This window comes from Glycine soja, chromosome 2 (genome assembly GCF_004193775.1).
Source record: "Glycine soja cultivar W05 chromosome 2, ASM419377v2, whole genome shotgun sequence".
NCBI classification, from domain to species: domain Eukaryota; kingdom Viridiplantae; phylum Streptophyta; class Magnoliopsida; order Fabales; family Fabaceae; genus Glycine; species Glycine soja.
In genome coordinates this window covers 20,252,719-20,324,807 of record NC_041003.1, presented here as the reverse complement: position 1 = coordinate 20,324,807, position 72,089 = coordinate 20,252,719, and positions in this window count along the sequence as shown.

Genomic DNA, 72,089 nt, shown 5'->3' with positions numbered 1-72,089 from the left:
CACTCAGTCCCGTGATATTTGTTACTTTAGCTGACAGCGAGCTGACGTCAGTGGCTTCTTCTTCCTTCTCCCTCGGAGGTGTATATCGCCACGGGACCGCGTGGCTATTTTGGTACGGGAAAGGAACAGGTTTGGCTACTAAGGGGTGTCCAGGCTTTTGTGAAGCCGCGCTTTTAGTGAAGTATATCACCAAGGGTTTGGGCTTCGCAATACCGCTCCCCTCCGTAGATTGCATGCATATATGCTGCTCTTCTTTTCCTTCAATGCCGACTTCCAGTCGACCTTGATCTATCATCCGCTGTAACAATTCCTCTACTCCAAAACACGTCTCCATGTCATGCAGCTCGCCGGAGTGTAGCAGACAGGAATCCTCCTTACACCCACTATGGGGAATCACACCTCCTTTTTGTAGGGCCTCAAAGATAAACCTCCTAGGGGTTGCCACATCCCTTAAAGGTTTAGACCTGTGCGGCCTATCGGACTCAACTGCATTAACCGCTCCCCCTCCATGATTGGCGAGCGGGTTGGTTCTCACATTGGGCCGATCCTCTTGGAAAGTCAGCCATCCAGCATCCATTAAATGTTGGACCTTGTATTTAAGGGCCAAGCATTTTTCAACGGAATGCCCTGGGACACCCCCATGGTACTTGCAGGTCGCGTTAGGGTCATACCACTTCGGGAAAGGGGGTTCGAGAACCCTTCCGGGAGTTACCACAACCAAATGATTGGCGATGAGGGATGGCAAAAGATCTTCGTACGTCATTGGGAGTGGGGTGAATTCCGGAAATGGCCTCGGAGGGAAGTTCCTTGTCGTGTTGGAATTACTAGCCGGTCGAGTCGTGTTCGGAGTTGGGACTTGGGGAGCTTCCCTCTGGGTGGGTGCCTTAGGCTGCACTGGTGTTGAACTAGAGGCGTTCCCAGTATGAGCCGAGAAGCTTGGGTGATGTTGCGCGTACTGATGGGTACCATGAGGTGTTAGCTGGGGTTTGACCCACGCGGGTGTTGAAGAGACGGCATGGGCTTCTCCTTCCTTCCTTTTTGCCCCTGTTGCCCCGATTCTTTTGGCATTCGCATTTGCGGAGGAAACGTAATCAAACTTTCCTCTTTTCAATCCTACCTCGATTCTTTCCCCGGCAAACACTAGATCCGCAAAGCTGGACGACATGTAACCTACTAGCTTCTCATAGTAGAACACTGGCAGAGTGTCTACCATCATGGTGATCATCTCTCTCTCAACCATGGGAGGAGCTACTTGTGCCGCCAAATCCCTCCATCGCTGCGCATATTCTTTAAAGGTTTCACCCTCTTTCTTGAACATATTTGTCGCAACCTACCCTTCGGCGGGAGGGCGACGCGTGACTCGCGGGATGCGTGTTCCACGAAAGGAATACGCGCGGAGTCGCCACCAACGTTTATTTGAGGAAAACGTCGGAAAAACCGGAAAAGATGCGAGCTACGAACTTTTAAGTGAAAGGTTCGGGAGTTGTATTTACGCACGGGGAAGGTGTTAGCACCCCATACGTCCGTCCCAAGGGACGGCAGCCTTTAATCGAATGTGCAAACATGACTTTTGATTTTTAGTTCCCTTTTATGTCCTTATATCCTTTATACCCTTTTTATATTTTTCTCTTTTTGTGGTCGACAAGGGTGTTTCCCTTTGCTCCTACGTATTCCTCAATTTGCGATGAGGAAATCAGACCTACGTAGTTCTTTCGGAACAAAGTGTTTGGTTAAGTTATTTTTGTCTTTTTTGTAAAATATGTTTTTATTGAACAAAAGGTCATTTAAGGTGTTGGACCATTAAACGGTCTTTTGATTTTGAAAGGAGAGAAACGTTAAGGCGTTGGACCATTAACGACCTCTTGTTTTTGAAAGGAGAGAAACGTTAAGGCATTGGACCATTAACGATCTCTTGGGGTGGTCGACAAAAGCGGGGCTTTTGCTCCTACGTATCCTCAATGAGGAACTCAGACCTACGTAGTTCTTGCTTTTTGTCAAGTGATTCTTTTTTACTTAAGTGGTGATCATTTTAAGGCGTTGGACCTTAAAAATAATCCATTTTACTTAGTGAGAAATTGAAATGACAAACTTCAAAAGCCTATTTTTATGGACGAGCTTGACTAGGCGAATTGATTTTAGCCTTTAGTTTCACTTTAATTATTAATCAATTCGATTAAGAATGAGAAATCCCAAAGAGAAAACGTCCGATTGATTTTCCGCTTTATTTTACTAAAAGATGTCTTTTTGATTATTATATTATTTTTTACCTCTTTTTTGATTTCCAACGTGGTTACGGCACGACCGAACGGTCGGAATTTATTTTAACCGAAGTTAACGGATAATACAATTCAAACGTTCGGTGGAAATTTATTTTATTTTTAAGTTAAGCGAGAAATGACTTAAGTAAAATGGCTTAAGCACGTCAACAGGGGGTATAAAAAGTAAACAAAACGAGAATAAAAATGCACGAAACACAATGTGGACCACTACGGGTACATAGAATGAATCGAAAAGCTTGGTTCGAGGTACTTACCCGTAGAAGATCGAAGAACGATGAAGAACGAATGAAGAACGTCGAAGAACGGTTGAAACCTTTGCGAAATTCCTCACGGAAAACGTTACGGAAACGTTTCGGAAGCGCCTCGGCTTAGATTTTCTTCACGGAAACAATTTTTCCAAGAAAATTCGAAAGAGAGAGAAGTGCCAAAGGGGCTGAACCCTTTTCTTCTTCACTTCCTCCCCTATTTATAGCAAAATAGGGGAGGTGGTTGCCGCCCAGCTCGCCCAGGCGAGCTCAGCTCGCCCAGGCGAGCCAGGTTGCTTCCTCCAGAAGCAACAGCCTTCTGGAGGAATATTTTGGAGGGCCCAAGTGGGCCTGGGTGCTATTTGCACCCCAATTTTTACTAAGTACACCCCCTCTGCTTTTTTTTGTGATTCTTTTTTCGTAAAGGTGCGGAAACTTACGAATTTCTTAACGATACTTGTTTTCTTTCCGTAATGTTACGGAACCTTGCGGATTACATAATCATCCCCTTTTTGACTTACGGAATGTTACGGAACCTCACTTAATTATGCAACGATGCTTCCATTTGATTTCTGGTGTGTCACGGAAACTTACGGATTGTGCATCAATATCTTTTTTGGTTTTCCGGCATGTCCTGGAATTTCACAAATTGCCTAATGATGGGTGCCAAGCACCTCACAAGGACCAAAGAAAGGTCGCATGTCACCAAGCAAAGGTCCCCGGACGAAATTAGGGTATGACAGATGCCCCTCTTTACTTGTCTTTTATTGGAGATAAAAGGAAAGTAAAGATAAGACACTAATTTCGTTCCTCTCGATTTGACGAGAGTCGCGGGTGACTATAAAATCTCCACATGCAAATGACTTGTTATTCCCAGAATTTCACAAATTGCCTAATGATGGGTGCCAAGCACCTCACAAGGACCAAAGAAAGGTCGCATGTCATCAAGCAAAGGTCCCCGGACGAAAATTAGTGTATGACACTAATTTCGCTCCTCTCGGTTGACGAGAGTCGTGGGTGACCATGACTTGTCGTTCCCGGAATTTCACAAATTGCCTAATGATGGGTGCCAAGCACCTCACAAGGACCAAAGAAAGGTCGCATGTCATCAAGCAAAGGTCCCCGGACGAAAATTAGGGTATGACACTAATTTCGCTCCTCTCGGTTGACGAGAGTCGCGGGTGACCATGACTTGTCGTTCCCGGAATTTCACAAATTGCCTAATGATGGGTGCGAAGCACCTCACAAGGACCAAAGAAAGGTCACATGTCATCAAGCAAAGGTCCCCGGACGAAAATTAGTGTATGACACTAATTTCGCTCCTCTCGGTTGACGAGAGTCGCGGGTGACCATAAAATTTCCGCATGTAAATGACTTGTTGTTCCCGGAGGAACAAAAGGTGCAGAAGACTATGTCAGTCTCTGCATGCTATCAAGCGTTCTGTCTTACAAATAGCAAAAGAATGTTTATACGGATAACCGCTCGGGTATTTCCGCGTATCATCGGGCCCGCCGCCTCTGGATGACACAAGGGTACGGATAACCGTAAGGTATCTCCGAGTATCATCGGGCCCGCCGCCTCTGGATGACACAAGGGTGCAGAATGACCAAATTGTGTCTCTGCTTGTCATCGGGCCCGCCGCCTCTGGATGACAAAAGGGTGCGGATAACTGTAAGGTATCTCCGCGTATCATCGGGCCCGCCGCCTCTGGATGACACAAGGGTGCGGATAACCGTAACGTATCTCCGCGTATCATCGGGCCCGCCGCCTCTGGATGACACAAGGGTGCAGAATGACCAAATTTTGTCTCTGCTTGTCATCGGGCCCGCCGCCTCTGGATGACAAAAGGGTGCGGATAACCGTAAGGTATCTCCGCGTATCATCGGGCCCGCCGCCTCTGGATGACAAAAGGGTGCGGATAACCGTAAGGTATCTCCGCGTATCATCGGGCCCGCCGCCTCTGGATGACACAAGGGTGTGGATAACCGTAAGGTATCTCCGCGTATCATCGGGCCCGCCGCCTCTGGATGACACAAGGGTGCAGAATGGCCAATTTTTGTCTCTGCTTGTCATCGGGCCCGCCGCCTCTGGATGACAAAAGGGTGCGGATAACCGTAAGGTATCTCCGCGTATCATCGGGCCCGGCGCCTCTGGATGTCACAAGGGTGCAGAATGACCAAATTTTGTCTCTGCGTGCCATCAGACACGACTGTGTCTGAATGGCTAAGGGGTGCGGAATGACCAAATTTTGTCTCCGCGTGTCATATGACCTCAGGGTCAGTATGACAGAGCTTGTGGGGCGGCCGACAAAAGCAAGGCTCTTGCTCCTACGTATCCTCCAATGAGAAACTCAGACCTACGTAGTTCTAAATAACTTGTGAGACTTGAGAAAGTCTCCACTGGAAGATGCTGACATCTCCGGAAAGGGCGCAGATGACCACATTGGCCTCTGCTCATCAATCACACTTGGGGTCACTGAATGACGAGGTGCAGATAACCGTAAGGTATCTCCGCGGGCTACCAGCTCTTGGATCATGGTAACAAAAAGCGGTGCGGTCGACAAAAGCGAGGCTCTTGCTCCTACGTATCCTCCAATGAGGAACTCAGACCTACGTAGTTCTGGATAACTTGTGAGACTTGAAAAAGTCTCGGTGTTTTCTCCACTAAAATGCAAGCATGCTTTAGCAAAGAGACAAATATTCCAACTGATTTAGAGCAGCATATGCTTTTTTGAGTGAAAAAAAATGCGTCTACCGGGGAAGGAGAGTCTGCTGATGAAATCCCCCATAACCATAAATGAGATTTTGGATGTTAGCATTTCGTTTCTAAATGACCATTTAGAGGAAACACTGGGTTCGACAAAAATAGAAGAAAATCACTCAAAGTGTATCAATCTCGCACAGGTATGTGTTTCATCCTAATTCCGAACCATAGATGTGTCATGACTTGACTTTGCAAATTATTTCTTATCAAATAAAAAATTACATGCATGATCATGGATCAATAGGACTTCCCTTGGGAATGGGTTTTCTTGATGGGTTTTTCGGCTTTTGTGTGTTTTTGGCTTTTGATTTTTTTGTTGGCTTTTTCTTTTTCTGTTTTTGTTTAGTGCGGGGCGAAAAAGTCGCTAGCGCACGGGTTTTTGGTTGGTAATCAAAGGGAGAAGACCATTTTAGGTCGTGGTTTCCTTTCCTTCTTTTTGTTCATTTGGTGACAATTCTGTATTGTTCAGATATTGTCCGGTCCAAAGACCTTTCTGCACATTTCTTCTGTTTTCCTTCGATCCCTGATCAGGAGCTTTCTTTCCTTCTTCTTCTTCCTTTTTTACTTTCTCCCATTCTTTGATTGGGAATTTTCTTTCTTTTCTTTTTGCTTTCTCCCACTCTTTGATTGGGGAATTTTCCTTCTTTTCTTTTTTTGCTTTCTCTTTGATTGGAAATCTTCCTTCTTTCCTTTTCTTTGATTGGAAATTTCCCTTCTATTCTTTCCGCTTCCGAGGGTAAGGATTGACATTCTCACCCTGGGTCAAGGTTTATGGTGAGTCAGGATTTTGGCTCAAAGCTTGTAGAATGGCTAGACATGATACATGTCAGGGCTTGGTTTGGTTCAAGGATAAAAGGGATGCCCCACATTATTTCCATGACACAAATGCAAAAATGATGATTTGGAAATTTTATGCAAAACTGGTCATGCATGCGCCTATGTGGACGCTCAAGTGTCAAATTTTTATGGTCATGTGATGCTAGGGCTCAGGATTCATTTCCTCTATTTTAAATCAACCCAATGTTTCCAAAATATGTTCTTTTATCAATTTGTGCATTCATCCGAGTCCATTTTGGGCGTCTGGGAAAATCTTCACAGCATTCACCCTTCAGGTGTATACACATTTTTTTCAAAAACTAGTTATGATCAGTGAATTTTTCCAAAGAAAAGTTGGAAGTCATCTCTTTTCAAAAGCATGTTGGTTTTTCAGCTTGACAACTTATTTTCTTTTTTCTCCTTCTTTTTTTTTCATCATTATCATTTGTTTATTTCTTTTTCTTGTTTGTTTTTTTTTTCTTCTTTTTTTTCATGAGGTATTTTGCTACCTAAACATGTGCATATTTTTGTGAGGTATTTTTGCTATATACATGCATATCCAAGGTATCTTGCCACCTAAACATACATATATATGTTTTGTGAGGTATTTTTTTGCTACATACACGCGCATCTAAGGTATCTCTCTACCTAAACATACAAATATATATTTTGTGAAGTATTTTTTTGTTTACATACACGCACATCTAAGGTATCTCTCTACCTAAACATACATATATATATTTTGTGAAGTATTTTTTTGTTTACATACATGCATATCTAAGGTATCTTTCTACCTAAACATACATATATATATTTTGTGAAGCATTTTTTGTTTACATACATGCATATCTAAGGTATTTTCACTACCTAAACATACATATATATATTTTGTGAGGTATGACTACCTTCCGAGCTTGCGCTTGTTTTATTTAAATCCCCAGGATCATGAGCAACTAGGTGCGTCCTACTATAAAAAGTGATCAAATAACAAGCATAGATTCAAAAGGTACTAGGTTGCCTCCTAGTAGCGCTTCTTTAACGTCTTTAGCTGGACACCTTATGACTTGTCGGTCATTGACCTAGTACTTTGCTTACCTTTGGCTTTGGACTTGGTTGCCTATTGGTCGGCCATGTGTCGTAGGCAACGCTCTAACCTTTTTATGGATGAGCTGAGGTGAACTTTAGAGGTGGTGGCGGTGTGTCTATTGCCTGCTACCGGCCATCCCAATGCTGCTATGGTGCTTCGCCCTGCGCTTGCCTGGGGGCGCAGTACTTCTTGATGAAAGCTCGATTGGTAGGGGGGTCTGATGACTTTGCTGGGGGCGACAGACACTCCCTAGAACTGACAGAGACCCATATTTAGAGCTGGCAACTCCAAGACCCTGTTGGACTTCTTCGGGTCCACTGGGTGTCTTGCAGGCGCGATCCCTGCAAACAATAGATGAAATCAGAAATCAGTTGAGCGATGTGCATACTTACCTATGATGACGTGACCTTGCCGGGGGGGTACGGGCACCCTGTAGGACTGATAGAGGCTCGTAACCAGAGTTGGAAACCCCAGGGCCCTGTTGGACTTCTTCAGGTCCACTGGGTGTCTTTGTGGGTGCGATCCCTGCAAATAGTAGATGGCATCAGAAATCAGTTGAACCATATGCATACTTACCCATGTCGGGATGACACAGACCAACTGATACTTTTGCAGGGGGAGATTGGCATTGCGGTCGTTGGGCAGAATGTTGCTAAGTAGCAATGTCATCTATGTTGGTGCGCATGATCCGCACTCGTCTCTTTGCAGCGGCACGGGTGAAATCTTGCCCCGGTATGCATAATAGCCATCTGACAGCCTCCCTCTCTGGTCGTGCTTGCACAGTTGGCCCTCTTCCAATATCAGGGGGTGGCCTAGGAACCGTTAAAAGGAAACTACTGGCCCCTTAACTGGGAGTGAAAGTCTCGGTTAAGCATTTAAGGGCAGAGGACCTTAAATCCTCTTAAGGTGTGGATGTGGAGCACACTGAAAATGAGGACACGTAGCCCTCTAAAGGTGAGGGCGTGCAGCCCTCTCAAGGCGAGGATGTGTAGTCCTTTGGAGGTGAGGGCGTGCAGCCCTCTGATGGCGAGGACGTATAGTCCTCTCAAGGTGAGGGCGTGCAGCCCTCTGTTGGCGAGGACGTGTAGTCCTTTCAAGGTGAGGGCGTGTAGCCCTACGAAGGTGAGGACATGCAGTCCTCTGATGGCGAGGGCGTATAGTCCTCTCAAGGTGAGGGCGTGCAGCCCTCTGTTGGCGAGGACGTGTAGTCCTTTCAAGGTGAGGGCGTGTAGCCCTACGAAGGTGAGGACATGCAGTCCTCTGATGGCGAGGGCGTGTAGCCCTCTGAAGGTGAGGACGTGTAGTCCTCTGAAGGTGAGGGCGTGTAGCCCTACGAAGGTGAGGACATGCAGTCCTCTGATGGCGAGGGCGTGTAGCTCTCTGAAGGTGAGGACGTGTAGTCCTCTGAAGGTGAGGGTAACTAGTACCCAAGGCGAGGGCGGGTAGCCCTCTCAAGGCTAGGACGTGTAGTCCTCTGGAGGTGAGGGCATGCAGCCCTCTGATGGTGAGGACATGTAGCCCTTTGAAGGTGAGGACGTATAGTCCTCTGGAGACAAGGGTACTAGTACCCAAGGGTTCACCCTTATGAGAAAGCAAGAGATCAACTCATCGAGAGGGTCGGTCATCCCAAATCCACACGACTGGATATTAGATGTAGGAAATCTATGCAGTTAACATGATTTTTAGGGATGCAGATGCATGCAACCTTTGTCTTGAAATGCGGTAAATGCAGACTTCATATGAAACAATGCAATGTAATGGAAAGTTTGTACAACGTTCATGACATTCTTTCCCTATTTTGTGATTTTGATTTTGATTTAATTTTTTTTGGAAAACACAGATTGACTGTCCTTTTGAAAGAGGTGATAATTCATGCAACCTCATCCTATCTTTTTGCAAATCTCTCCGGGAACTCCCTCAGAGTATGTGTTCTGTTTGATTTAGTCATTTGACCATTTTGGAGTGATGGCAATGGAGTCGTTTGATGTTTAATCAATCCATTGAAATCCTAGGGTTTGTCCCCCTTTTTTGTTGAAAACATCGATGGGTGAGAACTTTTGATCGGTCCCTATGTTCACTTGAGGCTCATGCACGGTGCCCCTCATTGCCCCAGTGTAAGGCTTTGAGGTACCAATTGTTGTCTTTCGTCATGACCTTGTAGGAGGGAACCTATTGGGTGAGAACTTCTAATCTGCCCCTAGGTTCACTTGAGGCTCATGCACGATGCCCCTCATTGCCCCAGTGTAAGGCTTTGAGGTACCAATCGTTGTCTTGTTTTCATAGCCTCGTAGTGAGGAAGAATGAAAGAAGCAGTTGATTCTTGCAAAAAGAATTTTCCAAGGACGAGAAATAGTTGAAGGATTTTTTTCAGTTGATGGATTAAGTCAAATGACTCCTATGTAGAAGCAAGATGTTTTGATGTTTTGATGATGCCGAAGGATCAAGTGCTTCTAAGTTTTATTCGAGACAAGAAATCCAAGAATCCAAGAAAATCAAGATATATGATCAAGTTGATCTCTAGAATCTTAGGAAGAAGTTTCCAAATTAAAAAAAACAAAAGGTTTGACCAAAGAATTCTATCATTTCAAATTGAGATTTGCTCTCTGGTAATCTATTACCAGCAGTTGAAAATCTTTTAATTCAAATTTTTAAAACTTGTAATCGTTTACACAAGTCTTGTAACTGATTACCAGAGGAGATTTTCGGAAAATAATTTCCAAGAGTCACATCTATTCAAATGGTTTATGAATGGGCATCAAAGGTGGCTTGGAAGCACGAATTTAAAGAGAGTTTTCATTGCCCACAAAGGTTATCCTCTCAAAAGATTAAGAGTTTTTCTGAACTGAACTGTCTTATCCTCTCAAAAAGATTCCTTGGTCAACCACGTGCATATTCAATAAGGAATTTTGATTGGTCTTCATTGTACAATCTATCCCTTTTAAGAGAGATTTCTTCTTCTCTTCTTCTTACTTCTGAAAAGAGATTAAGAGACTGAGAGTCTCTTATTGTAGAGGATTCTTGAACACAAGGGAAGGGTTGTCCTTGTGTAGTTCAGACTTTGTAAAAGGAGTTTTACAAAGAGAGTGGAAAATCTCAAGTGGGTTGCTTGAGGACTGGACGGGAAGTGGCCGAACCAGTATAAATCAAGTTTGCATTCCTCTCTTCCCTTAAACTTCTTTTATTTATTGCTATTTGTCTTTTGCTTTAAAGAAGTTTATTTTGAATTGTCTTTTGAGTAATTCATGTTAAGGGTGCATTGTTAATCCAAAAAGAAAGAGTGATAGTTCAATTGGGGAATAGTCTTTGCATCTTAATTCAACCCCCCCTTTCTTAAGATAACTGAGGCCATTTGTCCAACATCGTATTCTTGATAACTCACTTCTCTCTAACAAGACAAAATGAGGTCACATGAACGTCTATATTTTTACTTGAAAACACAGTCAATCAAATGCCTTTTTATTTTTTATTTGAAACTTATTTGATTTGAACTTTGCTCGTTGTTTTACGGCAGCCCCACCAACATGCAAGATGAGTAATCTCTGATTGAACGGTCTTGGAAGTCAACACTCAGGAGCGCAGGTTGCTTGAGCAAACAGACCAATGGCTTACACTCACATTCCGGTGGAAGTTGAATAAGCAAAGATGTGTTCGTGAGAGGATGAGAGAGGCAAGGATGTCCATTTTATCCATATCATTTAGCATTGTAACTGTGGTTTATGGCATAAACTTGAAAATCCTGATGAGTCATAATAACAGCTTCCAGAATTGCCCCATGTATGGTGTTGCTTGTCAATGTTATGATTCAACAAGCGATTCTCCTCAAATTTCAGCCAGCCCGTATCAATTAGACTTCACACTTTATGCTTCGGGGTCATACAATGCTCAATGGAATGCCCCGGGGCTCCTTCATGATAAGCACACGTTGCGTTCGAGCATATGACAACGGAATTTGGGGTGAACCCTACAGGCTTTTTGCTGCAAAATTCCTTTTTGTTGGTGTTTTTTTTGGTTTGTGCTAAAGGTGGTCTTCGTCATTTGAAGTGCGGTAGACAGGCTTTGTGGTTGATTTAGGGATGGCCTTTGTGGATAACTGAGCGGTGGGTAAGGAGGAGGTTTGTTATTGGCTGAGTAATGACATTGTTGGGTTGGTGGGAAACTTGGCCGTATAGGAATGGCAGTCACAGCATGGGTTTCTCCCTCTTTCTCACCCTCTTCATTTGCCCCAGTTTTCTCAGCCGTCCTAGTAAGACTTTCTCAGCAATTTCTCATCTTTTGCGTATTCCCCCATCTTCCGACAATACATCTTTAGATGGTTCTTGGGGCAAGTAGTCCCCTTGTACTTGTCAAAGTCCAGCACCTTGAACTTGGGAGGGGTGATGATATTGGGTTCTAGGAACAACTCTTTTAGGTTAGCAAAGGCATAATCTTCACCTCCTTCAATGGCCCTGAGCCTTTCCTCTAAATGATCTAACTTTTCCATTTCTGCCATAGCACGAGGGTTTTTACTTGTTGTGGAATGCAAGAGGTGTAGCTGGGGGTGATACTGAAGGCCTTCCGAAGTGTTTTCAAGGGGTATACCACCAACTGCTTGCCCTTCAGTGGCATATCCGAGCCAAGGCTCGAAGTCGGCTAGATTGTGGTGGGGAATTTCATGTGTCTCTTCCACGGTTTAAGAGACATGTGCATGATCAGTTTGGGGTTGCTGGCTCTCAATGGGTATAGGAGTGGAGTTTTTGACATCCTCATTGGGAATGTACGCCACATTGGGTGGTGTATAGTTTGGGAGGCAAGCCATATGGCGGGAAGGCGTGCTTGTTTTGAATTTGCACATCATGGGGTTATCCGTACTTCCCAAATCTTTGCCTACCATATTTGAGGTTGGACGATTCATTTGCTTGAGGCCAGATGGGAGCATCGGGTTCACCTTAGCGACAGCGCCAGTAGCGGCAACTATAACCGCATTGGCTTCCATTATCTTCTTCATGCTCATCATGGCCTCCATCATTGTGGCCATTTGCTCTTTCATGGCCTCCATGTCGGCCTTCATCTTCTCTTGCACCTCCTCTGCTTCACCCATTACTCTAGCTCTAGCACGAGTTCGGTAAGGGCGCCGTAAAGCGTGTCCTTTTCTTTTTGATAACAATGATTAAGTTCATTTTATTTTATTTTTCAAGGAAAGAATGCAATGAGCAATGCAACCAATGAAAAGCATGGATGTATGCGAATGACGTACAGTTGAAGTATTGCGAATTTTTACGCAGGATATGGGGTTGAATCAATTTAGATTTTCAACATGGTCCATGACATCTTTGTCAAGGTGAAACTGGAAGTAACAAGGACATCAACAATCCTAAATATGTTTGGCAGTAGACGAAGCAGTGATGTGACTCGATTCATCTTTTGCCCCAATTTTGCAAGACGGTTACTTCCATATTTCAACTTGACTTGATGAACCTTTTTATAAAAGCATGAGCTTGGTTCAACCCTATAATCCAAGGAATGGCAATTCTGATCGCCAATACTTCAACAACATCTCATAGGGATGAATGACTCGGGCATACTTTAAGCTATGCATGGAAAATGTAATTATGAAATTGAGATGCCCGAAGAAACACCATTTCCTAGTTAACCATGCATTAGGTACCATGTTCAATTATTTTGTTTTGTTGTTGTGTGTTTTTTTTTTTTTTAGAAATGGGTTTATGATCCCAACATGGTTGGCTCATGGTGCCTAACACATGCAACTAAGAATGTAGTGTGAAGTTTCACGCTTCCCCTTTTTTGTTTTTGTAGAGGAAAACACAAGGATGAGCAAACATGAAAACAAATGGTATGCAATTTTGCAGATAAAAAAGTTTGTTGAACGCATATGCATGATGATGCCATGACTCATGCAAAATGTGAGGCTGGAATATGATAACGGACAAATGCAGGAACGATATGTTCATTATGATGTTATGAAGAGATGCTTATGCGATGCATGATATGAATGCATTTTACGGACACGAGAGCCTGGAAAATTATCTCTTCTTACTTGCGCATTTGGGGGCGCAGTGCCCCATGTGTATAATTAAGAAGGTGATATGGACCTTCCGCCTTCCCGTGACAAAGGACGAGACCAACATACAATGCATGCTAGAGATAAAATGTGGGAGTGACTTGATTCGCACTGATTTTTGGAGTAAAAACGTGGGATAAACTCATTTTTTTCAAAAAGTTATAACTAGTCAAGATCTGAGCGACAATACAAACTTCCTAGCGGTTTCTAATCATATGGTCCATTAAGTCTATCATATGCTGATAATAGCTGAGATGTCCGTGGATCTCCTCGGGGGCGGAGTAGGTGTCCGCCACTGCTTTGGCCTTGGCTAGCAATGGGGGAAGTTCTTGACTCCTGTTCAAAGTAAGAGCAAATCGGTCCATCCACATTGTTGCCTCTTGGTGCAATGAATCAATTACCCTTTCCCTTGCTTCCCTTTCTGCTGATATCTTGGCGTACTCATCCTCTAACCTTTGCTCGTGAGTCGCCGCTAGATTTAGCTTCTCTTTGCACTTATCGATGATGGCCCACATATTCCCTTCAGTCTCGCTTAACTGTTGGGACAAATTTCTTTTCGACCTAAGGCAAACCTTTAGCTCGTCCTTCAAGATCATGCCTTTGACCCGTGATGATTCCTTTCACCTCTTCGGAGCTTGAGCTCACTATTGCTGCCCTATAAAGCCCCTCAAAACTTTGCTTTGGTCGTGTTCTTCCTTTCGGGCCTTCTTGGTTTCTCATTCCAAGGCTTCATCGGTGGCCATATTGACATCCCTTAGTTCATCATACTCTTTTCAGACTTTGATGGCTATGGACTTGAACTTCTCTTCGACTACCCAGGCTCTTTCAAGCTCTGCCTTTAGGGCTTGTACCTCATCACTTTCTTCCGAAGCTTTAACCTCATCGTCTCTCACAGTCTTTAGATTTGGGAGCCAATCCAGTCCTTGTGTTCGGACTCTCAGCCACTTATGATAGCCGCCGATGATCCCATTACTGCTTCCCCTAAGCTCTCTGTCCTTTCTTCACGCCGCATCCCATGCCTTGCGAACTCCTTGGAGTACCCTCGCGGCATTGTGGTCACTGAAACCTCGTGCGATGAAAGGCGTGATGCTTTCGTCTGATGGCACTCCTCTCATGGGACATCCTTCGCATGAAGATAGAATCCTGATTCTTCCTTCCTTCTAACGAGGGAACCATTTAACAGACGCCCCTCCATGCTAGCCAAGAGTTGGTGCACAACAAACAATTCTTGCGCTGCTCTTTTTCACATCCCCGGTCGAACGTGTCATACATGGCCAAAATGGCGACGACCGGGCTTTCCTTGCCATGATGAAAGGCGAGGAAAGCGTCAATCACTGCTAGGTCCACTAACCCTTCCATATTCGGAAAGAGGACAACTCCAAAGATCAAAAGCGCCAAGATGTCAATAAAAGAAAGCCCGTTTGCCTTGATTTTCCAAGGCCTTTGCCCTTTCCTCCAACACTTCCTTGGTACTCCGACTACCCCATTCCTGTTTTGCTTTACCTGGTCCAACTCTTGTGCTGAGATTTTCACTACCTTGGAAACTCTTGTCGTGGAAGGATAGAACCTAGAGAAAAGATATGGCTTCCTTCCTCCCAGTGGGCATCCCAGGATTTCTTCAAACTCTATCACAGTCGGCACTAGCTGGAAGTCCTCGAATGTGAAGCACCTTAGGGGCTGGTCATAATACTGGGAAAGGGATGCAATTGGTTCCATGGAGACTTCTACCCTAGCTAGGTCCCAAATCTTACCGTAGGCTTTGCAGAAGGCTTGCCGTTGAAGTTGACCCATTAATTGCCCCAACTCTCGTAAACTAGTGACCTCTAAGCTCTTGATTTTGACTTGATAGAACCTCTTTTTAAGCGAAGGCTTTTGACTTGATCCCATGTTTTACTAAAGTGAAATAAAATCTAGTGAGAAACAAAACTCCTACATCTATCATGGGTGGAATGGATGAATGCATGAAGAAATGCATATGACACAGATGCAATTTACAAATACGGGAGCCCGAGAAATTGTTTCCTTCTTGGATACAACGTTTGGGAAGCATGGCACCCAGCGTATGTTTTTTAACAAGGCGACACGGACCCTCCGTCGGTTTGCTAAAGTGAGGGGATCAAAGACGAAACCCACGCATGATGCATATGCGAAAGGCACAACACGGGGATGTACATAGTACGACAATATTCACAAACAAATATAAGCAAAAGGGTATATGATACTTATGCATGGCAGTGTGAAAAATGGCACGCAGCGTGTTTGCTCCGTGCCCCTATTTAAGGGACCTATAAGGGAGAGAGCTAACTAGGCTTTTAGTGATAACCCCCAAGGTAGTCATATCTCTCTTGATGGTTTCTAGAGGTATCATCCCCTTCGAAGAACATACTGCAGCAGTAGGGACTACTAGCAACAATATGTTTTCAAAGAGAAAAACTCTAGATGAGGGTTCACTGTAATCAAGCAAGTCGGAGACCTAGCATGATCACGGATTCACCTCCACTCCTTATGTTCCCACGAACCCGGGTATAGGGCCCTTTTTCAACTCACCGTGTGTGCAAATAGTGTTAGTGTTTGTGTGCATCAAATGAATAAATATTTACCTCATGCATACAAAAAAAGTGCACTAAAAGCATCAAAGAGTTATATATACAAGAACATAATAAGGGGAAGCCAACAAAGGAGTAAGTCATGGCAAAATTTGCACAAGATTAAATGGCCTAACTCTCTAAAAATATCCCCAGTGGAGTCGCCAACTGTCGCAACCTACCCTTCGGCGGGAGGGCGACGCGTGACTCGCGGGATGCGTGTTCCACGAAAGGAATACGCGCGGAGTCGCCACCAACGTTTATTTGAGGAAAACGTCAGAAAAACCGGAAAAGACGCGATCTACGAACTTTTAAGTGAAAGGTTCCGGAGTTGTATTTACGCACGGGGAAGGTATTAGCACCCCACACGTCCGTCCCAAGGGACGACAACCTTTAATCGAATGTGCAAACATGACTTTGATTTTTACGTTCCCTTTTATGTCCTTATATCCTTTTTTGTGGTCGACAAGGGTTTTTCCCTTTGCTCCTACGTATTCCTCAATTTGGGATGAGAAAATCAGACCTACGTAGTTCTTTCGGAACAAAGTGTTTGGTTAAGTTGTTTTTGTCTTTTTTGCAAAATATGTATTAATTGAACAAAAGGTCATTTAAGGTGTTGGACCATTAAACGGTCTTTTGATTTTGAAAGGAGAGAAACGTTAAGGCGTTGGACCATTAACGACCTCTTGTTTTTGAATGGAGAGAAACGTTAAGGTATTGGACCATTAACGACCTCTTGTTTTTGAAAGGAGAGAAATGTTAAGGCATTGGACCATTAACGATCTCTTGGGGCGGTCGACAAAAGCGGGGCTTTTGCTCCTACGTATCCTCAATGAGGAACTCAGACCTACGTAGTTCTTGCTTTTTGTCAAGTGATTCTTTTTTACTTAAGTGGTGATCATTTTAAGGCGTTGGACCTTAAAAATGATCCAGTTGACTTAGTGAGAAATTGAAATGACAAACTTCAAAAGCCTATTTTTATGGACGAGCTTGACTAGGCGAATTGATTTTAGCCTTTAGTTTCACTTTAGTTATTAATCAATTCGATTAAGAATGAGAAATCCCAAAGAGAAAATGTCCGATTGATTTTCCGCTTTATTTTACTAAAAGATGTTTTTTTGATTATTATGTTATTTTTTTACCTCTTTTTTTATTTCCAACGTGGTTACGGCACGACCGAACGGTCGGAATTCATTTTAACCGAAGTTAACGGATAATACAATTCAAAAGTTCGGTGGAAATTTATTTTATTTTTAAGTTAAGCAAGAAATGACTTAAGTAAAATGGCTTCAGCACATCAAGAGGGGGTATAAAAAGTAAACAAAACGAGAATAAAAATGCACGAAACACAATGTGGACCACTACGGGTACATAGAATGAATCGAAAAGCTTGGTTCGAGGTACTTACCCGTTGAAGATCGAAGAACGATGAAGAACGAATGAAGAACGTCGAAGAACGGTTGAAACCTTTGCGAAATTCCTCACGGAAAACGTTACGGAAACGTTTCGGAAGCGCCTCGGCTTAGATTTTCTTCACGGAAACAATTTTTCCAAGCAAATTCGAAAGAGAGAGAAGTGCCTAAGGGGCTGAACCCTTTTCTTCTTCACTTCCTCCCCTATTTATAGCAAAATAGGGGAGGTGGTTGCCGCCCAGCTCGCCCAGGCGAGCCAGGTTGCTTCCTCCAGAAGCAACAGCCTTCTGGAGGAATATTCTGGAGGGCCCAAGTGGGCCTGGGTGCTATTTGCACCCCCATTTTTACTAAGTACACCCCCTCTGCTTTTTTTGGTGATTCTTTTTTCATAAAGTTACGGAAACTTACGAATTTCGTAACGATACTTGTTTTCTTTCCATAATGTTACGGAACCTTGCGGATTACATAATCATCCCCTTTTTGACTTACGGAATGTTACAGAACCTCACTTAATTATGCAACGATGCTTCCATTTGATTTCCGGCGTGTCACGGAAACTTACGGATTGTGCATCAACATTTTTTTGGTTTTTCGGCATGTCCTGGAATTTCACAAATTGCCTAATGATGGATGCCAAGCACCTCACAAGGACCAAAGAAAGGTCGCATGTCATCAAGCAAAGGTCCCCGGACGAAATTAGGGTATGACACCATGTTTTACTAAAGTGAAATAAAATCTAGTGCGAATCAAAACTCCGACATCTATCATGGGTGGAATGCATGAAGAAATGCATATGACACAGATGCAATTTACGAATACGGGAGCCCGAGAAATTGTTTCCTTCTTGGATACAACGTTTGGGCAAGCATGGCACCCAACGTATGTTTTTAAGAAGGCAACACGGACCCTCCGTCAGTTTGCTAAAGTGAGGGGGATCAAAGAAGAAACCCACGCATGATGCATATGCGAATGGCACAACACGGGGATGTACATAGTACGACAATATTCACAAACAAATATAAGCAAAAGGGTATATGATACTTATGCATGGCAGTGTGAAAAGTGGGACGCAACGTGTTTGCTCCGTGCCCCTATTTAAGGGACCTATAAGGGAGAGAGCTAACTAGGCTTTTAGTAATAACCCCCAAGGTAGTCATATCTCTCTTGATGGCTTCTAGAGGTATCATCCCCTTCGAAGAACATACTGCAGCAGTAGGGACTACTAGCAACAATATGTTTTCAAAGAGAAAAACTCTAGATGAGGGTTCACTGTAATCAAGAAAGTCGGAGACCTAGCATGATCACGGATTCACCTCCACTCCTTATGTTCCCACGAACCCGGGTATAGGGCCCTTTTTCACTCACAGTGTGTGCAAATAGTGTTGGTGTTTGTGTGCATCAAATGAATAAATATTTACCTCATGCATACATTTTAAAACGCACTAAAAGCAATACAGAGCTTATACACACAAGAACATAATGAAGGGAAACTAACAAAGGGAAACGTCATGGTAAAACATTGCACAAGATTAAATGGCCTAACTCTCTAAAAATAGTCCCCAGTGGAGTCGCCAACTGTCGCAACCTACCCTTCGGCGGGAGGGCGACGCGTGACTCGTGGGATGCGTGTTCCACGAAAGGAATACGCGCGGAGTCGCCACCAACGTTTATTTGAGGAAAACGTCGAAAAAACTGGAAAAGGCGCGATCTACGAACTTTTAAGTGAAAGGTTCGGGAGTTGTATTTACGCACGGGGAAGGTGTTAGCACCCCATACGTCCGTCCCAAGGGACGGCAGCCTTTAATCGAATGTGCAAACATGACTTTTGATTTTTAGTTCCCTTTTATGTCCTTATATCCTTTATACCCTTTTTATATTTTTCTCTTTTTGTGGTCGACAAGGGTGTTTCCCTTTGCCCCTACGTATTCCTCAATTTGCGATGAGGAAATCAGACCTACGTAGTTCTTTCGGAACAAAGTGTTTGGTTAAGTTATTTTTGTCTTTTTTGTAAAATATGTTTTTATTGAACAAAAGGTCATTTAAGGTGTTGAACCATTAAACGGTCTTTTGATTTTGAAAGGAGAGAAACGTTAAGGCGTTGCACCATTAACGACCTCTTGTTTTTGAAAGGAGAGAAACGTTAAGGCATTGGACCATTAACGATCTCTTGGGGTGGTCGACAAAAGCGGGGCTTTTGCTCCTACGTATCCTCAATGAGGAACTCAGACCTACGTAGTTCTTGCTTTTTGTCAAGTGATTCTTTTTTACTTAAGTGGTGATTATTTTAAGGCGTTGGACCTTAAAAATAATCCATTTTACTTAGTGAGAAATTGAAATGACAAACTTCAAAAGCCTATTTTTATGGACGAGCTTGACTAGGCGAATTAATTTTAGCCTTTAGTTTCACTTTAGTTATTAATCAATTCGATTAAGAATGAGAAATCCCAAAGAGAAAACGTCCGATTGATTTTCCGCTTTATTTTACTAAAAGATGTCTTTTTGATTATTATATTATTTTTTACCTCTTTTTTGATTTCCAACGTGGTTACGGCACGATCGAACGGTCGGAATTTATTTTAACCGAAGTTAACGGATAATACAATTCAAACGTTCGGTGGAAATTTATTTTATTTTTAAGTTAAGCGAGAAATGACTTAAGTAAAATGGCTTAAGCACTTCAACAGGGGGTATAAAAAGTAAACAAAACGAGAATAAAAATGCACGAAACACAATGTGGACCACTACGGGTACATAGAATGAATCGAAAAGCTTGGTTCGAGGTACTTATCCGTTGAAGATCGAAGAACGATGAAGAACGAATGAAGAACGTCGAAGAACGGTTGAAACCTTTGCGAAATTCCTCACGGAAAACGTTACGGAAACGTTTCGGAAGCGCCTCGGCTTAGATTTTCTTCACGGAAACAATTTTTCCAAGCAAATTCAAAAGAGAGAGAAGTGCCAAAGGGGCTGAACCCTTTTCTTCTTCACTTCCTCCCCTATTTATAGCAAAATAGGGGAGGTGGTTGCCGCCCAGCTCGCCCAGGCGAGCCAGGTTGCTTCCTCTAGAAGCAACAGCCTTCTGGAGGAATATTCTGGAGGGCCCAAGTGGGCCTGGGTGCTATTTGCACCCCATTTTTACTAAGTACACCCCCCTCTGCTTTTTTTTGTGATTCTTTTTTCGTAAAGTTACGAGAACTTACGAATTTCGTAACGATACTTGTTTTCTTTCCGTAATGTTACGGAACCTTGCAGATTACATAATCATCCCCTTTTTGACTTACGGAATGTTACGGAACCTCACTTAATTATGCAACGATGCTTCCATTTGATTTCCGGTGTGTCACGGAAAGTTACGGATTGTGCATCAATATTTTTTTTGGTTTTCCGGCATGTCCTGGAATTTCACAAATTGCCTAATGATGGGTGCCAAGCACCTCACAAGGACCAAAGAAAGGTCGCATGTCACCAAGCAAAGGTCCCCGGACGAAATTAGGGTATGACAATATTCTGCAGTTGAGTACGGTCGGGAGCCATATCAGAATTGTACTGATACTGCCTTAGGAAGGCAGTAATCAGATCCTTCCAAGTACGGATACGGGAAGCTTCCAAATTAGTGTACCACACTACCGCGGCTCCGGCCAAGCTATCTTGAAAGAAGTGTATTAATAGCTTTTCATCTTTAGAATGGGCGCCCATCTTACGGCAGTACATCTTGAGATGATTTTTGGGACAAGTCGTCCCTTTATACTTGTCGAAGTCCGGCACTTTGAACTTCGGGGGAATAACAACATCGGGTACTAAGCAAAGATCCGTCATGTCTGCGAACGGATAATCCTCAAATCCTTCCACGGCCCTCAATCTTTCCTCAAGGAGATCGAGCTTCCTCCTTTCTTCAGTTGCCGGAGGCGGCCCTTCCGTGAATAAAACTATTGGTGGTGCCGCGATGTTGGGTTGAGGGAACGTGCCTGGTGCCGGCCCTTCGGGGATCGGGGGATAGAACTCGACATCCCTTCGAGCATAGTCTTGAGGGTCTTTGTGGACTTCGTCGGGCTGCTGAGGAGGCTCTCTTTCAAGGACGGGAGAAGCAATGTGGCCTGCATCTTCTTGCAAGACGGGTGGTGAATAGTTGGGCGGCAATCCATAAGGGTAAGTCGCTCGGTTGTATCCCAGGTGAGGGCTACCATCATGCCCCAGTGTGTCCCTTCCCCGTCCTACTATGTTTGAGGGAGGATGGTGCGCAGTTGCCAAGAGAGTCGGGTCTGCTTCGGCAGCCGAACTGGCAGCGGCGGCGGTGGCCGCGTTCTTCTCTATGAGCTGCTTCATACTTAACATGGCCTCCATCATGGAGGCCATTTGTTCTTTCAGAGCCGACATGTCGGCTTTCATCTGTTCCTGCGTCTCCTCTTGATCACCCATCGTTCTAGATTTGGATCTGGTGCGATAGGGATACCTTGCGGCGCGTTTAGTTATGGTGTTTTTTCCCTAAAAAACCAAACGTGAGGAGTGGGTAAAGAAAGAAAATGCATGCTAGAGATGAAATGTAGGAGTGATTTGCACAAGCTTTTTTGGAGTAGAAACATGGGACCAACTCATTTTATTTCAAAAAGGAAGTCGTATCTAGTCAAGGTCTGAGAGACCATACAAGTTTCCTAACGATTTCTAATTATGTGTGCCATTAAGTCTATCATATGCTGACAATAGCCGAGAAGCCCATGAATCTCTTCGGGGGCGGAGTAGGTGTCTGCCATCGCCTTGGCCTTGGCTAACAAGCGGGGAAGTTCTTGACTCCCGTTCAAGGTAAGAGCAAACCGATCCATCCACATGGTTGCCTCTTGGTGTAAAGAGTCGATCACCCTTCCTCTAGCCTCTTTTTCCGCGTATACTTGAGCATACCCGTCCGCGATTCTATGCTCGTGGGTCATGGCTAGACCTAACTCTTCTTGGTACTTGGCGATGATAGCTAGCATGTTGGTCTCCGTCTCGCATAAACGCTGAGACAAGCTTCTTTTGGATTTTGAACAAGCAATTAACTCCTCTTTCAGAACCATGCTATGTGCTCGCGACTGGTCCCTTTCTTCCCTTCGCAACTTGAGTTCACTATTGCTACCCCATAGAGCTCCGCAAAATTTATTCCGGCCATACTCTTCCTTGCGAGCCCTCTTGGTCTCTTGTTCAAGGGCTCTTACGGTAATCGGATTCTCTTCCCGTAACCCGGCACACTCCTTCCGAACGTGTGTAGCGGCCAACTTGAACTTCTCCTTGGCAAGTTTCGCCTTTCCTAACTCGCTTTTGAGAGCTTGGACTTCTTCGTCCTCTTCCGGTGCTTCAAAACTCTCTTCGCTGACGACTTTTAACTTGGGGAGCCAATCTAAACCTCGTATATGAACTTTCAGCCATTCGTGGTACCCACCAATGATGCCATTACGAATGCCTCTAAGTTCTTGATCTTTCCTTAATGGGGTTTCCCATGCCTTATGGATTCTTTGTATAGACTTGGAATTTTGTGCGCCGAAATCCCTCACAAGGAAAGGAGACATGCTTTCTTCCGTCGGTGCTCCCCTCATGGGGTACCCTAGTTGTCTTATAGCGAGCGCGGGATTGTAGTTAATACAACCCCTCGTTCCTACCAGCGGAATGTTTGGGTATCCTCCACATGAGAAAAGGACTCCTTCTTTTCCTTCCTTCCATCGGGGGAACCAACTGATTGTTCTACCTCCTATCCCGGCCAAAAGCTGGTCCCAATCTATTCCCCTCTTTTCAGTACACGAGCGATGGCTCAGGAGCGGACATGGATGTCTTGTGTCTTGTTGGAACAAGTGCGAAACCAACCAAACACAGAGGACGGGCAAGCAACAGATGATCCGTGCGCTACTCTTTTCGCACCTTCGGTCAAATGTGTCAAATAGATCTGCCAAGACAGCTACCACCGGACTTTCCTTGCTATGGTGGTAGGCAAGGAAAGCGTCGATTGCTGCTAGGTCCACCAAACCATCCACGTTTGGAAAGAGGACGACCCCAAAAATTAGCAAAGCTAACACATCCATAAACGGGACCCAATCTCCTTGATTGGCCATACCCCTCGCCTTGTCTTCTAGGTACCTCCGTGGTAGGCCCACTATGCCGTTCCGAGTCTGTTTTATGCTGTCCAAACCTCTTGCTGAATCCTTGACCACAGTTGCAATTCTGCTCAAAGAGGGGAGACACCCGGATGAAAGATATGGTTTTCTTCCCCCGAGAGGACATCCTAGAATTTCCTCAAATTCTTCAATGGTTGGTACTAATTGGAAGTCTCCGAATGTGAAGCATCTCAAAGGCTGGTCGTAGTATTGGGTGAGTGATGCAATGGCTTCTATGGATACCTCTGCTAAGGTCAACTCTAAGATCTTTCCGTAAGTCTTGCGGAAAGCTTGCATTTGGAGAGGTTCCATCAACCGCCCTAATTCCTTGGTTCTGGTGGTATCTAGGCTTTTAACCTTGACTTGGTAAAACCTCTTGCCGGTTTGATTTGTCCCCATGCTTACTAAAGTGAGACAAAAAGCTGGTGCAAATCAAAACTCCGATATCTCATGGGTGGAATGGATGAATGCATGAAGGAATGCATATAACACAGATGCAATCTAGGAATGCGGGGGTCCGGGGAATTTGTCCCCTTCCTAGATACGACGTCTAGGGGTAGCAAAATGCCCCAACGTACGTTTTTAAGAAGGCGACACGGACCCTCCGTTGGTTTGTTTACAGAAGGGATCAAGACAGAACCCATATGCGATGCCTATGCAAAAGACACAATGCGGGAATGTACACAGTATGACAATATTCACTGAACATAAGCAAAAGGGTATATGGTACTTATGCATGGCAGTTGTGAAAAATGGCACGCAGCGTATTCGCTCCGTGCCCCTATTTAAGGGACCTATAAGGGAGAGAACTAACTAGGCATTTTAGTGATAACCCCCCAAGGTAGTCATATCTCTTTTGATAGTTTCTAGAGGTATTATCCTCTTCGAAGAACATATTGTAGCAGTAGGGACTACTAGCAACAATAAGTTTTCAAAGAAAAAAGCTCTAGATGAGGGTTCACTGTAATCAAGCAAGTCGGAGACCTAGCATGATCATAGATTCACCTCCACTCCTTATGTTCCCACGAACCCGGGTATAGGGCCCTTTTTCACTCACAGTGTGTGCAAATAGTGTTGGTGTTTGTGTGCATCAAATGAATAAATATTTACCTCATGCATACATTTTAAAACGCACTAAAAGCAATACAGAGCTTATACACATAAGAACATAATGAAGGAAAACTAACAAAGGGATACGTCATGGTAAAACATTACACAAGATTAAATGGCCTAACTCTCTAAAAACAGTCCCCAGTGGAGTCGCCAACTGTCGCAACCTACCCTTCGGCGGGAGGGCGACGCGTGACTCGCGGGATGCGTGTTCCACGAAAGGAATGCGCGCGGAGTCGCCACCAACGTTTATTTGAGGAAAACATCGGAAAAACCGGAAAAGACGCGATCTACGAACTTTTAAGTGAAAGGTTCGGGAGTTGTATTTACGCACGGGGAAGGTGTTAGCACCCCATACGTCCGTCACAAAGGACGGCAGCCTTTAATCGAATGTGCAAACATGACTTTGATTTTTACGTTCCCTTTTATGTCCTTATATCCTTTATACCCTTTTTATATTTTTTTTCTTTTTTGTGGTCGACAAGGGTGTTTCCCTTTGCTCCTACGTTTTCCTCAATTTGGGATGAGAAAATCAGACCTGCGTAGTTCTTTCTTATCAAGTGATTCTTTTTACTTAAGTGGTGATCATTTTAAGGCGTTGGACCTTAAAAATGATCCATTTTACTTAGTGAGAAATTGAAATGACAAACTTCAAAAGCCTATTTTTTTATGGACGAGCTTGACTAGGCGAGTTGATTTTAGCCTTAGTTTCACTTTAGTTATTAATCAATTCGATTAAGAATGAGAAATCCCAAAGAGAAAACGCCCGATTGATTTTCCGCTTTATTTTGCTAAAAGATGTTTTTTTGAATATTATATTATTTTTTTACCTCTTTTTGATTTCCAACGTGGTTACGGCATGACCAAACGGTCGGAATTCATTTTAACCGAAGTTAACAGATAATACAATTCAAACGTTCGGTGGAAATTTATTTTATTTTTAAGTTAAGCGAGAAATGACTTAAGTAAAATGGCTTAAGCACGTCAACAGGGGGTATGAAAAGTAAACAAAACGAGAATAAAAATGCACGGAACACAATGTGGACCACTACGGGTACATAAACTGAATCGAAAAGCTTGATTCGAGGTACTTACCCGTTGAAGATCGAAGAACGATGAAGAACGAATGAAGAACGTCGAAGAACGGACGAAACCTTCGTGAAATCCTTCACGGAAAACGTTACGGAAACGTTTCGGAAGCGCCTCGGCTTAGATTTCCTTCACGGAAACAATTTTTCCAAGCAAATTCGAAAGAGAGAGAAGTGCCAAAGGGGCTGAACCCTTTTCTTCTTCACTTCCTCCCCTATTTATAGCAAAATAGGGGAGGTGGTTGCCGCCCAGCTTGCCCAGGCGAGCTCAGCTCGCCCAGGCGAGCCAGGTTGCTTCCTCCAGAAGCAACAGCCTTCTGGAGGAATATTCTGGAGGGCCCAAGTGGGCCTGGGTGCTATTTGCACCCCCATTTTTACTAAGTACACCCCCCTCTGCTTTTTTTTGGTGATTCTTTTTTCGTAAAGTTATGGAAACTTACGAATTTCGTAACGATACTTGTTTTCTTTCCGTAATGTTACGGAACCTTGCGGATTACATAATCATCCCCTTTTTGACTTACGGAATGTTACGGAACCTCACTTAATTATGCAACGATGCTTCCATTTGATTTCCGGTGTGTCACGGAAACTTACGGATTGTGCATCAATATTTTTTTGGTTTTTCGGCATGTCCTGGAATTTCACAAATTGCCTAATGATGGATGGAAAGCACCTCACAAGGACCAAAGAAAGGTCGCATGTCATCAAGCAAAGGTCCCCGGACGAAATTAGGGTATGACAGCCCCATATGAAGAAAGATGTCCATAAGCATTGCACTAGGTGTGTGGCTTGTTTACAAGCCAAGTCTAGGGTGATGCCTCATGGGCTATACACACCCTAACCCATCCCCTCTGCACCCTGGGTAGACATTAGTATGGACTTTGTCCTTGGGCTTCCTAGAACCCAAAGAGGTGTAGACTCTATCTTTGTGGTGGTGGATAGGTTTAGCAAGATGGCACACTTTATACCATGCCACAAGGTGGATGATGCTTCCCACATCTCAAAACTCTTTTTCAGGGAAGTTGTGAGACTCCATGGTTTGCCTAGGACCATTGTGTCAGATAGAGATGCTAAGTTCCTTAGCCACTTCTGGAAAACCTTATGGGCTAAGCTAGGAACTAAACTTTTTTTCTCTACCATTTGTCATCCACAAACTGATGGGCAAACAAAGGTAGTGAATAGGTCTTTATCCATCCTTTTAAGGGCTCTTCTGAAAGGCAATCATAAGTCTTGGGATGAGTATCTTCCTCATGTAGAATTTTCCTACAACAAGGGTGTTCATAGAACCACCAAGCAGTCCCCTTTTGAGGTTGTCTATGGGTTCAATCCCCTAACACCGTTAGACCTCATTCCCCTCCCACTGGAGACTTCTTTTATACATAAAGAAGGGGAATCTAGGTCAGAATTTATAAAGAAGTTGCATGAGAGGATTAAGAACCAAATAGAGAACCAAACAAAGGTGTATTCAAATAAAGGCAATAGAGGAAGAAAAGAGCTAGTTCTTAATGAGGGTGACTGGGTTTGGCTCCATCTTAGGAAGGATAGATTCCCCACTAAAAGGAAATCCAAGCTTAGCCCTAGAGGGGATGGACCTTTTCAGGTTTTGGAGAGGATTAATAACAATTCCTATAGGTTGGACCTCCCATAAGAGTATGGAGTCAGCACCACTTTTAACATTTCTGATTTAATTCCTTTTGTAGGTGGAGCTGATATTGAGGAGGAGGAACTAACAGATTTAAGGTCAAATCTTCTTCAAGGGGAAGGGGATGATGCAATCCTTCCTAGGAAGGGACTAGTCACTAAAGCCATGAGCAAGAGGCTCCAAGAGGATTGGGCTAGAGCTACTGTAGAAGGCCCTAGGGTTCTCATGAACCTCAGGTTAGATTTCTGAGCCCATGGGCAAAGGTTGGGTCGAATTATCTTTGTAAATATTACACTAGGATGTCATTATATTTGATCATTGTATTTAGGGCTCCATAATGTAGGTAGGGTACCCTAGAAATATAAGATTTTTCAGCCCTTGTATTTTAGGGCACCTAGACTAGTTTTTGTATTAGGGGTAGTTTTATAATTTCACATGCACTTAGTGAATATTTGATGTGTGTGGTTGGAAATAAATTTAATTGAATTGGTAGAAGCCCAATCCAATTAAATTTTAGAGGGGGAGGTGAGCATATGCTTACTACAACCTATTGCCACATCATATAGTCACACTTTGTGCATGTCCTTCATGCTTTACATGCCTCATGACACCTAAGCACACTTAGTGGAGAATCTTGGAATTGATCTTGGATTAGTGGGCTGAACCTTAACAAAAATTCACTAATCATGATTAGTGAAATTTTGGCTCCACAAATTCAATTTCAAATTCAAGTGAAATTTGAATTGAAATTCAAATTTCCCTCCAATTTTGTGTGACACTTTGGCTATAAATAGAGGTCATGTGTGTGCATTTTTTTAACTTTGATCATTTGAATATTAAACTTCAGATTTCAGAGTTCTTTTAGAGCACAAAATTTCGTGTTCTTCTCTCCCTCTCCCTTCATTCATCTCCTTCTTCCTCCAAGCTCTTATCCATGGCCTCCTATGGTGGTGAGCTTCTTCTAGACTCATCTTCTCCTTTAAGTGGCATCTCCTCTCTCTCCTCCTTCTCCATTCCGCTGCCATTCATCTTCCAAGAAGCAAAGGAATCCATTGATGAAGAAGATCTTAGGCCTACAAGCTCCAATGGAGCTTACATCACTAAGGGCTGAATCTCAACACTTCGCTAGTGTACATGATGACAATACCTGTGTAGCTTCCATCCCTTACTTTGGTTTCATTGAAGAAATTTGGGAGCTTAGCTATATGAAATTCATTGTCTGTGTTTTCAAATGTAAATGGGTTGATAGCAATATCGGTGTGCAGACCAATGATGTGGGATTTACATTGGTAGATCTTAAGAAACTCGCTTACCAGAATGACTCATTCATCATGGCACAACAAGCTAAACAAGTATTTTGTGTTGAAGACCCTTGTGATGAAAGGTGGTCAGTGGTTCTACATAGGAAAACAATAGGTGTTAATGTTGAAGACGATGATTCATACATTGATGATACTTATGCTAGTCCTTTGTCCACACAAATGTTGCCTAACATCATCAGAGAAGAAGAAGCTGACGACATTCATGCTAATCGTAATGATCATGATGAAGGAGAATTAATTAACATCGTCTAATGTAATTTTTTTATTATATATTTAATTTCAGTCCATTGAATTACATAAGTTATTGAGTTTTGTTGATAAACATCCTAAATTAATGTTTTTTTGTTTACAGGCAAATGGCTACACCACCCAACTCTCCTCCTCCTCCTACTCCTCCTACTGGTGCAGCACATTCGCCATCTACCTTGAAGTGAACAAGAAAGGCCAAACGCCTAAGATCATTGGCGACTAGACCAGTTAGGGCAGAGAGACCCCTAATGATGGAAGCTTGCTTGTGGAGCTTCTATGGAGGCTTGATCTTTGAGCTTCAATGGGGTCCTTTAATGGTGATTTTCCACCATGGAGATGCAGCGGAAGACAAAGGAAAAGAGGTGAGAGGAGGCGCCATCCATTAAGGAATAAGCCATGGAAGAAGGAGCTTCACCACCAAGATGAGCCTTGGATAAGAAGCTTGGAGAGGATGCTTCAATGGAGGAAAAGAAAGAGGGAGAGAAAGAGAGGGGGGAGCACGAAATTGAAGGAAGAAAAAGGGAGAGAAGTTGAACTTTGAGTTGTGTCTCGCAAGACTCTCATTCATCAAAATTACAACAAGTGTTACACATGCTTCTATTTATAGACTAGGTAGCTTCCTTGAGAAGCTTTATTAAGAAAACTTCCTTGAGAAGCTAGAGCTTAACTACACACACCCCTCTCATAACTAAGCTCACCTCCTTGAGAAGCTTCCTTAAGAAGATTCCTAAAGAAGCTAGAGCTTAGCTACACATACCTCTCTAATAGCTAAGCTCACCTCCTTGAGATGAGAAGCTAGAACTTAGCTTCACACCCCCTATAATAGCTAAGCTCACCCCCATGACAAAATACATGAAAATATAAAAAAAAAGTCCTTACTACAAAGACAACTCAAAATGCCCCGAAATCCAAGGCTAAAACCCTACACTACTAGAATGGCCAAAATACAAGGCCCAAACGAAGGAAAAACCTATTCTAATATTTACAAAGATAAGCGGGCTCATACTTAGCCCATGGGCTCGAAATCTACCCTAAGGCTCATGAGAACCCTAGGGCCTTCCCTTGGATCTCTAGCCCAATCTACTTGGAGTCTTCTACCCAATGCCCTTGCGGGATAGGATTGCATCACCTAGTCCATGTGGATCCTGCTATCGAGAAAGCAGACGGTCCCCACAGAAAGAAGTTAAGAACTTATTTGGGGATCGCCGCTCGTGATAAGGTGTATGTGACATACGAGAATTGGAAACAAGTCCCTGCTGCTCAGATGGATATGGGAGGATATTCAGGTATTTTAGTTAAATGTTGCATTTTGTTTATTAACAAAAATATTCTAATTTAGTAATAATAAAATGTAATTTTTCATTTGTCAAGCTGAGTTTGATATCCCTGAAGCATCTAATCTAAGGAAAAAAAAAATACATCAGACTATGGGGGAGCGGTGGAGACAGTTTAAGTCTGATTTGACGTCGAAATGGGAACTTGCAGCCGACAAGGACAATGTCAATGATACTGTATGCAAAAAGTACAACATTAGCAAGGAGAAGTGGGCCAAATTTTATCAGAGCTAGAGAGACCCTTCGTGGGAGGTAACTTTGTGATTTTCATTGTTTTAAACTTTTAATTCACTTATTATTATACATTATAGTGATAACTTTCAATAATGTTTAATTTTTATAGGATGTGCGAAAAAAGGCACATGCCATCCAAAAACAAAACATTGCCCCTCACATGTTGTCTCATGGGGGTTATGAATATCTAGAAAACAAGTTAATGGAGGAGAAGAAAAAGAAACAACTGGAGGAAGCTTCTCAATCTAGAAGCACTGACACCGTGATTGATCCTCCATCTCCTATCAGACGACACGTGAAGTGGAAGATGGCCTACACCAAGAAAACTGGCCAAATGACGTTTGAAGCAGCAAAGGAAATTGCTAACAAGATTGGAAGTCACTTTAAATTTTTAATTGCAATTATTTATGTTTATTATGTGATTGAGTAAACCAATAAATTTGTTCCAAACAGGATTCGTTGGAGGAGCAGGCCTCATAGGGTTCCTTTATCGCCCACGGACGTCAGGATGTACTAACTGCTACCATTGGGCGACCAGAACACCCTGGTCGTGTGTGTGTTGCTAGAGCTGATGTCATGTTCAAGCAATACTTTGGACTGGCTCCAAGGACCTCCCACACATCTTTGTCCATGGCTCCCGAAGACATGGAGCAATTGATGCAAAAAATCAAGGACCAGTTGGAGGAGTCTATCACAGAAAAAGTGACTCAACAACAAATGTTATCCTTTAGCGAGATGTAGTACCAATTTCAATCATGGATGCAATCATAGGGACTCACACTACCTCCTGAGCCTGAGGTTGGTCCTTCTACTACTCGTGTCAACACAAAGGAGAGTTGTGTTGATCCCTCAGGGAACGATCCAGACACGGGTGATTCAAACAAGTGCGGGTTGTACATCGAAGAAAATCCTCCCCGCCTGGTTGCCCTAGGAAGACTTTATGAGGGGTCCACAACCATTCACAACATTCCTTTGCTCCATGATCAAGTCAAGGTTGGTGTTGAGGAGGTTACAGAAGCAGATGCTCCAATTCTCGTACCTACTGAAGAAGCTAAGTTAGTGGGGTGGGCACTTAACACCTTCCTTGCTTGGCCGATGCATCTTGTCAAGTGTTTATCAAAACAAGTATTTTAGTAACATTAAATGCTTTTTTTCAATTAAAGTGTTCACTATAATTAAATTATGTTAATTAACTATGTTGGATAAATAAGGAGTTGTGGGACCCGCAAAACTTGGAGATATGCCAGATCATGATGTCGATGATCCACTATATCTGATGACATTGACCATCCCACAGCTTTTTCTCAAGCCGTTGCAAGTTATGTGGGATGCTACCGTGTTTGGGGTGTTTAATGACAACTTCCCCTTATAGGTAAAGCATGAAGATCTATCTGAAATAGCACAGAGTGGTCAATGTCTCAACATCTTTGTTATACATTTGTGGATTCTGTAAGTCAGTTTACAATTTTGTTTATTACCTAACTTATTGTTTTAAGTTCATACATAATTTACTTTATGTTAACAACAATAGGCATATGATTGAGACAATTATGCGAGTGGGGAATGCCAATGTGTATGGATTCCTTGAGCCACAGTCCATACTGAGATCTGGGTAATGCAATTTGAATCAGAAAGTTATATTAAGAATTAGATGCAGAAATCAAAGAGGGATGTGTACCTAGGAGCCTACTTGAATAGGTAAGTTAAACTAAATAAATAAATTTAAATAATGTACAATAGTATAATAACCTATATTGGTCTCCACTACAGTGCACATTGGCAAATAATTGTCATTTTGCCTAAGGAAAATGTTGTCATCTAGATTTGTTCGTTGCATAATAGGCCAGACAACTACCTCAAAGGAATAATTAACATGTCAGTTTTGTTTTTCAATACATTTGTATTAGCATTAGTCAGGAACATCAATATTTTAATTGTACAATAAGCATCCATGTTTGCATTCAACAGTGCTTTGAAAGGACTTGACGATACTCCACAAAGTAAATCCAAGGCTGCTGCTAGGTGGATTGTTGTTAAAGTAAGTCATTTAAACAATGCTTCTAGTTATACTTCAATATTGTGTAGACTAATTTGTACTTAACATTGAATATCTAAATTTCATAATGTATTTAGTGTAATAGACAAAAAGGAAGCATCGAGTATGGATATTACGTCATGCACTCGATGTCAACTATAATCTTAGGAAATTTCAAGAATAATTGGGAAATGATACTTGTTTAATTCAAACAAATTTCATTTTGTTATGATTGGTATTATATTATCAACTTATGTTTTATCATATCATGCAATATTTCAATGATACTAGACCATTGGAACTAGAGAGATTGAAGGCGCTTCGCATCTAGTAGGCAAGATATTATTTGAAAGTTAAAAATGAAACCTAGGATGTTTAGGCAATTTTGTAATTGTAGTTTAGTTACTTTACATTTTTTACAATTCATGTCTCCTTAACATTAAATATTCTTTTAATTTTGTCATACCCTAATTTCATCCGGGGACAATTATTTGTCAACATGCGGACCTTTGCTGACCAAATTGAGATGCTTAACACTCATCGCCGTGTAATCCGTAAAGTTCCACGACGTTCCAGAAGGAAATTAGCCAAAAACACAAAATGGGGGGTGAACTGATCAATTTAGGGGGTGTACCTAACCTTGGGCCCATCTGGAATATTCTGGAGGGAGGTTACTTCAGGTGGAAGCTACCAAGCTCGCCTGGGCGAGCAGGGCGGCAACCACCTCCCTTATTTTTGCCATAAAATGGCGTGAGGGGTTGAGGAAAAAAAGGATTCAGCACCCTGGGCAAGCATATTTCACTTAAAATTAGTGAAAAGAAGGAGAAAGAAGAAGAAAATCCAAGTCGAGATGCTTCCGTGACATTTCCGTAATCAATTCTGTGAATGTTCTTCGCCATTCTTTGTTCATTCTTCATCGTTCGTCAATCTTCAACTGATTAGTTTTCAATTTCGAAGCTTTGAAATTCATTCTATGCACCCTTAGGGGTCCATTCTTGCTTTGTATGTTTTCATCTTCATCTCGTCTACTTTCGGTATTCTTTTTCTTCGTTTTAAATGAGTACTTAATTAATGTTTAAATGAATTTCAACCGATCGTTTGTGTTGTGATCTCATTTAATCGCCTTTAAAATAAAAATCAATCGATCGTTCATGCTGTAACCTCGGTTAATCACCAAAAATGAAAGTTTCAACCAGACATTTACTTTGGAAGTTCTCTTTACATGAGTTGAGAAATAACCAAGTGAAACTAAGGCTAAAATCAACTCACAAATCAAACTTTTGCCCACCAAAAGGTCATTTGAAACCATTCAAGGTCCAACGCCTAAACAGTTCTCCCCTCCATTCAAAAATCAAGAGATCGTTCAAAAGGGTCCGGCACCTTAACGATTCTCTCTTTTCAAAAATCAAAAGATCATTTAAAGGTCCAACGCCTCAAATGACTTTTGTTCGCAACTAAAATCAATCTTTCAAAAAAGATAAAACAACTTAACCAACATTCAGTTCCTAAAGAACAACATAGGTCTGATTTCTTCATCGCAATTGACGAATATGTAGGAGTGAGGGAAACACCCTTGTTGACCACAAAAAAAGTAAAAAACTTAAAAAGGCAAGAAAATACACAAAAAACATAAAAAGGGAAAATACATAATTTTGAAGTCATGATTTGCACAATCGATTAGAGGTTGTCGTCCCTTGTGATGGACGCGTGGGGTGCTAATACCTTCCCCGTGCGTAAAAAAAACTCCCGAACCTTTCATACTTAAAGTTCGTAGACCCACTTTTGGTTTTTCTAACATTTTTCTCAAATAAACGTTGGTGGCGACTCCGCGCATTTTCCTTGCTTGGAAGACGCACCCGTGAGCCTCGTGTCGCCCTCCCACCGAAGGGTAGGTTGCGACAGTTGGCGACTCCGCTGGGGACAGTTAGAGAGTTAGGTCGTGCAGTCACTGTGCAATGTTGTTATCATGACTTCTCCTTTATTTGTGTTCCCTTTCCCCTTTTATTTGTTATGTTGTCCATGATTGTACATATCCTTCGCTATGTTGTTGTGTTTGGTGTGTGTTTGTCTATTGATTACATTCATAGTTAGAAATATTTTTTCTACACACACATGGCACCTACACCTCGCACACACATTGAGATATTAGGCCCTACACCCAAGTCTATGTGAGCCATAAGGAGTGGAGGTCAATCTGTGGTCATGCTGAGTCTTCGACTCGCTTGATGATAGTGAAGCCTCATCTAGAGTTTTCCTATTTTAGTGATGCGTTGTCACTGATAATCCCTATTGCCACAATGTATTACTTAAGAGGATGATACCTCTAGAAGCCAGTAAAGTTACTTAAAACCACCTTCTGGAATTATCACTAGAAGTGGACCTTTGGATCATTTCCATTAGGTTCCTCAAATTAGAGGGCACATAGCAAACTTACTATGGTATATTCCTTGATTGCATCAATCTCTTTATGGAATTGCAATGGACATATCATTCCCACATTTATCGTTCATCATATTCGTGCATTGCATTTGCATAAATCACTGCATTATCACACATCTACATTTAGCATGCTCTTTTGTTCTGACAATTGCATACATTCTATTTTCATCATTTGCACATCATATTCACTCATTTTCCTCTGCAAAAAAAAAGGGGGCGAGGGGGAACAAAAAAGGAGAGCAAAAAGAAAGTCACAACCATGTTGGGATTATACACCCATTTCTCTGAAAAAAAAAGGGATGTTGATTCAAAATCATGTGAATATGGTACCTAATGCATGGTTAACTAGGAAAATGATGGCTCTCTGGGCATCTCCATCTCATAATTACATTTTGCCATGCATAGCATAAGTATGCCTGAGACATTCATCTCTATGAAATGTTGTCGAAGTACTGGCGATCAAAATTGCCATTCCTTGGATTGTGGGGTTGAACCAAACACATGTTTTAAGAAAAGGTTTGTCAAGGCAAAGTCAAGTATGGAAGTAACCGACTTGCAAAAATTGGGGAAAAGATGAATCGAGTTACGTCGTTTCTTTATCTATTGCCAACACATAATTATGCTAATTGAGGGTTGTTAATGTCTGCGCATTATTTCCAGTTTCACTTTGACAAGATGTCATGAACCATGTTGTTTTAAATCTAAATTTGATTCAACCCTATATGAAATCTGCAATGGATCATTCACATACATTCATGTTTTTCATTGGTTGCATTGCTCATTGCATTTCTTTCTTTGGAACCGAATTGTAATCATTGTTATCAAAAGGAAAGAATGCGCTTTACAGCACCCTTACCGAACGCGTGCTAAAGCTGGAGTAATGGGTGAAACTGAAAAGATGCAAAAGCAGATAAAGGCCAACTTGGAGGCCATGAAAGATCAAATGGCCACAATGATTGTAGCCATGATGAGCATGAAGAAGATAATGGAGGTCAATACGGCTGCAGTCGCCGCTACCAGTGTCGTTGCTAAGGTGGACCTGACTCCTACATTTGGCCTCAACCAAATAAATCATGTCATCTCGGATATGGTAGGGCAGAGAGGCATAGAATTAGGAAGTACGGGCGGCCCCCATTTTGTGCATGTTCAAAACAAGCATTCTTTCCCACCATATGGCTTGGCTCCCAACCATACACCGCCTAATGTTGCACACACTCCCAATGAAGATGTCGACAACTCTACACCCATACCCATTGAGAGCCAACAACCCCAAGTTGATCATGCACATGTCTCTCAATCCACGGGGGAGACACATGAAATATCCCACCATAATCTAACCGACTTCGAGCCTCGCCTCGGATATGCCACTAAAGGGCAAGCAGTCGGTGGTGTGCCCCTGCCCAACACTTTGGAGGGCCCTCAGTTTCTTCTACAACCACAACCACAACCCTTGCATTTTACGATGGGAAGAATCCTTCTTGCTATGGCGGAGAAGGTAAAGTTGGATAATATAGAGGAAAGGCTTGGAGCCATTAAAGGGGATGGAAGTTATGCTTTTGCTGACATGGCGGAATTATGCTTAGTGCCTGACATCGCTATCCCTCCAAAGTTCAAGGTGCCCGACTTCAATAAGTACAAGGGGACTACTTTCCCTAAGAACCACCTGAAGGTGTACTGCAAGAAAATGAGAGCATACACAAAAGATGAAAAGCTGTTGATGCATTTCTTCCAGGGAAGACTTACTGGGGCAACTGTCACCTGGTACACTAATCTGGAACCTTCCTAAGTCCATTCTTAGAAAGACCTAATGGTTGCCTTCATTAGGAAGTATTAGTACAATTCTAATATGGCTCTGGATAGGACAAAACTACAGAACTTGTGCAAAAAGGAGCACAAATCTTTCAAAGGGTACGCCCAAAGGTGGAAGGATATGGAAGCTCAAGTAGTGTCCCCAATAATGGAGAGGGAGTTGATAAAGATGATAGTAGACACGTTACCGATGTCCTACTATGAGAAGATGATGGGTTACATGCCTTCAAGCTTTGCCGATTTAGTGTTCGCCGGTGAAAGGGTTGAAGTGGGTTTGAGAAGAGGCAAATTTGATTGTCTTGCTTTGACAAGTAAAAAGCCTGGGGCAAATGGGGAGAATGAGAAGGAGGAAGGAACCCATGTTCTGGCTGCCATTCCTGCATGGCCAAATTTCCCACCTGCTCAACAATGTCATTACTCAGCCGATATCAACCCTCCTCGTTACCCACCACCCAATCATCCACAAAGGCCATCAATAAATCAGCCACAAAGCTTGGCTGCCACACAACCAATGCCAAACACCACCTTTAGCACAAACCAAAACACCAACCAAGGAAGGAATTTTGCAGCAAAAAAGCTGGTAGAATTCACCCCAATTCTGATGACCTATGCTAACTTGCTCCCATATCTACTTGATAATTCAATGGTAGGAGGAGGCCCAAGGCATTCCGTTGAGCATTGTAGGACCCTGAAACATAAAGTGCAAGGTCTAATTGATGCAGGCTAGCTGAAATTTGAGGAGAATTGCTTGTGAATTATGACATTCGCAGGCGACACCATTCATAGGGAATTTTGAAGGTTGTTGTTAGATGTCTCTAATGACTCGTTAGGATTTTCAAGTTTGTGCCATTATTGTAAACAACAGTTGCAATGCTAATAGTATGGATAAATTTGACATCCTTTTCTCTTATCCTCTCACAATTACATCTTTGCTTATTTGACTTCCACTGGAATGTGAGTGCAAGCCATTGATTGGTTTGTTTGCTCAAGCGACCTGCGCTCCTGAGTTTTGACTTCCAAGTCTGTTCAATCATAAGTTACTCGTTCTACACATTTGGTCGGGGTGCCATAAAACGATGAGTAAAGTTCGAAACAAAAAAATGAAAAAAACATTTGATTGACTGTATATCAAATAAAAGTACAGACATTCATGTGACCTCATCTTGTCATTCTTAAAAGTTATCTTTTGAGAGAAAAGTAAGTTATCAAAAAAGGGAGTCGTTTGACTTAATCTATCAATTGAAAATCCTTTCAATGTTTCTTGTCCTTCAAAATCCATTTTCGAGAACATGTATAGTTTCTTTCTTTTCTTCCTTACTACAAGGTCACGACGAAAGACAATGATAGGCACCTCAGAGCCCTACACTGGGGCAATGAGAGGCACCTACACCATCCTCAAGCAAATCTAGTGGCGGATCATAAATTCTCACCCGGTAGGTTCCTTGCTACAAGGTCATAGCAAAAGGCATGAATCTTAGAGCCCTACACTAGGGCAATGAGAGGCACCATGCATGAGCCTCAAGCGAACCTAGGGGAAGATCAAAATTTCTCACCCATTAGGTTGAAAACCCGAAAGGGCGGCCTAAGCAAAAATTAGGGTTGAAAAAAAAAGAAAAATAACAAATAACAATCGGAGGCATGTTATTAAGGTTTTGTCCCAAAATCCAAACTACAAAGAAGATCTAGTCAAGATTTGAAATGACACATGGCTATGTTTCAATATCCCAAACACTAGTCTATCCTTTGCTACCCCCTCCGAGCCAAAGCATGTTGTTTTCTAAAAACAACAATAAAGAAAAATAGCAAAAACAAAATAGAAGCCCTGAGTGGGAACCACCGCTAAACCATCAGGAAGAGCAATGCAAACTACATCGTAGAAGCAAGCTTCATGATGATGAATCAAGTTGATTCAAGTAGTTTTGATGATAACAAAGATGATGACAAAAACCCCAAGAGAATGATTTCAAGATTAAGTTAACAAGTTTCAAGAATCAAGAGAAGTTTGATTTCAAGATTCAAGAAAAGATGAACTCAAGATTCAAGTGAAGAAATCAAGAAGACTTCAAAAGGGAAGTATTGAAAAGATTTTTCAAAACACAAACATAGCACAGTTTTGTTTATCAAAAGAGTTTTTCTCATAATTTTCTAAGTTACTAGAGTTTTTACTCTCTGGTAATCGATTACCAATTTCCTGTAATCGATTACCAATAGCAAAGTTTGATTTCAAAAGCTTTTAACTGAATTTGCAACGTTCCAATTGATTTCAAAATGGTGTAATCGATTACAAGATATTGGTAATCGATTACCAATGTATCTGAATGTTGACATTCAAAATCAATTGTGAAGAGTCATATCCTTTCATAAAAAGCTTTGTGTAATCGATTACATGGTTTTGGTAATCGATTTCCAGTGACAAGTTTTGAATAAAAATCAAAAGATGTAACTCTTCCAATGGTTTTCAGGTTTTCTCAAGGTCATAACTCTTCCAATGGTTTTCTTGACCAGACATGAAGAGTCTATAAAAGCAAGACCTTGACTTGCATTTAAAGAATACTTACAACTTTTTCATATATTCTTTTACAACCTTTGAATCTCTTTGAACATCTTCTTGAACTTCTTCTTCTTCTTCCTTTGCCAAAAGCTTTCTGAGTTTTCTGGTTTCCAAACTTTTTTCTTTCACAAAAAACAAAAGTGTTCTATTCATCTTTTTCATTCTCTTCTCCCTTTGCCAAAAAGAATTCACCAAGGACTAACTGCTTGAATTCTTTTTGTGTCTCTCTTCTCCCTTTTCCAAAAGAACGAAGGACTAACCGCCTGAATTCTTTTGTGTCTCCCTTTTCCCTTATCAAAGAATTCAAAATGACACAATCTAAGAATTCTTTTGATTCTTTCCTTTCCCATAAACAAAAGATTTTAAAGGACTAACCGCCTGAGATATCTTTTGTTTCCCCTTCACAAAGTTTCAAAGGACTAACCGCCTGAGAACTTTGTCTTAACACATTGGAGGGTACATCCTTTGTGGTACAAGTAGAGGGTACATCTACTTGGGTTGTTGTAACTGAGAACAAGAGAGGGTACATCTCTTGTGGATCAGTTCAAGTGGAGGGTACATCCACTAGGTTGTTCAAAGAGAACAAGGGAGGGTACATCCCTTGTGGATCTTTGCTTGTAAAGGATTTTACAATGTTGAAAAGAAATCTCAAGGACCGCATGTCGCTTGGGGACTGGATGTAGGCACGGGTTGTTGCCGAACCAGTATAAAATTCTTTTGTTTGTCTTCTTCTTCCCTACAGTTTTAATTTCCACTATGCACTTTAATTATCGCTTTTACTTTTGGTTAAGTTTCAATTACTGTTCTTTACTTTCTTAACTTTGTAGTAAAAGCCAGATTGAATCTGGTAATTAAGAAGGATAAGTTTTTTAATTAGTAAAGGTTCATTAATAATTAATTCAACCCCCCCCTTGTTAAAATTCTGAGGCCACTTGATCCAACATACATATGCATGAAGTTGGGAAACAATGAAAAGAAATATTCCACCAAAGGAGAGTGAAAAAAAGAGACAAAAGATCTCCAAAAGAAAGGCACAAAAGTGAAATAGAAGATTAATGTACAAGACAAAAGGAGTAGAGCCCAACTCAAAGTGGAAATGAACAAAAGGTACGAGCAAGACGCTCTTGAGGTTCTTACTCAATATAACCCTCAAACACTTTTTCAGCCTATCTAATCCTTTCTTTCATAGCCCTCTTACCCCTGACCACATTACAAGCCCAATAAAGCCCACGTGGATCAAGAAATGACTCATTTGCTTTTAAGTTGGGATTCTAGAATGAAACTCGCACATGCTTGTGATTGTTAAAAAAATATATAAAACAAAAAGAGAACCCCTGAGGTTCGCACTTGCACATTTGAGAAGCAAACTTATTTGGCTAAGAGCTCGTGGAAGATGCCCAAACATCTGATGTTAGTCTCTCATGTAAACTCTTTGAGATTGCTTTCGAATCCAAGGGTAGCTTTGTTACGTAAATTCTGTCAAGACCAACCCTTGCCATCAAGTTTCGGTGGGATCACTCTATGACCTTAAATCAAAAAAGTTTCACTTGGTCATACACCAAAGTGTGACAATCCATTGCCATCCTTCAAACGGTGCACGCGATCAATCCCGAGCCATCTCGCTCAATCTATAGGGGTGCTGTGAGCGTTTAAGTAATTTTGAACATAATAAATACTTGTTTGAACTATTACCCTTGAACTGCCCAATCATAAGCATGCATGTGCATCATTGTTAACTTGTAAGTCAGATGACAGGAGAAGAGTTGGTCGATACCAGACCAAGTCCAAGGCCAAAGGTAAGCAAAGGTAATTGGTAGCATAGTCATATTTTACTATGCAGTAATATTTTCCTATATTTGGAGACTTAGGGGCAAGTACGAGTAGGTACTGGGCCCATGATCGACAGGTCATCGTCCTACGTCCGGCTCAAGATGTTAAAGAAGCGCTACCAGGAGGTAGCCTAGTACCTTTTAAATTTCTGCTTGTTAGTTATTCACCTATGTTTCTTAAGTCATAGATGAATACGCCTAGTTTCCTCATAATCCTAGGAATTAAAATAAACAAGCGCATCCCAGGAAGGTAGTCAAATTTTGCAAAGGATTCTTAAAAAAAACAAAAAGAAAAATAGTTAAATTTTGACTAAAATGCCAATACGCTTTTGGAAAGAAGTGACTGCCAGTTTTTCTTTGAAAAAAGGTTCCACCGATCAGAACGCCAAAGGTTTTTGAAAAAAAAAAAGAAAAAATGTGTGTACACCTGAAGGGTGAATGCCATGAAAATTTTTCTGAATGCCTAAATGGGCTCGGATGTCTACATAAATTGATAAAAGAGAATCTTTTGGAAACATTGGGTTGATTTTAAATTGGGAAAATGAATCCTAAGCCTTAGTGTTACATGACCACAAACTTGAAGCTTGAGTGTCCACATGGGTGCATGCATGATCAGTTTTGCATAAGTTTCTAAATCATCGTTGTTATATGCGTGTCATGAAAATAATGTGGGGCATTCCCTTTTATCCTTGACCCATTGGCCAAAGAAAATACCCTAACATACGTCATGTCTTGCCTTCTGTAAAGCCACTTTGGGCCAAAACCTCAATCCTTCAACCCTAAGCCTCGACCCAGGGTAGGAATTTTTACCCTTATCCTTGAAAAAAACAGAACAGAGGATCGAAAAAAAACGAGAGGAAGAAAAAGCTTCATTTATTATTAAGTTATGAATGTGCCTCAAAAGGAAAAGAAAAAGAGAAAATTCCCGATCAAAGATTGGAGGAAGTGTTAGTCGTCTTATACGACTAACTTTTGTTTAAAAAAACTTTTGCAAAATATGTATAGTTTTCCCCAATTTATAGTTCTTTTGTAGGAATTGTAAATAAACTTTGTTGTGTTTTGATCTCTATCATTAGGTTTTCTTTTGTTGGAATTAATGTTAAAATCTATACAATTTCAGGTAAAAAGGAGCTAATTTCTTGAAGTGCCAAAGTGGTTGTCGCGCTAAGCAAACTCAGTAGTGCGTATCCATCGCTATGCGCGGCTTTAGCGAGCTTAGCATGAAGAAGGAATCTGGAAGTGCACCAGAATCGAAGCAGTGTGCTAAGCGCGAGGTTAGCTCGCTAAGCGAGCCGTCTATCACTTGCCAAGCTCAACGCAACATTGGCACCAAGCCCAAATCCACTTACTCGTTGATGCAAGCTCCATTGGAACTTGTAGGCCTAGGATCTTCTTCATCAATGGATTCCTTTGCTTCTTGGAAGATAAATGGCAGCGGAATGGAGAAGGAAGAGACAGAGGAGACGCCACTTCAAGGAGAAGATGAGTCTAGAAGAAGCTCACCACCATAGGAGGCCATGGATAAGAGCTTGGAGGAAGAAGGAGATGAATGAAAGGAGAAGGAGAGAAGAGCCCGAAATTTTGTGCTCTAAATGAGCTTTGAAATCTGAAGTTTAATATTCAAATGATCAAAGTTGAAAAAAAATTCACACACATGACATCTTTTTATAGCCTAAGTGTCACACAAAATTGGAGGGAAATTCAAATTTCACTTGAATTTGAAATTGAATTTGTGGAGCCAAACTTTGGAGCCAAAATTTCACTAATTATGATTAGTGAATTTTAGTTATGGTTCAGCCCACTAATCCATGATCAATTCCAAGATTCTCCACTAAGTGTGCTTAGGTGTCATGAGGCATGAAAAGCATGAAAGACATGCACAAAGTGTGACTATATGATGTGGCAATGGGGTGTAGTAAGCAAATGCTCACCTCCCCCTCTAAAATTTAATTGGATTGGGCTTCTACCAATTCAATTAAATTTATTTCCAACCACACACATCAAATATCCACTTAGTGTATGTGAAATTACAAAACTACCCCTAATACAAAAACTAGTCTAGGTGCCCAAAAATACAAGGGCTGAAAAATCCTATATTTCTAAGGTACCCTACCTACATTATGGAGCCCTAAATACAAGGCCCAAAAATAATGAAACCTTAATCTAATATTTACAAAGATAAGTGGGCTCGTACTTAGCCCATGGGCCCGAAATCTACCCTAAGGCTCATAAGAACCCTAGGGCCTTCTCTTGCATCTCTGGCCCAATCTACTTGGAGTTTTCTATCCAATGCCCTTGCGGGGTAGGATTGCATCATTCCCTCCTCCTTGAAAAGGATTTGACCTCAAATCCCGAGGTTCTTGAAACTCTGGGCTTTTTTCCTCAACACCTATAAAAATAACAAAAACATATGTATTAGTGGTGTTTAGTATGTTGAAGTAAGGTAAGGTCTGAAAACTCATTTCCTGGGCATCTTCCCATGAAGGAACATAGTTCCTCATCAACTCAATGAGTGGTGCTACAAGTATAGAAAAATATGGGACAAACCTTTTGTAAAAGTTTGTTAAGTCATGGAAGCCCCAAATTTTTCTTACACTTGGTGGAGTGGGCCACTTAGGAATGACTTTTATTCTCTTAGGGTTCATGGGAACCCCTTGATCACAATTTAAAAAAATTAAGAAAAGTAAAGCAATAGAACATACCTTTTTCTGTATTTTCATGTTGATTATTCCTACCAAAAAGTATGACAAACCTAAGGTGTCCCATATGAGTACCTAAGTTTGTATTGAAACTAAAAATAAGAACAAACCTACCTAATGAGACCCTATGTACACAAATCATGAAGATGTTGGGTGCACGAGTGATTTTACAAATTAGTGTTGTACCACCCAAAGTATTAATCATACCACCTATTTTAGGGATTTGGTGCCTAATAATACCTATTTTGGGTACCAACAAAGCACAAGGATTTAAGCTCTTGCGAACCAAACCCTCATCCAACAACTCCTTTACTTGAGGAATAAACTCAAGCCTAAGAGGTGTGGCAATGGTAACAAGTGTCTTTTTACAAAGGAGAAAATGTGGAGGTTGTTTAAGAGGGGAAATTTCTTTAATATTTGTCTTTATTTCAAAATGTCTTTCCTTCTTAGCTAACCTCTTGGAGGAGACACTTACCTCCTTACACTCCTCCTTAACCATTAAAGGTTGTCCTTCTTCTTGGGGGTAGATCTCTTCACTAGATTCTTCCCCTTTTGCTTCTTCACTTTTACTAGAGGAAGGTGAAGTAGTAGCCTCATCTTGGCTACTATAAATTTCTTGGCCCCTCATAATCATGGTTTTCTTGGTGGGGCATCGAGAAGTAATGTGTCCTCTTCCAAGACATTTAAAGCACTTCATGGAGCTAGTCTTCTCTTGCATACTAGCCTTAAGGGGTTGCTTTTCTATTGTCTTCCCCTTATCATCTTTGGGCTTAGAAGGTCTCACCCCTAAGATTCCCTGACCTTGGTCTTTCTTTGGATAAGAGTGAGAGCCATAAGATTTTGAAGTAGACTTCCTTTTAAGTTGTTGCTCTACCCTTATTTCTCAATCTAAATTAGCCTCTACATTGTCCTTCCCATGGAAGTATGGGAGGTTAATGTTAGCCTCTTGAGGCTTTCTTTCCTTTTCTCTCCTGTGGGAGTGAGGTCTAAGATGTGACCTATGCCTTCCTTCATAATAGTCACAAAGTTCTTCACTTAGGCTCTTGCAAGAGTTATGACTACTATAGGAGGCATGTTTTTCTCTTTTCATTTCTTTCATTATTTTTCTTCTTTCTTCCTCTCTTATTTTCTCTCTTTCATCTTGACTTATTTCTTCCACTCTTTTTTTACCTTTTTCTTTTCTCTCTTGTTTTTCTTTCCACAACTTAAGGGACCTCAACTCATCTAATATCTTATACAAGGGGTCCTTAGGAGTAGAACCCTCACCATTAATACTAGATGAAGAATGAAGACTCATCTTGGTTCCTAAGTTATGGTTCTTTCTTGTTGGGTGTTTGAAAACAAAAGGTAAAAGAAACTATGGTTGAAACTAGCCAAAATAAACACTAAAAGAGGTGTGAAAGATAAGGTAAAAACTAATTGGTAAAAGGCAAGCTATCTAGGCGGTTTGACAATGGAGGGTAAAAGAAATAAGCTATGAAAGTAAGCAAGAAATTAAAGTGCAAGAAATGCAAACTAGGAGGATCCTAAGAGTGTTTGGATGACCTCATTTAAGGTTCCCAACAAAACACTCACTATCCTAAGGGAAAATTGCCTAAAATTATTACACACAAATGAAAGTAGGGTGACCTAGCGGAGGCTCCCAACTTACTTCCAATGAAAGGCCTTTTTGTTACAAAATTTGAAAGCAAAGCAAATTGCCAATTACAAAATTACAAAGAAAAAAAAAGTCCTCAATTGTGGTGGCTATTCTCTCTTTAGTGTTTCACTCAATTTGGAGTGCTTCTTAGTCCAATAGCTCTTAAGGTGGTTGGCCCCTTTCTTCTTGACTCAAATTCTTCAAGATATGGCACCAATCCTCCTTTCCAATTCTGTATATGGCAACTCACAACCAAGGAAACAAAGAGACAAGCAATAAACAAAGACCAAAAAAAAATGAAATGAAAGCTAAACCAATAGAGTTTTAACAAGACAAATTTTCAAGGATTATTCAACAATTAAAGCAATGAAAAGCACAAAAAAAAAAGCTAGGACTCAAAGAGAAACCTAGAATGGCTCTAGAGTAGAGTAGAAAAACTAAAAAAAAAACTCAAGAAACCTCTGGTTTTGGAACTTGTTTTCACAATAATTTTCAATTTAAATTTCAGAACTAGGATTTGTATAAAATAGGCACCAATTATAGAACAAATATTTGAGCCAAAACAACAAGCACACTTTCCTTTCACTTTTTTTTTTCCTGGACACTGATTTTTCTGCTAACTTGTGCGATTTTTCTTATTTTTTACTTTAATCCAAATCGTTTGGTTCTTTTTTTATATTTTTTTTCCAGATGTCTAGAAAATTCCGTAAAAAATGTCAGCTCAAAACTCGTAGTGACCAATTCCCAGTAATTTATACACTTTTGTATGTTCAAGCTGCCTGCACCAGCGATTTCAACCTAGAAATCAAGAGTAGTGTTTATGTTGCTTAAGGCTTGGATAGTTACAATTTGTGTTTGCTTATGCTCAATTATCTTGAATAACACAATTCAAGAGAGATTAAGACTTATTTGATTCACAAATCCAGCCACAACTCAGCACCTGTCATACCCTAATTTCGTCCGGGGACCTTTGCTTGATGACATGCGACCTTTCTTTGGTCCTTGTGAGGTGCTTGGCACCCATCATTAGGCAATTTGTGAAATTCCAGGACATGCCGGAAAACCAAAAAAATATTGATGCGCAATCCGTAAGTTTCCGTGACACACCGGAAATCAAATGGAAGCATCGTTGCATAATTAAGTGAGGTTCCGTAACATTCCGTAAGTCAAAAAGGGGATGATTATGTAATCCGCAAGGTTCCGTAACATTACGGAAAGAAAACAAGTATCGTTACGAAATTCGTAAGTTTCCGTAACTTCACGAAAAAAGAATCACCAAAAAAAAGTAGAGGGGGGTGTACTTAGTAAAAATGGGGGTGCAAATAGCACCCAGGCCCACTTGGGCCCTCCAGAATATTCCTCCAGAAAGCTGTTGCTTCTGGAGGAAGCAACCTGGCTTGCCTGGGCGAGCTGAGCTCGTCTGGGCGAGCTGGGCGGCAACCACCTCCCCTATTTTGCTATAAATAGGGGAGGAAGTGAAGAAGAAAAGGGTTCAGCCCCTTTGGCACTTCTCTCTCTTTCGAATTTGCTTGGAAAAATTGTTTCCGTGAAGAAAATCTAAGCCGAGGCGCTTCTGAAACGTTTCCGTAACGTTTTCCGTGAGGAATTTCGCAAAGGTTTCAACCGTTCTTCGACGTTCTTCATTCGTTCTTCATCGTTCTTCGATCTTCAACGGGTAAGTACCTCTAACCAAGCTTTTTGATTCATTCTATGTACCCGTAGTGGTCCACATTGTGTTTCGTGCATTTTTATTCTCATTTTGTTTACTTTTTATACCCCCTCTTGACGTGCTTAAGCCATTTTACTTAAGTCATTTCTCGCTTAACTTAAAAATAAAATAAATTTCCACCGAACGTTTGAATTGTATTATCTGTTAACTTCGGTTAAAATGAATTCCGACCGTTCGGTCGTGCCGTAACCACGTTGGAAATCAAAAAGAGGTAAAAAATAATATAATAATCAAAAAACATCTTTTAGTAAAATAAAGCGGAAAATCAATCGGACGTTTTCTCTTTGGGATTTCTCATTCTTAATCGAATTGATTAATAACTAAAGTGAAACTAAAGGCTAAAATCAATTCGCCTAGTCAAGCTCGTCCATAAAAATAGGCTTTTGAAGTTTGTCATTTCAATTTCTCACTAAGTAAAATGGATCATTTTTAAGGTCCAACGCCTTAAAATGATCACCATTTAAGTAAAAAAAGAATCACTTGACAAAAAGCAAGAACTACGTAGGTCTGAGTTCCTTATTGAGGATACGTAGGAGCAAAAGCCCCGCTTTTGTCGACCACCCCAAGAGATCGTTAATGGTCCAATGCCTTAACGTTTCTCTCCTTTCAAAAACAAGAGATCGTTAATGGTCCAACGCCTTAACGTTTCTCTCCTTTCAAAATCAAAAGATCGTTTAATGGTCCAACACCTTAAATGACCTTTTGTTCAATAAAAACATATTTTACAAAAAAGACAAAAATAACTTAACCAAACACTTTGTTCCGAAAGAACTACGTAGGTCTGATTTCCTCATCGCAAATTGAGGAATACGTAGGAGCAAAGGGAAACACCCTTGTCGACCACAAAAAGAAAAAAAATATATAAAAAGGATATAAAGGATATAAGGACATAAAAGGGAACATAAAAATCAAAGTCATGTTTGCACCTTCGATTAAAGGCTGCCGTCCCTTGGGACGGACGTGTGGGGTGCTAATACCTTCCCCGTGCGTAAATACAACTCCCGAACCTTTTCACTTAAAAGTTCGTAGATCACGTCTTTTTCGGTTTTTTCCGACGTTTTCCTCAAATAAACGTTGGTGGCGACTCCGCGCGTATTCCTTTCGTGGAACACGCATCCCGCGAGTCTCGCGTCTCCCTCCCGCCGAAGGGTAGGTTGCGATAGTTGGCGACTCCACTGGGGACTGTTTTTAGAGAGTTAGGCCATTTAAATCTTGTGCAATGTTTTACCATGACTTATCCCTTTTTTGGTTTCCCTTCATTATGTTCTTGTGTATATAAACTCTTGGTTGCTTTTAGTGCGTTTTAAAATGTATGCATGAAGTAAATATTTATTCATTTGATGCACACAAGCACCAACACTATTTGCACACACTGTGAGTGAAAAAGGGCCCTATACCCGGGTTCATGGGAACATAAGGAGTGGAGGTGAATCTGTGATCATGCTAGGTCTCCGACTTGCTTGATTACAGTGAACCCTCATCTAGAGTTTTCCTCTTTGAAAATATATCGTTGCTAGTAGTCCCTACTGCTGCAATATGTTCTTCGAAGGGGATAATACCTCTAGAAACCATTAAGAGAGATATGACTACCTTGGGGGGGGGGGGGTTATCACTAAATGCCTAGTTAGTTCTCTCCCTTATAGGTCCCTTAAATAGGGGGCACGGAGCGAATACGCTGCGTGCCATTTTTCACAACTGCCATGCATAAGTATCATATACCCTTTTGCTTATGTTCAGTGAATATTGTCATACTATGTACATTCCCGCATTGCGTCTTTTGCATATGCATCCCATATGGGTTCTGTCTTGATCCCTTCTGTGAACAAACCGACGGAGGGTCCGTGTCGCTTTCTTAAATACATACATTGAGGCACTTTGCTACCCCTAGACGTTGTATCTAAGAAGGAGACAGTTCCTCGGGCTCCCGTATTCGTAAATTGCATCTGTGTCATATGCATTTCTTCATGCATTCATCCATTCCACCCATGATAGATGTCGGAGTTTTGATTCGCACTAGATTTTATTTCACTTTAGTAAAACATGGGATCAAGTCAAAAGCCTTCGCTTAAAAAGAGGTTCTATCAAGTCAAAATCAAGAGCTTAGAGGTCACTAGTTTACGAGAGTTGGGGCAATTAATGGGTCAACTTCAACAGCAAGCCTTCCGCAAAGCCTATGGTAAGATTTGGGACCTAGCTAGGGTAGAAGTCTCCATGGAACCGATTGCATCCCTTTCCCAGTATTATGACCAGCCCCTAAGGTGCTTCACATTTGAGGACTTCCAGCTAGTGCCGACTGTGAAAGAGTTTGAAGAAATCCTGGGATGCCCACTGGGAGGAAGGAAGCCATATCTTTTATCTGGGTTTTATCCCTCCACGACAACAGTTTCCAAGGTAGTGAAAATCTCAGCACAAGAGTTGGACCGTGTAAAGCAAAATAGGAATGGGGTAGTCGGAGTATCAAGGAAGTGTTTGGAGGAAAGGGCAAAGGCCTTGGAAAATCAAGGCGAATGGGCTTTCTTTTATTGACATCTTGGCGCTTTTGATCTTTGGAGTTGTCCTCTTTCCGAATATGGAAGGGTTAGTGGACCTAGCAGTGATTGACGCTTTCCTTGCCTTTCATCATGGCAAGGAAAGCCCGGTCGTCGCCATTTTGGCCATGTATGACACGTTCGACCGGGGATGTGAAAAGAGCGACGCAAGAATTTTTTGTTGTGCACTGGCTCTCTATGTGTGGCTGGTTTCACACCCTTTTCTCCAAGAAGGTAGGCCCGTCTATCCGCTACAAGGTCACCGCTCGTGCGTCGAAAAAGGAAAGGCGAATTGGGACCAACTCTTGGCTAGCATGGAGGGGCGTCTGTTAATTGGTTCCCTCGCTAGAAGGAAGGAAGAATCAGGATTCTATCTTCATGCGAAGGATGTCCAAATGTTCTCTTGATGGGAACAAGGGGTTGTATTAATTATAATCCCGTCCTCGCCATAAGACAGCTTGGCTACCCCATGAGAGAAGTGCCATCAGACGAAAGCATCACGCCTTTCATCGCATGGGGTTTCAGTGACCACAAACGCGAGGGTACTCCAAGGAGTTCGCAAGGCATGGGATGCGGCGTGAAGAAAGGACAGAGAGCTTAGGGGAAGCAGTAATGGGATCATCGGCGGCTATCATAAGTGGCTGAGAATCCGAACACAAGGATTGGATTGGCTCCCAAATCTAAAGACTGTGAGAGACGATGAGGTTAAAGCTTCGGAAGAAAGTGATGAGGTACAAGCCCTAAAGGCAGAGCTTGAAAGAGCCCGGGTAGTCGAAGAGAAGTTCAAGTCCATAGCCATCAAAGTCTGAAAAGAGTATGATGAACTAAGGGACGTCAATATGGCCACAGCTGAAGCTTTGGAACGAGAAACCAAGAAGGCCCGAAAGGAAGAACACGACCAAAGCAAAGTTTTGAGGGGCTTTATAAGGCAGCAATAGTGAGCTCAAGCTCCGAAGAGGTGAAAGGAATCATCACGGGTCAAAGGCATGATCTTGAAGGACGAGCTAAAGGTTTGCCTTAGGTCGAAAAGAAATTTGTCCCAACAGTTAAGCGAGACTGAAGGGAATATGTGGGCCATCATCGATAAGTGCAAAGAGAAGCTAAATCTAGCGGCGACTCATGAGCAAAGGCTAGAGGATGAGTACGCCAAGATATCAGCAGAAAGGGAAGCAAGGGAAAGGGTAATTGATTCATTGCACCAAGAGGCAACAATGTGGACGGACCGATTTGCTCTTACTTTGAATAGGAGTCAAGAACTTCCCCCATTGCTAGCCAAGGCCAAAGCAGTGGCGGACACCTACTCCGCCCCCGAGGAGATCCACGGACTTCTCAGCTATTGTCAGCATATGATAGACTTAATGGACCATATGATTAGAAACCGCTAGGAAGTTTGTATTGTCGCTCAGATCTTGACTAGTTATAACTTTTTGAAAAAAATGAGTTTATCCCACGTTTTTACTCCAAAAATCAGTGCGAATCAAGTCACTCCCACATTTTATCTCTAGCATGCATTGTATGTTGGTCTCGTCCTTTGTCACGGGAAGCCGGAAGGTCCATATCACCTTCTTAATTGTACACATGGGGCACTGCTCCCCCAAATGCGCAAGTAAGAAGAGATAATTTTCCGGGCTCTCGTGTCCGTAAAATGCATTCATATCATGCATCGCATAAGCATCTCTTCATAACATCATAATGAACATATCATTCCTGCATTTGTCCGTTATCATATTCCAGCCTCACATTTTGCATGAGTCATGGCATCATCATGCATATGCGTTCAACAAACTTTTTGATCTGCAAAATTGCATACCATTTGTTTTCATGTTTGCTCATCCTTGTGTTTTCCTCTACAAAAACAAAAAAGGGGAAGCGTGAAACTTCACACTACATTCTTAGTTGCATGTGTTAGGCACCATGAGCCAACCATGTTGGGATCATAAACCCATTTCTAAAAAAAAAAAAAACACACAACAACAAAACAAAATAATTGAACATGGTACCTAATGCATGGTTAACTAGGAAATGGTGTTTCTTCGGGCATCTCAATTTCATAATTACATTTTCCATGCATAGCTTAAAGTATGCCCGAGTCATTCATCCCTATGAGATGTTGTTGAAGTATTGGCGATCAGAATTGCCATTCCTTGGATTATAGGGTTGAACCAAGCTCATGCTTTTATAAAAAGGTTCATCAAGTCAAGTTGAAATATGGAAGTAACCGTCTTGCAAAATTGGGGCAAAAGATGAATCAAGTCACATCACTTCTTTGTCTACTGCCAAACATATTTAGGATTGTTGATGTCCTTGTTACTTCCAGTTTCACCTTGACAAAGATGTCATGGACCATGTTGAAAATCTAAATTGATTCAACCCCATATCCTGCGTAAAAATTCGCAATCTTCAACTGTACATCATTCGCATACATCCATGCTTTTCATTGGTTGCATTGCTCATTGCATTCTTTCCTTGAAAAATAAAATAAAATAAAATAAAATGAACTTAATCATTGTTATAAAAAAAAAAAAAAAAACATGCTTTACGGCGTCCTCACCGAACTTGTGCTAGAGCTAGAGTAATGGGTGAAGTAGAGGAGATACAAGAGAAGATGAAGGCCGACATGGAGGCCATTAAAGAGAAAATGGCCACAATGATGGAGGCCATGATGAGCGTGAAGAAGATAATGGAAGCCAATGCGGTTGCAATTGCCACTACCAGCGTTGTTGCTAAGGTGAACCTGATGTCCCCATCCGGCATCAACCAAATGAATCATCCAACCTCAGATATGGTAGGCAAAGATTTGGGAAGTACGGGCAGCCCCCATAATGTACAAATTCAAAACGAGCACACCTTCCCGCCATATGGCTTGTCTCTCAACTATACGCCACCCAAAGTGGCATACACTCTCAATGAAAATCTCAATAACTCCACTCCGATACTCATTGAGAACCAATAACCTCATCAGGCACATATCTCTCAAACCATGGGGGAGACACATGAAATTCCCCACCACAATCTAGCTGACTTCGAGCCTTGGCTTGGATATGCCACTGAAGGGCAAGCAGTTGGTGGTATACCCTTTGAAAACACTTTGGAGGGCCCTCAGTTTCGCCCACAACCACAACCATTGCATTTTGCGGTGGGAAGAGCCCCTCCTGCTATGGCCGAAAAGGGAAAGGCGGATCATCTAAAGGAAAGGCTCAGGGCCATTGAAGTAGGTGAAGATTATGCCTTTGCTAACCTAGAAAAGTTGTTCCTAATACCCAAACATGGTCATTCCCAAGTTCAAAGTGCTGGACTTTGACAAGTACAAGGGGACTACTTGTCCCAAGAACTATCTAAAGATGTATTGTCAGAAGATGGGGGAATACGCAAAAGATGAGGAATTGCTGATACACTCCTTCCAAGAAAGTCTTACTGGGGTAGCTGTTACCTGGTACACTAACTTGGAATCTTCCCGAGTCCATTCTTGGAAGGACCTAATGGTTGCCTGTGTTAGGCAGTATCAGTACAATTTTGATATGGTTCCGGATAGGATGCAACTACAGAACATGTGCAAAAAGGGGGCACGAATCTTTCAAAGAATACACCCAAAGATGGAGAGACTTGGCAACTCAAGTAGCACCCCCAATAACAGAGAAAAAGATTATCACAATGATAGTAGACACGTGACCGGTGTTCTACTATGAAAAATGGTGGGTTACACACCTTCAAGTTTTATAGATTCGGTCTTTGCCAGTGAAAGGATCGATGCGGGTCTGAAAAAAGGCAAATTTAGTCATCCTGCTTGGACGAATGAGAAAACTGGGGCAAATGAAGAGGGTGAGAAAGAGGGAGAAACCCATGCTGTGACTGCCATTCCTATACGGCCAAGTTTCCCACCAACCCAACAATGTCATTACTCAGCCAATAACAAAACTCCTCCTGACCCACTACCCAGTTATCCATAAAGGCCATCCCTAAATCAACCACAAAGCCTGTCTACCGCACTTCCAATGACGAAGACCACCTTTAGCACAAACCAAAAAAACACCAACAAAAAGGAATTTTGCAGCAAAAAGCCTATAGGGTTCATCCCAAATTCCGTTGTCATATGCTAAACTTGATCCCATATCCACTCAATAATTCAATGGTAGCCATAACCCCAACCAAGGTTCCTCAACCTCCATTTTTCTGAGGATACGACTCGAACGCAACTTGTGCTTATCGTGGAGGAGCCCAGGGGCATTCCATTGAGCATTGTATGACCCCGAAGCATAAAGTGTGAAGTCTAATTGATACGGGCTGGCTGAAATTTGAGGAGAATCGCTTGTTGAATCATAACATTGACAAGCAACACCATACATGGGGCAATTCTGGAAGCTGTTATTATGACTCATCAGGATTTTCAAGTTTATGCCATAAACCACAGTTACAATGTTAAATGATATGGATAAAATGGACATCCTCTCACGAACACATCTTTGCTTATTCAACTTCCACCGGAATGTGAGTGTAAGCCATTGGTCTGTTTGCTCAAGCAACCTGCGCTCCTGAGTGTTGACTTCCAAGACCGTTCAATCAGAGATTACTCATCTTGCACGTTGGTGGGGGTGCCGTAAAACAACGAGCAAAGTTCAAAACAAATAAGTTTCAAAATAAAAAATAAGTTTCAAAATAAAAAATAAAAGGCATTTGATTGACTGTGTTTTCAAGTAAAAATATAGACGTTCATGTGACCTCATTTTGTCTTTTTAGAGAGAAGTGAGTTATCAAGAATAGGATGTTGGACAAATGGCCTCAGTTACCTTAAGAAAAAGGGGGGTTGAATTAAGATGCAAAGACTATTCCCCAATTGAACTATCACTCTCTCTTTTCAGATTAACAATGCACACAGGAATAACCCTTCCCTTGTGTTCAGGAATCCTCTACAACAAGAGACCCACGGTCTCTTAATCCCGTTTCAGAAATAAGAAGAAGAGAAGAAGAGGTCTCTCATAAAAGAGGTAGATTGTAAAATGAAGATCAATCAAAAATTCCTTATTGAATTAGCAAGTGGTTGACCAAGGAATCTTTTTGAGAGGATAAGACATTTCAGTTCAGAAAAACTCTTGATCTTTCGAGAGGATAAAACTGTTTGGGCAATGAAAACTCTCTTTAAAACATTTGAATGGCCATTCATAAAACATTTGAATAGATATGTCTCTTGGAAATTATTTTCTGAAAATCCCCTCTGGTAATCAATTACAAGACTTGTGTAATCGATTACAGGTTTTAAAAATTTGAATTAAAACATTAAATAAACTGCTGGTAATCAATTACCATCGATGTGTAATCAATTACACGTTATAAATTTTGAATTCAAATTTCTAGTGACTGTTATAAACATTTTTCAGCTGCTGGTAATCGATTACCAGAGAGCAAATCTCAATTTGAAATGATAGAATTCTTTGGTCAAACCTTTTGTTTTTTTAATTTGGAAACTTCTCCCTAAGATTCTAGAGATCAACTTGATCATATATCTTGATTTTCTTGGATTCTTGGATTCTTGCCTTGAATAAAACTTGGAAGCACTTGATCCTTTGGCATCATCAAAACATCTTGCTTCTACATAGGAGTCATTTGACTTAATCCATCAAAAAATCCTTCAACTATTTCTCGTCCTTGGAAAATTCTTTTTGCAAGAATCAACTGCTTCTTTCATTCTTCCTCACTACGAGGCTATGAAAACAAGACAACGATTGGTACCTCAAAGCCTTACACTGGGGCAATGAGGGGAATCGTGCATGAGCCTCAAGTGAACCTAGGGGCAGATTAGAAGTTCTCACCCAATAGGTTCCCTCCTACAAGGTCATGACGAAAGACAACGATTGGTACCTCAAAGCCTTACACTGGGGCAATGAGGGGCACCGTGCATGAGCCTCAAGTGAACATAGGGGCTGATCAAAAGTTCTCACCCATCGATGTTTTCAACAAAAAAAAAGGGGGGACAAACCCTAGGATTTCAATAGATTGATTAAACGACAAACAGCTCTATTGCCATCACTCCAAAATGGTCAAGTGACTAAATCAAATAGAACATACACTTTGAGGGGGTTCCCGGAGAGATTTGCAAAAGATAGGATAAGGTTGCATGAATTATCACCTTTTTCAAAAGGGCAGTCAATCTGTGTTTTCCAAAAAAAAAAAAAATCAAATCAAAATCAAAATCACAAAATAGGGAAAGAATGCCATGAACATTGTACAACTTTCCATTACATTGCATTGTTTCATATAAAGTCCGCATTTACCCAAATTTCACAACAAAGGTTGCATGCATTTGCATCCCTCAAAATCATGTTAACTACATAGATTCCCTACATCTAAATGTCCAAATCTTTTGAATTTGGGATGACCGGCTCTCTCGATTAGTCGATCTCTTGCTTTCTCATAAGGATGGACCCTCGGGTACTAGTACCCTGGTCTTCAGAGGACTACACTCCTCGCCAACAGAGGGCTGCACGCCCTCACCTTAAGAGGACTGTGTGTCCTCACTTTCAAAGGACTGCATGTCCTCACCTTCAGAGGGCTACACGCCCTCGCCATCAGAGGACTGCGTGTCCTCACCTTCAGAGGGCTACACGCCCTCGCCATCAGAGGACTGCATGTCCTCACCTTCAGAGGGTTACACGCCCTCGCCATCAGAGGACTGCATGTCCTCACCTTCGTAGGGCTACACGCCCTCACCTTTAGAGGACTACACGTCCTCGCCAACAGAGGGCTGCACGCCCTCACCTTGAGAGGACTACACGTCCTCGCCAACGTAGGGCTACACGCCCTCACCTTTAGAGGACTACACGTCCTCGCCAACAGAGGGCTGCACGCCCTCACCTTTAAAGGGCTACATGTCCTCGGCTCCGAGGGCTACACGCCCTCACCTTGAGAGGACTACACGTCCTCGCCTTGAGAGGACTACACGTCCTCACCATCATAGGGCTACACGCCCTCACCTTTAGAGGACTACACGTCCTCACCTTCGAAGGGCTACACGCCCTCACCTTTAGAGGACTACACGTCCTCACCAACAGAGGGCTGCACGCCCTCACCTCTAGAGGACTACACATCCTCGCCTTGAGAGCGCTGCACGCCCTCACCTTTAGAGGGCTACGTGTCCTCATTTTCAGTGTGCTCCACATCCGCACCTTAAGAGAATTTAAGGTCCTCTGTCCTTAAGTGCTTAACCGAGACTTGCACTCCCGGTTAAGGGACCAGTAGTTTCCTTTTAATGGTTCCTAGGCCACCCCCTGATATTGGTGGAGGGCCAACTGTGCGAGCACAACCAGAGAGGGAGGCTGTCACACAGCCACTATGCATACCGGGGCAAGATTTCACCCGTGCCGCTGCAAAGAGACGAGTGCGGATCATGCGCACCGACATGACCATTCTTACACAGATATAGATGACATTGCTACTTAGCAACGTTCTGCCCAGCGACCGCAATGCCAATCTCCCCCTGCAAAAGTATCAGTTGGTCTGTGTCGTCCCGACATGGGTAAGTATGCATATGGTTCAACTGATTTCTGATACCATCTATTGTTTGCAGGGATCGCACCCACAAAGACACCCAGTGGACCTGAAGAAGTCCAACAGGGCCCTGGGGTTTCCAGCTCTGGTTACGGGCCTCTGTCGGCCCTATAGGGCGCCCGTCCCCCCAGCAAGCTCATGCCATCATGACATAGGTAAGTATGCACCTCCCCCAACTGATTTCTGATATCATCTATTGTTTGCAGGGATCGTGCCCGCAAGACACCTAGTGGACCCGAAGAAGGCCAACAGGGTCTTGGAGTTGCCAGCTCTAAATACAGGTCTCTATCAGTTCAAGGGAGTGCCTGTTGCCCCCAGCAGGGTCATCAGGCCCCCTACCAATCGAGTTTTCATCCAGAAGTGTTGCGCCCCCAGGCAGGCGCAGGGCGAGACACTACAGCAGCATTGGGATGGCCGGTAGCGGGCAATAGACACACCACCACCACCACTAAAGTTCACCTCAGCTCATCCATAAATAGGTTAGAGCGTTGCCTACGACACATGGCCGACCAATAGGCAACCAAGTCTAAAGCCAAAGGTAAGCAAAGTACTAGGTCAGTGACCGAAAAGTCATAAGGCGTCCAGCTAAAGACGTTAAAGAAGCGCTACTAGGAGGCAACCTAGTACCTTTTGAATCTATGCTTGTTATTTGATCACTTTTTATAGTAGGACGCACCTAGTTGCTCATGATCCTGGGGATTTAAATAAAACAAGCACAAGCTCGAAAGGTAGTCATACCTTACAAAATATATATATGTATGTTTAGGTAGAAAGATACCTTAGATATGCATGTATGTAAACAAAAAAATACTTCACAAAATATATATATGTATGTTTAGGTAGAAAGATACCTTAGATATGCATGTATGTAACAAAAAAATACTTCACAAAATATATATATGTATGTTTAGGTAGAAAGATACCTTAGATATGCATGTATGTAACAAAAAAATACTTCACAAAATATATATATGTATGTTTAGGTAGAAAGATACCTTAGATATGCATGTATGTAACAAAAAAATACTTCACAAAAATATATATATGTATGTTTAGGTAGAAAGATACCTTAGATATGCATGTATGTAACAAAAAAATACTTCACAAAATATATATTTGTATGTTTAGGTAGAAAGATACCTCAGATATGCATGTATGTAAACAAAAAAATAGTTCACAAAATATATATATGTATGTTTAGGTAGAAAGATACCTCAGATATGCATGTATGTAAACAAAAAAATAGTTCACAAAAATATATATATGTATGTTTAGGTAGAAAGATACCTTGGATATGCATGTATATAGTAAAGATACCTCACAAAAATATACACATGTTTAGGTAGCAAAATACCTCATGATAAAAAAGGAAAAGAAAAATAAGTTGTTTAGCTGAAAAACCGATATGCTTTTGAAAAGAGATGATTTCCAACTTTTCTTTAAAAAAAAAAAAAATTCATTGATCATAACCGATTTTTGAAGAAAAAAAACGTGTCTACACCTGAAGGGTGAATGCTGTGAAAATTTCCCCGGACGCCCGAAATGGACTTGGAGGAATGCACAAATTGATAAAAGAACATATTTTGGAAACATTGGGTTGATTTAAAATAGAGGAAATGAATCCTGAGCCCTAGCATCACATGACCATAAAAATTTGACACTTGAGCGTCCGCATAGGTGCATGCATGACCAGTTTTGCATAAAATTTCCAAATCATCATTTTTGCATTTGTGTCATGGAAATAATGTGGGGCATCCCTTTTATCCTTGAACCAAACCAAGCCCTGACATGTATCATGTCTAGCCATTCTACAAGCTTTGAGCCAAAATCCTGACTCACCATAAACCTTGACCCAGGGTGAGAATGTCAATCCTTACCCTCGGAAGCGAAAAGAATAGAAGGGAAATTTCCAATCAGAGAAAAGGAAAGAAGGAAGATTTCCAATCAAAGAGAAAGCAAAAAAGGAAAAGAAGGAAAATTCCCAATCAAAGAGTGGGAGAAAGCAAAAAGAAAAGAAAGAAAATTCCCAATCAAAGAATGGGAGAAAGTAAAAAAGGAAGAAGAAGAAGGAAAGAAAGCTCCTGATCAAGGATCGAAAGAAAACAGAAGAAATGTGCAGAAAGGTCTTTGGACCGGACAATATCTGAACAATACAGAATTGTCACCAAATGAACAAAAAGAAGGAAAGGAAACCACGACCTAAAATTAAGGTAAACGCATTAGAAACGAAATGCTAACATCCAAAATCTCAGTTAAGGTTATGGGGGATTTCATTAGCAGACTCTCATTCCCCGGTAAACGCATTGTTTTTCACTCAAAAAAAGCGTATGCTGCTCTAATCAGTTGGAATATTTATCTCTTTACTTAGCATGTTTGCATTTTTAGCGAAGAAAACACCGAGACTTTTTCAAGTCTCACAAGTTATCAAGAACTACGTAGGTCTGAGTTCCTCATTGGAGGATACGTAGGAGCAAGAGCCTCGCTTTTGTCGACCACACCGCCTTTTGTTGCCATGACCCAAGAGCTGGTAGCCTGCGGAGACACCTTACGGTTATCCGCACCTCGTCATTCAGTCACCCCAAGTGTGATTGACGAGCAGAGGCCAATATGGTCATCTGCGCCCTTTTCGGAGATGTCAGCATTTTCCGATGGAGACTTTTCAAGTCTCACAAATTATCTAGAACTACGTAGGTCTGAGTTCCTCATTGGAGGATACGTAGGAGCAAGAGCCTTGCTTTTGTCGGCCGCCCCATAATCTTTGTCATACTGACCCTGAGGTCATGTGACATGCACCCTTGTGTCATCTAGAGGCGGCGGGCCCGATGATACGCGGAGATACCTTACGGTTATCCGCACCCTTTTGTCATCCAGAGGCGGCGGGCCCGATGACAAGCAGAGACAAAATTTGGTCATTCTGCACCCTTGTGTCATCCAGAGGCAGCGGGCCCGATGATACGCGGAGATACCTTACGGTTATCCGCACCCTTGTGTCATCCAGAGGCGGCGGGCCCGATGATATGCGGAGATACCTTACGGTTATCCGCACCCTTTTGTCATCCAGAGGCGGCGGGCCCGATGACAAGCAGAGACAAAATTTGGTCATTCTGCACCCTTGTATCATCCAGAGGCGGCGGGCCCGATGATACGCGGAGATACCTTACGGTTATCTGCACCCTTTTGTCATCCAGAGGCGGCGGGCCCGATGACAAGCAGAGACAAAATTTGGTCATTCTGCACCCTTTTGTCATCCAGAGGCGGCGGGCCCGATGACAAGCAGAGACAAAATTTGGTCATTCTGCACCCTTGTGTCATCCAGAGGCGGCGGGCCCGATGATACGCGGAGATACCTTACGGTTATCCGCACCCTTTTGTCATCCAGAGGCGGCGGGCCCGATGACAAGCAGAGACAAAATTTGGTCATTCTGCACCCTTGTGTCATCCAGAGGCGGCGGGCCCGATGATACGCAGAGATACCTTACGGTTATCCGCACCCTTGTGTCATCCAGAGGCGGCGGGTCCGATGATACGCGGAAATACCCGAGTGGTTATCCGTATAAACATTCTTTTGCTATCTGTAAGACAGAACGCTCGATAGCATGCAGAGACTGACATAGTCTTCTGCACCTTTTGTTCCTCCGGGAACAACAAGTCATTTACATGCGGAAATTTTATGGTCACCCGCGACTCTCAACCGAGAGGAGCGAAATTAGTGTCATACACTAATTTTCGTCCGGGGACCTTTGCTTGATGACATGCGACCTTTCTTTGGTCCTTGTGAGGTGCTTGGCACCCATCATTAGGCAATTTGTGAACTTCCGGGAACAACAAGTCATGGTCACCCGCGACTCTCAACCGAGAGGAGCGAAATTAGTGTCATACACTAATTGTCGTCCGGGGACCTTTGCTTGATGACATGCGACCTTTCTTTGGTCCTTGTGAGGTGCTTGGCACCCATCATTAGGCAATTTGTGAACATCCGGGAACGACAAGTCATGGTCACCCGCGACTCTCGTCAACCGAGAGGAGCGAAATTAGTGTCATACACTAATTTTCGTCCGGGGACCTTTGCTTGATGACATGCGACCTTTCTTTGGTCCTTGTGAGGTGCTTGGCACCCATCATTAGGCAATTTGAGAAATTCCGGGAACAACAAGTCATTTGCATGTGGAGATTTTATGGTCACCAGCGACTCTCGTCAAATCGAGAGGAACGAAATTAGTGTCTTATCTTTACTTTCCTTTTATCTCCAATAAAAGACAAGTAAAGAGGGGCAACTGCCATACCCTAATTTCGTCCGGGGACCTTTGCTTGATGACATGCGACCTTTCTTTGGTCCTTGTGAGGTGCTTGGCACCCATCGTTAGGCAATTTGTGAAATTCCAGGACATGCTGGAAAACCAAAAAAATATTGATGCGCAATCCGTAAGTTTCCGTGACACACCGGAAATCAAATGGAAGCATCGTTGCATAATTAAGTGAGGTTCTGTAACATTCCGTAAGTCAAAAAGGGGATGATTATGTAATCCGCAAGGTTCCGTAACATTACGGAAAGAAAACAAGTATTGTTACGAAATTCGTAAGTTTCCGTAACTTTACGAAAAAAGAATCACCAAAAAAAAGCAGAGGGGGGTGTACTTAGTAAAAATGGGGGTGCAAATAGCACCCAGGCCCACTTGGGCCCTCCAGAATATTCCTCCAGAAGGCTGTTGCTTCTGGAGGAAGCAACCTGGCTCGCCTGGGCGAGCTGGGCGGCAACCACCTCCCCTATTTTGCTATAAATAGGGGAGGAAGTGAAGAAGAAAAGGGTTCAGCCCCTTTGGCACTTCTCTCTCTTTCGAATTTGCTTGGAAAAATTGTTTCCGTGAAGAAAATCTAAGCCGAGGCGCTTCCGAAACGTTTCCGTAACGTTTTCCGTGAGGAATTTCGCAAAGGTTTCAACCGTTCTTCGACGTTCTTCATTCGTTCTTCATCGTTCTTCGATCTTCAACGGGTAAGTACCTCGAACCAAGCTTTTCGATTCATTCTATGTACCCGTAGTGGTCCACATTGTGTTTCGTGCATTTTTATTCTCGTTTGGTTTACTTTTTATACCCCCTCTTGACGTGCTTAAGCCATTTTACTTAAGTCATTTCTCGCTTAACTAAAAAATAAAATAAATTTCCACCGAACGTTTGAATTGTATTATCTGTTAACTTCGGTTAAAATGAATTCCGACCGTTCGGTCGTGCCGTAACCACGTTGGAAATCAAAAAGAGGTAAAAAATAATATAATAATCAAAAAACATCTTTTAGTAAAATAAAGCGGAAAATCAATCGGACGTTTTCTCTTTGGGATTTCTCATTCTTAATCGAATTGATTAATAACTAAAGTGAAACTAAAGGCTAAAATCAATTCGCCTAGTCAAGCTCGTCCATAAAAATAGGCTTTTGAAGTTTGTCATTTCAATTTCTCACTAAGTAAAATGGATCATTTTTAAGGTCCAACGCCTTAAAATGATCACCATTTAAGTAAAAAAAGAATCACTTGACAAAAAGCAAGAACTACGTAGGTCTGAGTTCCTCATTGAGGATACGTAGGAGCAAAAGCCCCGCTTTTTTCGACCACCCCAAGAGATCGTTAATGGTCCAATGCCTTAACGTTTCTCTCCTTTCAAAAACAAGAGATCGTTAATGGTCCAACGCCTTAACGTTTCTCTCCTTTCAAAATCAAAAGACCGTTTAATGGTCCAACACCTTAAATGACCTTTTGTTCAATAAAAACATATTTTACAAAAAAGACAAAAATAACTTAACCAAACACTTTGTTACGAAAGAACTACGTAGGTCTGATTTCCTCATCGCAAATTGAGGAATACGTAGGAGCAAAGGGAAACACCCTTGTCGATCACAAAAAGAAAAAAAATATATAAAAAGGATATAAAGGATATAAGGACATAAAAGGGAACATAAAAATCAAAGTCATGTTTGCACCTTCGATTAAAGGCTGCCGTCCCTTGGGACGGACGTGTGGGGTGCTAATACCTTCCCCGTGCGTAAATACAACTCCCGAACCTTTTCACTTAAAAGTTCGTAGATCGCGTCTTTTCCGGTTTTTTCCAACGTTTTCCTCAAATAAACGTTGGTGGCGACTCCGCGCGTATTCCTTTCGTGGAACACGCATCCCGCGAGTCTCGCGTCGCCCTCCCGCCGAAGGGTAGGTTGCGACAGCACCACATCTCAACTTCATCATAGGCATCATGTAGGAATCTTAGAAAACAAAAGAGTTCAACAAGACTACTTCTAGGAATTGATTTAGAACATGTTATGAACTAAATAACATGCATGAATTAGACTCAAAATTCAAAAGATAGGCTAAGAATGAAAAGAATACATGAACAAATGTATCTAGAATTCAACAAACAAAATAAAAATTCAACACAAACTTAGAGCATAATGTGACAATTACTATGACTAAACATGACTCTAAGACAACATGGATTAAGTGATTTACACTTAGATTTTTGTGTTTTTTTTTCTAATCAATATTTTGGAACAAAATTTAGATCTAAAGGTTCAGCAAAAGAATATTATGAATGAAAATTGATAGAACCTAAAATCAACACAAAAACAAGATTCAAGAGTAGATCTACAAAATTTGAACCACAAAAATGCAAGAACAAGTGTAGATCTAAGATTTAATCGGTTTATTTTTTTGAATCTACTCTAAACAGCACCAAACCACAAGACAATGGAGGATATACATGGAGAATAAGATGAAGAACAAGGAATTAAAGAGAATTCACCGAACAAAAAGATAGAGGAAGCAAAAGAACATCACCTAGATGAAGATGCTCTTGATACCACATGATGCAAGCTCCATTGGAACTTGTAGGCCTAGGATCTTCTTCATCAATGGATTCCTTTGCTTCTTGGAAGATAAATGGAAGCGGAATGGAGAAGGAAGAGAGAGAGGAGACGCCACTTCAAGGGAAGATGAGTCTAGAAGAAGCTCACCACCATAGGAGGCCATGGATAAGAGCTTGGAGGAAGAAGGAGATGAATGAAGGGAGAGGGAGAGAAGAGCACGAAATTTTGTGCTCTAAATGAGCTTTTAAATCTGAAGTTTAATATTCAAATGATCAAATTTGAAAAAAAAATGCACACACATGACATCTATTTATAGCCTAAGTGTCACACAAAATTGGAGGGAAATTCAAATTTCACTTGAATTTGAAATTGAATTTGTGGAGCCAAACTTTGGAGCCAAAAATTCACTAATTATGATTAGTGAATTTTAGTTATGGTTCAGTCCACTAATCCAAGATCAATCCCAAGATTCTCCACTAAGTGTGCTTAGGTGTCATGAGGCATGAAAAGCATGAAGGACATGCACAAAGTGTGACTATATGATGTGGCAATGGGGTGTAGTAAGCAAATGCTCACCTCCCCCTCTAAAATTTAATTGGATTGGGCTTCTACCAATTCAATTAAATTTATTTCCAACCACACACATCAAATATCCACTTAGTGCATGTGAAATTACAAAACTACCCCTAATACAAAAACTAGTCTAGGTGCCCTAAAATACAAGGGCTGAAAAATCCTATATTTCTAAGGTACCCTACCTACATTATGGAGCCCTAAATACAAGGCCCAAAAATAATGAAACCTTAATCTAATATTTACAAAGATAAGTGGGTTCGTACTTAGCCCATGGGCCCGAAATCAACCCTAAGGCTCATAAGAACCCTAGGGCCTTCTCTTGCATCTCTGGCCCAATCTACTTGGAGTTTTCTATCCAATGCCCTTGTGGGGTAGGATTGCATCACTCATGCTAAGCGCGACGGTGCGATTTTAGAGCCTATTTAAAGCCTAAATTTTCATAATTAGGGTAACAAAATTATTTTGCTTTTGCACAAAATTTTACACACAAACTTTGGAGAGTGAGCTCTGAAGATAGTAGAGGAGAGGCAGCACAACAAGGAGTCTAGGGTTCATCTTTGAGCGAGATTAGAGAGTGTTTGAGTGATTGTGAGGTGCCAAGAAGAAGAGGAGGGATTCCCCTTCCTGTGTAAGCAGCAATTTCTCTGTATTCTCTGTCTAATTGTAGAAAAGGCCTCCTTGTTATGGCTTGCTAAAACCCTAGTTGGGGATTTCTAATGAACAGTTGATGTAAACACTTTTCATATCTAATTAAGTGTGTTTTATGTGTTCATTGCTACTATCGATGCTTCATTGTTGCGTGTGTTTGGTCTGATCACCCATTGGTGTGTACTGTTAGGAACTTTAGCACTGGGAAGTGTACTGTTTCCTTAGAACTTGATAGAGCAGGGCTAGATAACTACATTGTGAGGGATAGATTGCAGGTTTTTTAGTTTTTTATTATGTTGTGATCATAATGCTATTTAAATTAAGCCTAGTCCAACAAGAGGGATCTGAAGACGAAGCTTGGTTTAAATTAGTTTTAACTTACAAGGGATCAAGGTTTAATACTTTAGTCTTCACCATAGAACACAAGTGTAACACCCTGAGATGTTATTTATTATAAATCGATGTTTGATTGTGTTTAGCTTGTTGTTTGAATATATGTTTGACTTGAATGATTTGAAATATGACTTGAATTAGTCATGTGTGAGTTTCTTGATGTGGATGTTGAATTATGTGGAGTTTTGTTGAGCGAAGTTGAAATTATGAGATTTTAGATTTTACCAAAACCTAGATCAGTGAAATCACGACACCGGATTCGTTAACCGTTGGATTGTCTTCAAATTGTGTTTGGATCTCTCTAAGATATGTTTCTACATTCTGACCGTTGGGAATTTGAAAATAATAACTTTTGTTCTTCCGCTAAGCGAGAATGGCGCGCTAAGCGCAATTCCAACCGAGGGGAATTGCGCTAAGCGACCCAAAGCTGCGCTAAGCCCAATTCCAACCGAAGGGAATTGCACTGAGCGGCCCAAAGGTGCGCTAAGCGAGCCCTAGTGCAGAGGGGGCAGCACTAAGCCTAAATTCTTGCGCTAAGCACAAGAAGTGGACTTCGGCTTAGCGCGACAGCCCACTAAGTGAAAGTTACAGGTTATAAATACGTCCTCAGTGTGAAAAACACGATTTTCAGTCTCCTCTTCTACAAAAACACCACCCAAACCCTAAAACCTCATTTTTCACCACCCAAGACCACCGGTGGCCACCGTAAGTTGTTGTTGCTTGCTGTTGGACCCCCACACCAAGAGGAACACTTTAATCAGAGCGGAATCCTCAGAATCCTCCTCGAAGATTCGATGGAGAAAATCCCTCAATTTCCAAGTTTCTCTGAGGTAATCTTGACTTCTAAGCCATGTCCTAGCTAATTTGAGTTCCTCTTAGTGTCTCTTATGTGTTGGGTGCTGTAATAGGGTGTTTTTACTCTTCCTTTGAAAAGCCCTAGAGAATGGGACATTGTAAAAGTTATCTTTTTATAACATTGAGGTTATTTTTGCGTGTCATACCCTAATTTCATCCGGGGACCATTGTTTGGTGGCATGCAATCGTCGCTTAACCGCCTCGAGGTACTTAACACCCATCATTAGGTAATCCGTAAAGTTCCGCGACATTCTGGAAGTTGAAAAGAAGCATTGTTGCGTAATCCGTAAAGTTTTCCAACATTTTGGAAAGAAAATGGGTGTCATTACGTAATCCGTGAAGTTCCGTAACGTTTTGGAAAGGAATCAGCAAAAAAACACAAAAGGGGGTGTATTTAGTAAAAAAGGGGGGGTGCAAATAGCAACCAGACCCACTTGGGCCTTCCAGGGGGTTCCAACAGAAGGCGGTGCCTTCTGGTGGAAGCAACCTAGCTCGCCTGGGCGAGCTGGGCGGCAACCACCTCCCTCTTTTCTCCTATAAATAGGGGAAAGAGGGCAGAGCAAAAATGTTCAGCCCTTCTGGTATTTAGGATTCTCTCGAAATTAGTGAGGAAAATTATTTCCGTGAAAAATATCTAAGCTGAGGCGCTTCTGTAACGCTTCTGAGACGTTTCCATGAGCGATTTCGTGAAGATTCTTCACCGTTCTTCATCGTTCTTCGTTTGTTCTTCATCGTTCTTCGATCTTCAACCGGTAAGTTCTCGAAATCGAATCTTTCAATTCTTTCTATGCACCCTTAGCGGTCCCCACTTGTTTCACGTACTTCTATTTTCATTTTGTTTGTTTTCCGTACCCCCCTTTGACGTGCTTTAACCATTTATTTAAGTCGTTTTCTCACCTAATAAAAAATAAAATAAATTTTAACCGATCATTTGAATTGTAATATCGTTTAATCACTGTTAAAATTAAATCCAACCGATCGTTCACGTAGTAATCTCGTTTAAACCAAAAAAAGGGGAAAATAATAATAAAATAATCAAAATATCTTCGAATAAAATAATCAAAAAAATCAATCGGACGTTTTTCTTTGAAAGTTTCCTTGAATGAATTGACTAATAACCAAAGTGAAACTAAAGCTAAAATCAACTCACAAATTAAGCTTTGTCCACAAAAATCACTAAAAACCATTAAAGGTCCAACGCCTTAAAACGGTTCTCTTCACTTTTATTGGTTAAACATGGACCATTCAAAATCATAAAATCAATATGTAATTTTGCCGTTTTCTGTCAAAGAGATTGTGAATGGTCCAATGCCTTAACGTTTCTCTCCTTTCAAAAATCAAAAGATAAAAAAGAACTAACGTTTAGTTCTTAAAGAACTACATAGGTCTGATTTCCTCATCGCAATTGAGGAATACGTAGGAGCAAGGGAAACACCCTTGTCGACCACAAAAAGATAAAAAACATAAAGACATAAAAAAGGGAAAATAAAATATTTTGAAGTCATATTTGCACACTTGATTAAAGGCTGCCATCCCTTGTGATGGACGCGTGGGGTGCTAATACCTTCCTCGTGCATAAAAACAACTCCCGAACCTTTTCACACTTTGCGTAGACCACACCTTTTCTGGTTTTTCCAATGTTTTCCTCAAATAAACATTGGTGGCAACTCCATGCATTTTCCTTTCTTGGAAGACGCACCCATGAGCCCTCGCGTCGCCCTCCCGCCGAAGGGTAGGTTGCGACAGTTGGCGACTCCACTGGGGACTGTTTTTAGAGAGTTAGGCCAATCGATCAGTGTGCATTCCTCACCATGACTTCTCCTTTGTTAGTTTTCCTTTATTTTTTTAGATCCTTGTATATAACTCTTTTATGCTTTTAGTATGCTTTTTTAAATGTATGCATGAGATAGATGTTTATTCATTTGATGCACACAAACACCAACACCTTTTTGTACACACGGTGAGTTGAAAAGGGGCCCTATACCTGGGTCCGTGGGAACATAAGGAGTGGAGGTGAATCTATGGTCATGCTGGGTCTCCAACTTGCTTGATAGCAATTAACCCTCATCTAGAGTTTTTCTCTTTGATAACATATTGTTGCTGGTAGTCCCTACTGCCGCAATATGTTTTTCGAAGGGGATGATACCTTTAGAAACCATGAAGAGAGATATGACCACCTTGGGAAGTATCACTAAAAGCCTTTTAGTTCCTCCCAATTAGGTCCTTAAAATAGGGGCACAAAGCAAACACGCTGCGTGCCTTTTAAACATTGCCATGCATATAACCTAAAATGTCATGTATGCTTTCGCTGTGTGATTATTTGAGGATATTGCCATGTTGTGTACATCTCCTTATTACCTTTCCCCTTTTTTCACATCTGCATCATGCCATCATGCTCGGGTTGCGACTTAATCCCCACACTTTATCACGAGAAGACGGAAGGTCTGTGTCGCCTTCTTAAATGCATGCATCGAGCGCTATGCTGCCCGAATGTTGTATTTAAGAAAGAGATAACCTCCCGGGCTCTCATATCCATAAAATGCATCTGCGCCATATGCATTACTTCATGCATTCATCCATTTCACCTATGATAGATGTCGGAGTCTTGATTCGCACTAGTTTTTGTTCCACTTTAGTAAGAACATGGGATTGAGCCAGGCGCCTTCGCTTAAAAAGAGGTTCTATCAAGTCAAGGTCAAGAGCCTAGGAATCACCAGTCTGAAAGAGTTAGGACAGTTGATGGGCCAGCTCCAGTGACAAGCCTTTCGCAAAGCTTATGGAAAGATCTGGGACCTAACCATGGTCGAGGTCTCCACGGAGGCCATTGCCTCCCTCGCCTAATATTATGACCAGCCTTTGAGGTGCTTTACCTTTGGGGACTTCCAGTTAACACCCACGATGGAAGAGTTTGAAGAGATCCTGGGATGCCCTCTGGGAGGAAGGAAACCATATCACTTCTCAGGATTCTATCCCTCCTTAGCTAGAATTTCTAAAATAGTCAAAGTCTTGACACAGGAATTGGACCGCGGGAAGCAAGTCGAAAATGGGGTAGTTGGGGTACTAAGGAAATGTTTGGAAGCAAAGGCGAGAGTCTTGGCAAGTCAAGGCGAATGGGCCCCGTTCATGGACATCTTAGCACTTTTGATCTTCGGGGTGGTCCTCTTTCCAAATGTCGATGGGTTGGTGGACCGAACAACGATTGATGCTTTTCTCGCCTTTTACGACCGCAAGAAAAGCCCGGTTGTCGCTATCCTAGCCGATCTATATGACACATTTGACTGAAGATGTGAGAAGAACAATGCAAGGATCATTTGTTGTACACCGGCTTTCTACGTAAGGTTGGTTTTGCACTTCTTTCGCCAAGAGATGAGACACGTTTGCCCGCTAGAAGGCCACCGCTCATGCACCGAGAAAAAAGAGGCAAACTGGGACCAACTCTTAGCATGCAATGAAGGAGCGTCTATCAATCGGTTCCCCCGATGGAAGTAAGGAAGAACCAGGATTCTTATTTCGTGTGGGAAATTTCCAAATGTTTCCTTGATGGGGACGAGGGGTTGCGTCAATTACAATCCCATCGGCAGTTACCATAGGTGGTTGAAAGCATACGCACAAGATCTGGATTGGCTCCCGAGTTTGAGGACTACTAAGGGGATGGAGATTGAAACTCCGGAAGAAGATGAAGAGGTACAGGCCCTCAAGACAGAACTTGAGAAAGCCCAAATAGTCAAGAAAAGTTCAAGTCAGTAGCTGTTAGGATCCGAAAGGAGAACGCCGAACTGAGAGACGTCAATATAGCCACCACCAAGTCCTTGGAGCAAGAGACCAAGAGGGCCCGTAGGGAAGAACATGGCCGGAACAAATTCTAAGGGGCTCTATGGGGCAGTAACAGCGAGCTTAAGCTCCGGAGAGAGAAAAGGGACCAATCGCGAGTAGACGCTTTGATTCTGAAGGATGAATTGAGGGTTTTCCTAAGGTCCAAGAGGAGTTTGTCTCAACGGTTATGCGAGACCGAAACAAACATGTTAGCCATCATCAGCAAGTACCAAGAAGAATTAAATCTAGCCACGGCCCACGAGCACAAAGTGGCGGACGAATACGCCCGATTGTACGCGAAAAAGGAGGCTAGAGGAAGGGTGATTGACTCGTTACATCAAGAAGCAACGATGTGGATGGATCAGTTTGCTCTTACTTTGAATGGGAGTCAAGAACTCCCCCGATTGCTGGCAAAGGCCAAAGCTATGGTGGACACCTACTCCACCCCCGAGGAGATCCACGGGCTCCTCCGCTATTGTCAGCACATGATAGACTTGATGGCCCATATAATTAGGAACCGTTAGGGAGTTTATATTGTCACTCAGATCTTGGCTAGTTATAACTTTCTAAATAAAATGAGTTTATCCTGTGATTTTACTCCAAAAACAATGCGAATCAGATCACTCCCACATTCCATCTCTAGCATACATTCATTTCTCATTACGTACTCCTCACATTTGGTCTTTTTAGGAAAGACGCCATAACTAAGCGCGCCCCAAGGCATCCCTATCGTACCAGATCAAAATCTAGGACAATAGGTGACCTAGAGGAAGTACAGGAATAGATGAAAGCCGACATGTCGGCTTTGAAAGAAAAAATGTCTTCCATGATGGATCCCATGCTGGAAATGAAACAACTAATGGAGAGTAACGCGGCCACCGCCGCCGCTGTTAGTTCAGCTGCCGAAGCAGACCCGACTCTCCCAACTGCCACGCACCACCCTATTCCAAACGTGGCGGGACGAGAGGGAAGCACACCGGGGCATATCAACAACCCCCATCCGGGGTACAACTGAGGTACTTATCCCTACGGATTACCACCCAATTACACACCACCAGCCATACATGAAGACGTGGGTCACTTTCCTCCCCTCATCCTCGACGGGGAACCTCCTCGACATCCTGACGGGGTCCACGAGAATCCTCGAGAGCATGCTTAGGGAGACGTCGACTCCTACTCCCCGTTTCCCGCTGAGGGGCCAGTGCCTAACGCGCTACCTCAACCCAATATCACGGGAGAGCCTTGAAGCCACCCAACGCAGCCAATGTTTCTGTCCGTGAGAGGACCACCCCCGGCACCGGAAGGAAAGGGGAAACTCGATATCATCGAAGAGAGATTGAGGGCTGTTGAAGGGTTTGGTGATTATCCGTTCGCAGACATGACCGACCTATGCCTGGTACCGGACGTCGTTATCCCTCCGAAGTTCAAAGTACCTGACTTCGATAGGTACAAAGGGACGACTTGTCCTAAGAATCACCTAAAAATGTATTGTCACAAGATGGGTGCATATTCCAGGGACGAGAAGTTATTGATGCATTTCTTTCAAGATAGCTTGGCCGGGGCAGCAGTCATCTAGTATGTTGGATCAAGTGGCCTCAGAATAATTAAGAAGGGGGGGTTGAATTAATTATTGATGAATCTTTACTAATTAAAATTTACCCTTCTTAGGCTTTTACTATGCTGCTAAGAAAGTAAAGAACATGAATATAAACTTAACCAAAAGTAAAAGCGGTAATTAAAGTGCACAGTGGAAATTAAAAGAGTAGGGAAGAAGAAGACAAACACACAAGAGTTTTATACTGGTTCGGCAACAACCCGTGC